This window comes from Crotalus tigris, unplaced genomic scaffold, assembly GCF_016545835.1.
Source record: "Crotalus tigris isolate CLP2741 ecotype Arizona unplaced genomic scaffold, ASM1654583v1 scf7180000019894.434026, whole genome shotgun sequence".
NCBI lineage: Eukaryota > Metazoa > Chordata > Lepidosauria > Squamata > Viperidae > Crotalus > Crotalus tigris.
The window spans coordinates 331,746-403,834 of NW_024097758.1; the positions used below are offsets into that span (position 1 = coordinate 331,746).

General features: G+C 37.7%; 3 protein-coding genes and 1 long non-coding RNA gene across 6 annotated transcripts in view; 1 reads left to right on the forward strand and 3 right to left on the reverse strand.

Annotated features, from left to right (window-relative positions):
* Positions 1 to 437: 437 nt before the first annotated feature.
* LOC120317884 (syncytin-1-like) lies at positions 438 to 4,712 on the reverse strand. Its single transcript, XM_039364872.1, has 2 exons — positions 700 to 4,712; positions 438 to 606 (listed from the first exon to the last, which is right to left on the reverse strand). Exons 1-2 carry the CDS (start codon positions 1,919 to 1,921, stop codon positions 488 to 490), a joined length of 1,341 nt encoding a protein of 446 aa, XP_039220806.1. The 5' UTR covers positions 1,922 to 4,712; the 3' UTR covers positions 438 to 487.
* Positions 4,713 to 17,852: 13,140 nt separating this feature from the next.
* Positions 17,853 to 39,444, reverse strand: PLSCR1 (phospholipid scramblase 1). Of its 2 annotated transcripts, none has more exons than XM_039364873.1 (9): positions 38,184 to 39,444; positions 34,148 to 34,178; positions 33,179 to 33,295; positions 25,707 to 25,849; positions 23,816 to 23,858; positions 21,413 to 21,633; positions 19,452 to 19,613; positions 18,805 to 18,963; positions 17,853 to 18,247 (listed from the first exon to the last, which is right to left on the reverse strand). In XM_039364873.1, the coding sequence occupies exons 2-9, from the start codon at positions 34,158 to 34,160 to the stop codon at positions 18,188 to 18,190; spliced, it is 918 nt and encodes a 305-aa protein (XP_039220807.1). In that variant the 5' UTR covers positions 34,161 to 34,178; positions 38,184 to 39,444; the 3' UTR covers positions 17,853 to 18,187. The 2 variants fall into 2 exon arrangements, with proteins under 2 accessions (XP_039220807.1, XP_039220808.1); XM_039364874.1 differs by lacking the exon at positions 38,184 to 39,444 and adding an exon at positions 37,989 to 38,116.
* LOC120317887 lies at positions 18,149 to 20,823 on the forward strand. The gene is made up of 2 exons (XR_005559330.1): positions 18,149 to 18,281; positions 20,171 to 20,823. It is a non-coding gene; the product is annotated as an uncharacterized LOC120317887 (long non-coding RNA).
* Positions 39,445 to 70,064: 30,620 nt separating the features above from the next.
* Positions 70,065 to 72,089, reverse strand: part of PLSCR5 (phospholipid scramblase family member 5) — a 14,514-nt gene continuing 12,489 nt past the window's right edge. For both annotated transcript variants that reach the window (XM_039364868.1, XM_039364867.1), the window contains exons 8-10: positions 71,366 to 71,527; positions 70,580 to 70,662; positions 70,065 to 70,491 (exon numbers count right to left, since the gene is read on the reverse strand). In XM_039364868.1, coding sequence (XP_039220802.1) covers positions 70,624 to 70,662; positions 71,366 to 71,527 — 201 coding nt within the window. In that variant the 3' untranslated portion in view covers positions 70,065 to 70,491; positions 70,580 to 70,623. The remainder of the gene's footprint in view (positions 70,492 to 70,579; positions 70,663 to 71,365; positions 71,528 to 72,089) is intronic.

The following is a 72,089-nucleotide window of genomic DNA, read 5'->3' on the forward strand; positions in this document are numbered from 1 at the left end:
GCTTAATGTCAGTCTACTGCCATAGTAATCATAACCTTATTTTTTATTTGTTATTTTTCCTATATGTGATAAAGCAAGTGAGTTTAATTCCAGCAAAGCTATTCTTAACAGATATATGTATTTCCGTTTTCTACATGGGAAAAAAAAAAACTTATAGCTAATAAGATAATAAGAAAAAAAACTTCTGTAAAATCATATCTAATTAAGATTTCTCTATAAAACCACATTTGTCATGACACAGCATATTAGCATATTACACGTGCTAACTTTGTTTTGCACACGCTACTATACAGCTGTTGCACACGGCACTAACAAACACCAAAACAACATTCCCTTGCACCGCACGGCACAAACTTGTTTTTTCACTTTTGACTTCCTCATACCTTGGCCTACTGCAACTGATGACTCAGCCTAACAGGCCAGATAACCCAATGACTCCAACATCTCCTACTTTTCTGTTTTATTTAAAAAATAAGGAGGTTGCGCTTTATAGGAAGTCATCCTCAGTGTCGCTTGGCAAAGTGAAGGCTGGTTTAGTTAGCAAGGGTTGCTGAACTGCAGTGATAGGTGTAGTTACTAAATTGACCTGTTGGTGGGTGACAGTTCCTGAGGAAAAATTTTTAAACATCATAAACAAAGAAGGCAAACATTGAATACAACAACATATCAGAACTAAAATAACTACAATAGTTATAATACCAGAAACTAAAGATCGCAGCCAGGTTCCGTCAGGTAACCAAGACCATAGGGCATCCCAAATGTTTATTGCGCCAGATCCGTCAGATTGTAATGGATCATGACGAACCATGTCTTCCATATGCTCAATGGTACCTGTGATATTGGCTTTGTAATCAGAGATATAAACACAACAATGAGAATGGATTAAGGCACATACTCCTCCTTTCGAGGCAAGGATAATGTCTAAAGCATAACGGTTTTGTAGAACAATCTCTCGTATTTCTGCCACTTCCTTGTTTAACAATTTGGTAGTCTGAATGGTAGCGTTGAACATGTGCATAGTCCAGTTATTTAATGCATAGATGTCTCTGTAATTCATGGCTACCCCCATAGATGGAAATATAGATCGTGCAATTTGCGTTCCTGTACTGCCAGGTCCTCCCAGGCCATTTTCTAGATCTCTTCGATTGCGCAAACGGCCTGAAGGTGGCTGATCTGAAACAAAAACTGAGGGAGCAAGAAAGCCCAATGTACAACGGCCAGACCACCGTGGGGGTATACGTTGATATGCCCGCCGGCCACAAAGCATCCATACATTACTTAATATATTTGTAGTCGTGTTGGAGCTTTGCACAGTTTGGCGAGCCATGGCTCTTACAATACTGCAAAGGAAGAGTGTGGACATCGTGTCTGTGTTGCCGGGGTAACATCCTGTTGATAGCGAGCATCCAGTTATTTGATAGGTACACATATAATCAGAAAAGTCATCGAGGGGTTCAAAAAGAGGAATTTTCTTAAATGGATGTGGTCTAGTCATGTTGTTTGAAAGTTGAAATGTGATGTTACAATATGGGTATCTGCCTACTAAAACAGAGTTTTTAGCAGTGTTCTTATATTCCCAACAAAACGCTGCTTTTTCCTGGATTCTGCTTCCTATTGTATATACCGTATAATTCACCATAGCATTGGAAAGAGTCCCTCTAGACCAAGGAAATTGTTTCCAACCAGTTGTATTAAAAGGCACCGCATGCATAAAAAGTCCCCCCTCCTCCAGGGTTGGAATATGCATGCACATCCAACACTCAGTCTTGTTCAAAAGGCGAGAAATATTCTGCACATCTTTCATAAAAGAGTTATGGGCCCAGGGTCCATGGTCATCTGATGTCTGGTTAGGATGGTGGAGATTGAACCAAATAAGGACGAACACAGCGAGCTGGAGTCCAAATGATTTTGCCATGATCATCTACTGCAGCGTAGCCTCTCCCCCAGGTGATAAGCTCTGCAGGACCTTTCCACGTGGGGTCTGGAAGCCGTCGATAGTAGACTGGAGGTCTTGAAGTAGGGGGAGGGACTGTTGAAAAATGACGAGAGGCAGCTGTTGATGGTGGATCGCCCGTCAGATTTAAAAAGTTCAGTGTATAAAGGCACAAGTTAAGGATGTTTTGCACTGCTGGGAGGCCAGGGGCGATTTTCCCCTTTTCATTTAAATATCGATTGAGAGCTGTTTTTAATGTTTGATTTGCTCGCTCAACCAAGGCTTGACCTTGGCTATTATACGGAATGCCAAATTTATGAACAATGGACCATTTTGTACAGAATTCTGCAAAAGCAGAGCTAATATAAGCAGGTCCGTTGTCTGACTTAAGTTCTTTGGGGCGTCCTAACAGTGCAAATGACCGAATACAGTGATTGATAACATGTTTAGTGGCCTCACCCCTCTGGGGGGAAGCCATAATAAAGCCAGAATATGTATCAATAGAAACATGAAGATGTTTCCAAGGGGCAAAGGGAGGATATTGAGTAATATCCATTTGCCAAATTTGACAGCTCTCCAAACCACGAGGATTTACTCCTAGTGGTATTGAGTGTGCTTGCTTGCTACAGGTTGGACATTGCTGAACGATGGCAGTAGCTTCAGCAGCTGAAAGATTAAATTGTTTGATTAATGCTTTCTTATTCTGATGGAAATAGGAGTGACTTTCCCAAGGGGTTAAAAAAGTGAGTGGCATATTAAGAGGTGTTTGTGAGGCGGCAGCATCGGCAACATCATTGCCTTCTTGGAGTGGACCTGGAAAAGGCTGATGGCTACGAATATGGGCAACAAAAAATGGGTGTTTCCGATCGTTTATGAGATGTTGCAAGTCCAAAAATAATGTTAACAGATCCATGGAGACATTTGGTGCTAAATAAGAATCAAAAATGGTTTTGACAATTTGGGTAACATATAAACTGTCCAGGATCAAATTAAAGGGTTGATCTTTAAAATGAAAAAATGCCATTGTGGCTGCCACTAACTCAGAGCGCTGAGCTGACGTCTGTGGGGGGGTGATTTTTGTACACCACTTACCCTCCTCTTTCCAAGCACAGGCTCCATGAGTCTTGCTGCCGTCTGCAAACATCGTTATTGCTTCTTTTAAAGGGAAAGAAACATAAGGAGATTGCCATTTAAATGGGACTGTTTTTAATAAAAAAATGCGAGGATCTGATGGTGGATGACAAGACACTTCTCCTGGCCAATCAGCAAGTGCTTGCTGCAAAGATTCATAATTGGCCAACAAACTTTCCCAAGCCGTTAGCGAACAAGGGATATATAAAAAGGATGGTTCAACACCCCCTAAAGCCTTTGCCCTAAAGCGAGATTTTGTTATAAGCTGAGCAAAGAGCGTATGTTTCTGTGAAATGGTGTTCTTTGGGGTGTGAGATAAGTGGATCCATTCTACAATCATCATTTTTTTGTTAGACACGATCTGAGCCAAAGCTGCTGTAGGAAGGTCAACAGTGTTGAAAATTAGCATAGAAAAAGGCATATTGGGCTGAACACGATCGACCCATACTTTTGACAATGCATGTTGAATGATGTCACAAGTTTTAAGTTGTTGTTGAGTTAACACGATCTTATCTCCTGGATTTTTTCCCTGCGTAAGAGCAGAGAACAATGGAGCCAATTGAGAGGTGGTTAGTCCCATGTAGGGACGGGCCCAATTAATTGATCCTAAATATTGTTGAAGTTGGACTAAGGTTGGGCATGGTGGAAGACACAACTTAGACAGCTGAGGCTCGGCGTGTGAGGCTAAAAGCTTGTGGCCCAAGTACAGAAAGGGGTGTTTAAGCTGAATTTTTTCAGGTGAAATAAAAAACCCATTTGTTTGAAAAATGGAGGTTAGAACAGGCAAGGTTGCTGATACTGTACCTGAGGGCCCTGGAGCTGCCACTAGAATATCATCCATATAATGGTAAATTTTAAAATGAGGAAACTTGTCCCGATATGGTCTTAAAACCTGATTGACAACATATTGACATATTGTAGGACTGTTTAGCATTCCTTGAGGCAAGACAGTCCATTGATATCTGGCTGTGGGCTTGGAGTTATTCATTTCAGGCACAGTAAAAGCAAATAGGTGTTTGTCCTCTGGGTGTAGTGGAATAGAAAAAAATGCATCTTTTAAATCTATAACCATAAGGTCATAGTCTTTTGGTATCAAATTAGGATTAGGTAAACCGCATTGGAGCGCTCCCATGGGGCGAATGATCTTATTGATAACCCGGAGATCACTTAAAATTCTCCATTTTCCAGATTTTTTCTTTATGACAAACACTGGAGTGTTATAAGGACTCAATGAGGGTTCAATGTGTTTTAACTCTAATTGTTGATCTACCAATTGCACCAGAGCGGCTAATTTTTCTTTGGTTAAAGGCCACTGATCCACCCAAACTGGGGTGTCAGTCAAGAGGTTTAACTTTATTGAGACATCTTAATCCAAAATTAATTTTGCATTGAACTGACTCATCAAATCCTGACCCCACAGATTAGTATGAAGTGGAAGAATGACAGGTTTAATGTGGGCAGTGACTGATGTTTCTTCTGAGGTCACAGAAAGCCAGTGTTTGCTCACACGTGCGTGTTGGACTCATCCCACTCCCCGAACCGACGGTGCGCTGTCGGTCTGCCACTCAGAGGGCCACTCCTCCTCTCTTATGACCGATACATCAGCTCCGGTATCTAGAATACCAAAAAAGGAGCGTCCATTGACTTGAAAGGCCATAGAGGGGCGGAACTTTTGAATTTCTTGCTCAATGGCCAAAACTTGTGGTTGTTGGGGCACAGGGACGGCAGTTGCCACTACTGTTCCCTCAAAAACAGTCATGGGAGTGTTAGGGGTAAATGCCAAAGCGACTGATGTAAAGTCAGCTGGGTCTTTCAAAAATGGCATAGCCATTACTCCCTGCATAATAAAGTCACGGTGAGGAAACACTAACAGAGGGGTGTCACAATCAGGGGGAAAAGGGACAGCCGGCTGGATTGGCAAAAAATATGACAGCCCAGATAAACCTGTGGTTATTGTCTCAGAGGCCACCAGGACAAAATGATAAGGTTCAGCCTTTGAGGCGGGGCTAGCTGAATGCCCCAGCTCTAGTTTCCCGGTTCCTGGGAATCAGCGGGCATGGGGTTGGAGCGACACTGGTTTGCCCAGTGAAACCCCTTTTTACAGCGCGGGCAGACAGTTTTTGGTCTGGCTCCTACTCCCCTGCTTTTATTTGCACCCCCTCCTGGGGCCCGGCACTGATTTTTAAAATGACCAGGCTTCCCACAATTAAAACAGTTACCAGCTTTACCCTCAGTTTGCCCATTACTTCCTGCTTTTTGTAAGGCCATAGCCAAAGTTTCCATGTTAAATGCATTGGTCCCCACAATTCTACAGGCTTGAATATATTCTGCCAATCCTGCATCAGGTTTGCTCATTAAGGGCTGCAGGATTCGTTTGCAGTCCTCATTGGCATTTTCAAAGGCAAGTTTCTTCAACAATTCCTCGCAGGCTATATCATTTGTGATTTCCCTAGAAATGGCCTTTTGTAACTGATCCACAAATTCCCCATAAGACTGATTAGGCCCTTGAAAAATCTTTACAAAAGAGCCTTTTGTTCCCCTTTGTGGGTCATCTACTCTAGTTAAAGCAGCTTTAGCAGCTAGAGCTGAATGGGAATAGAACAAAGGGTTCATTGCTTGTTGATTCCCCAGGTAAGTGTAATTCCCACTTCCAGTTAACTGGTCTACAGTGGGTGCATTACGGCCAGGCCAAGCTGAAACGATCTTTTGACATTCCTTTTTCCATTCTGATTCCCAAACCACATATTGAGAAGATGTTAAAATCATATTGAATAGCCCTTTCCAATCTTCAGGCAACAAAAAAAAACTAATAGCCATGTGACCTATCAGACCCAAGGTATAATGGCTAGAAATCCCATAATTTGATGCAGCTTGCTTAATTTCCTTAATATTTTTTATAGGAATTGTTTCATATCTGCGATTGCCTGTGATGGGATCAATAAAAACAGGCGCACAAAATTGATATTCTTCAGGTTGCAGTTCCCCTTTTTTATAAGCTTCGGCCAGTGCCCTGGAGATGGCGCTGGCCGGGGAAGGTAGCACGTTGGGGTTTCTTTGTTCTTTTCCTCCTTCCTGTTTTGGCGCGGAAGGTTCAAAAGACACCTCGGCTTGATAAACTGCCAAAGAGGATTTTTCTTCTTCACTCTGTCCCTTTTTTAACTCATTGGGCTTTTCAGAGTCATAAACTGCCAAGGAGGATTTTTCTTCTGCACTCTGTCCCTTTTTTAACTCACTGGGCTTTTCAGAGTCATAGGCAGGCGGGGAGTCTACAGGCTTTTCAGAGTTATAGGCAGGAGGGGGGTCTACCCTCCCCTTCTCTGTTTTCATGGCATCTTCATGGATTTGGAGACATTCAATTACAATTCGCCATGTAGACAAAATTTTTGCAGGGGCACGAGGGGATTCATGAAAATACTTTCCTAATTTAACCCACACAGACATTTTTAGGGATCCTCCTTCGGGATATGCAGGGCAATTTTGATATACATATTTTAAGAGGAGGATCAAATCCCTTTTAGTGGGAAGCGGCAAATTTTTCCCATTGTTTTTCAAAATAATTATTGATGACTTGGTCAATTCCCTAAGTTCTGAGAGGTGCGCAACCTGAGGCTTAGAGAATGTTGTCCCCATACTCACGGTAATGTTTTGGGAGGGTGCTTCGTCTAGCTCTGACGACCGGCCCTGAGTTGCAGTAAGCTCTTCCGCTGAGTGAGTAAGAGGAGACGTGCTCAAAAACTTGAATCACGTCGGGGTCACCATTTGCGGGTTTTCACGCGCCCAGCGGTCTCCCATGGGTGTTGAAGAACAGACACTTACACGTGGTTTCCTCGGGATGAGAGCCTCAAACAAAGCCGAAGCATCCCTTTTATTGTGTTATCAGAAGGCGGGTTTATAGGCACCTGGTGACCACCTTACACCAACCACATTTGTCATGACACAGCATATTAGCATATTACACGTGCTAACTTTGTTTTGCACATGCTACTATACAGCTGTTGCACACGGCACTAACAAACACCAAAACAACATTCCCTTGCACCGCACGGCACAAACTTGTTTTTTCACTTTTGACTTCCTCATACCTTGGCCTACTGCAACTGATGACTCAGCCTAACAGGCCAGATAACCCAATGACTCCAACAGGCCTGGATAATCTGAAGGTGGTTCTGTAGGTGGTTTAGCTAGAAGAACAAGAAACATTTAAGCTAAGGGATGGATGAAATGCTTAATGTCAGTCTACTGCCATAGTAATCATAACCTTATTTTTTATTTGTTATTTTTCCTATATGTGATAAAGCAAGTGAGTTTAATTCCAGCAAAGCTATTCTTAACAGATATATGTATTTCCGTTTTCTACATGGGAAAAAAAAAACTTATAGCTAATAAGATAATAAGAAAAAAAACTTCTGTAAAATCATATCTAATTAAGATTTCTCTATAAAACCCTCTGGTATAATCTAATATCTTCCAAAACAATTTAAATCACATATAGTGCTTTATTTTTCCAGACACACTTAGCTAAGATAATCTAAATGTACATTTAAACTTTTGCTATTTCTAGAGCCTCAATTAAATTATAACAAATTATAAAAAAGATTTTTTCCTATATTTTTCTTAAATATTTTTTGCTTGATTATCCTTTTCAATTGTAATAGTAATTCACTTTTCATAAGGGCTGTCCAGAAGTATTTAGCCAGCTGCTATGTTGCATTTAGCTAGCTGTAGCACAAACAATCTCCTTTCTCTAATTAAAACCCAATGCAGTATTATTATTATTGCTGAAGTTTGTTATGCCATAACAAGGCTAAAATTCTTCTTATATTTTTTGAAGTTTTAGTAATTAATTGCACATCACCTGCTATTTTATTTAATTATAGCAGCACTCTAAAGATACATTGATAATTTGATGCTAACTAACACATGATAGGACAAAACAATTTGAGTTCCTCAAGATATTTTTGGTTATAATATCAAAACTCCTTGATGGATGTCAAAGTACAATTCTATATACTATATTCCTGGGATAAAATACTGAGAAAACATCCTACATATAGAGAAAGATGAATAAATTATATAGAAAACAATTAAATGAAATATTCCACATAAAAAGTTATTAGTATCTTATCATATAAATCTTCTTTACTACATATTAGAATTTATTTTATGTACATATCAATCTGTATTGCAATATATTTCAATAGACTTTAACATACAGATCTGTACTATAATATTTTTCTAGTCTTCTTACCATTTCAGAGATTATTATATTGTATTTTCAAATGAAAATGAAAATGAAATTGCATTTACTGGGCTTTATTGATTAGTTAAAAAATGAAGCAGATGGCTACATGTAATCTATTCATCCATATGACGGACATTGCATGATTTTGCACACTGTGACACTGTCATAAAAAAGGTTAAACTTTCATTTTTCAATGAAAAAGGGGGAGATTAAATATGTAGCATCCTGACTTCACATGATTTTTATATGGTATCCATATGAAGTTATAAACAACAGATCATGTCTGTCACTGCTGAGTATGCTCTAGCAATCACAGATCTTACAATTTTGACTTTGCCATAATGCCAAAAAAGGGATTCAAGACACAAATATCTTCATTTTTGTAGACGTCCATTATCCAGTCAACATCAAATGACAACATACATTGTCTACATGTCATGACCCACCATAAAGCAGACTGACATTTTTCAGCCTTACATTTACTGTGAAACTATGGCACAGATGCTATAAAAAGGAAGATTTTTTTCTTTCACTTCTTTTATATATTTGTTTGTTTCATTTATTAATAGTTGTAAAAAAATGTGTCCAGTTTTTAAAATGTGGTGACCTGCCTTATGACCATTACAACTTAACAACTGTAATGGGCAGGTTCCATTATGGCCATATGTCATGGACTACCTGTATTTTCTCTAAGCAGTGAATTGAACTTCAGTTACATAATCAGAAAAATATGATTTCTTCCGTATCTGAACATTGCATTTATTCATTTATTCATTCATTCATTCATTCCTCACACTTCTATACTGCCCATCTCACTTAAGTGACTCTGAGCTACTTACAAGAAAAACACATCATCATCATTAAAAAAAACAAGAACCAAATTAAAAACAAAATTAAAGCATAGTATTACAATATTAAATGTTAAAAAGGTGAAGAGAACACCCTCACATCATCAACCATCCCCAGGGTTAGATAACACGCTTTGGTCCCAATGCCAATTGACAGAGCCAGTTCTTAACACCCTTTAGGAAAGCCAGAAGAGTGGGGTTCCCTATCACCTTTGGAAGTAAGCTTCTCCAAAAGACAGGGCAATGGCAGAGAAGGGTCATTTATAGCCCATGTCTACTGTGAAATTGAATTTTAGCAGAAGTATTGAAAATTGGTCTGAGATTTTTAAAGGAAAAAAGATTTATAAATAAGCAAATAATCTGGTTTTCATGATGTTTTTTATTGCAAAAGGCTGCTAGTTTCTCTACATCATCATGACTGTAATACTTTGTGTAAACTGATTGGTAACTCAACAGAAAATAGCATTTATTGTTGCTCTGTAGATTGTCAGGTATGACCCATGAAATGTGGTGGGAAACAAAAATTAAAGCAATTCTTAGAAGGAGAATTCTTTGCGATAGGCTTCTGCAGGTTGAAGCAATTATACTTTTGATAGCTTCCAAAGGAAGCCTTAATTATGTATAGTTATTATGATGTGACAGGAGAGAATAACCCTATAAATAATAATAATAATAATAATAATAATAATAATAATCATCATCATCATCATCATCATCATCATCATCATCATCAAAAACAACAGAATAAGGCTACCTGCATTGAAGCTTGTTTCAAAGAAACAGCTAGCACAAGCATTAAAAGATGCAAATACTGCAATATCAAGTATAAGCAAAAACAAATCAACTAATGTACAGCACAGCTGCAGTTATAACAGAATACCTGGGATGCAAAATCAACAAAAAAGAAAAACAAACAAACAGTGCACCAGAAAAATGGAAGGTTAGACTAGAAAATAAGATCAGCAAGTTAAGATCACATGCAAGCAAGCTAGAACAGATGAAAGAAAAGAAGCTGAAGAACAAGAAGAAAAAGAAGCTACCATAACACCAACAAAAAAGACAACAACCCAAAGAAGGGATGAGGTGGATGCAAATAAAACAGAAGTGAAATGAAGAAAGCAATAACAACAAAATGGTAGAAAAAAGCAAAGAAAAAAAAAAACAAAAACACCAGGTGAGTGAACTGCATGGTTTGGTTGAAACATCTAGAAGTTATACCCAGAAGAAACAAAATCAAAGAATACAACAGAAATAGAAAACTGTGGCAAAAGCAAGCTGGGAGTACCACCTAGTCATGAAAAATCCAGCAAAATCCAAAACAAGGGAACACAGGCCAACACCTGCTTATTGACAACTTCAAATTACTAACTGCAAAAGGCGGATGCTACAACAGCTCCATTGAAAACATCTCTGTAACCCATCAAAAAGAAACTGCCCATAGCAGAGGAACAAAAGATCAACTCCTAATAGACAAAATGATCTTGGAAAAACTGGCAAAGACCACATACCTAAAGTCCAACCCCCTGCTCGGGCATGAAACCCTACACCAAAAGGACAAATGGCAATCCAGTCACAGTTAAAAACTTCCAGTGTTGGAGCATTTAGGCTTCTGGAGGCAAGCTGTTCCACTGATTAATTGTTCTCACTGTCAGGAAGTTTCTCCTTAGTTCTAGGTTGCTTCTCTCCTTGATTAGTTTCCAGGATTGCTTCTTGTCCTGCCTTCAGGTGCTTTGGAAAATAGCTTATTCCCTCTTCTTTGATCAGCCCTGAGATATTGGAATACTGCTATCATGTCCCCCCTTGTCCTTCTCTTCGTAAACTAGACATACCCAATTCTCGGAACCGTTCCTTATATGTTTTAGCCTCCAGTCCCCTAATCATCTTTGTTGCTCTTCTCTGTACTCTTTCTAGAGTCTCAACATCTTTTTTACATCGTGGTGACCAAAACTGGATGCAGTATTCCAAGTGTGGCCTTACCAAGGCATTGAAGAGTGGTATTAATACTTCGCGTGATCTTGATTCTATCCCTCTGTTAATGCAGCCTAAGTACTGTGTGGCCTTTTTGGCAGCTGCGCACACTGCTGGCTCATAACACCTGATTGTCTACTAGGACTCGAGGTCCTCTCACAGTTACTACTATTGAGCATGGTGCCACCTATGCTGTACTTGTGCATTTGGTTTTTCTTGCCTAAATGTAGAACCTTGCTTTTTTCACCATTGAATTTCATTTTGTTAGTTAGTGCCCAGTGTTCAAGTCTGTCCAGATCCTTCTGTACCTGAAGCCTGTCTTCTGGAGTGTTGGCTATTCCTGCCAGCTTGGTGTCATCTGCAAATTTGATGAGTTCCCCATCTATCCCTTCATCCAAATCGTTGATGAAGATGTTGAAGAGTACTGGGCCCAGAACAGAGCCCTGGGGCACCCCACTACACACTTCCCTCCATATAGATGCAGTTCCATTGAGGACCACTCGCTGAGTACGGCCGGTCAGCCAGCTACGGATCCATCTGGTGGTGGTTCTGTCTACCCCACATTTTTCTATCTTGTCAAGTAGTAGGTTGTGATCTACTTTATCAAATGCCTTACTGAAGTCCAAGTAAATTATGTCCACAGCATTCCTCTGATCCACTAATTTTGTCACTTGGTCAAAGAATGCAATAAGATTTGTCTGGCATGATCTATTTTTGACAAACCCATGTTGGCTTTTAGTAATGACTTTGTTTGCCTCTAGGTGTTCGTTGATTCGTTGTTTGATTATCTTTTCCAGGATCTTCCCAGGTATTGAGGTCAGGCTGATAGGTCTGTAATTTCCTGGATCCATTTTTTTTCCTTTTTTGAGGATGGGAACTACATCAGCTCTTTTCCAGTCCTCTGGTAGTTCCCCTGTGTTCCAGGATCTTTGAAAAATATAGTTCAGTGGCTCCGATATCACATCTGCCAGTTCCTTGAGAACTCTGGGGTGTAATCCATCTGGTCCTGGCGATTTGAACTCATCTAGGCTGGACAGGTGCTCCCTAACCATTTTCTTGCCTATCTTAACTTGTGTTTCTGTTTTGTTTTTTATGGCACTATTTTTGATAGGTTGGTCTGTTTTTTCCCTTTGTGTAAAGACAGATGCAAAAAATGAGTTAAATAGTTCTGCTTTCTCCCTGTTGCTTGTCACCTTCTTGCCACTTCCACCCACTAATGGACCAATCATTTCCTTCACTTTTTTCTTGTTTTTTACATGTTGAAAGAAGCTTTTTTTGTTATTTTTGACTTTGGTCGCAAGCCTTAGTTCATTTTGAGCCTTGGCTTTCTTCACTTCATCTTTGCAGGCTCGGGCTATTTGCTGATATTCTGACTTAGTTATGTTCCCCTCTTTCCACTTTCTGTACTTGTCCTTTTTATCTTTCAATTTGTCAGAGAGTTCTTTATGCAGCCATGCTGGTTTCTTTTGAGAGCTGTTATTTTTCCTCTTTGTTGGTATTGTGCTAGACTGTGCTTTTATTATCTCATTTTTCAAAATTTCCCAAGCTTCTTGAGTTGTTTTCCCCTTGAGGATTCTCATCCATGGAATCCTTCCCAAGCCCTCTCTAAGTTTATTGAAATTAGCTCTCTTGAAGTCCAAGACTCTAGTTTGACTGTGTTCTATTGATTGTGCTTCTATAATGTTGAATTCTAATATTGCATGATCACTTCCTCCCAGGGTTCCTATGGCTTCAACACCGTCTATCATTTCATCTCTGTTAGTGAGAATTAGATCCAAAATGGCTAATCCCCTAGTTCCCTTCTCTACTTTTTGGGAGACAAAGTTGTCTGCTAGGTTTGCCAGGAACCTGTTTGATCTTCCACTTGGTGCGGAGTTTGTCTCCCAGTTGATGTCAGGGTAGTTAAAGTCCCCCATTACTATTGTGGTGTGCTTCCTACATACCTTAGTTAGCTGACTAGCAAAAAGTTCATCTATTTCCTCTGTTTGGTTGGGTGGTCTGTAGTATACACCTATGGCAATGTCATTTCCCCCCCCCTTTTATATTGACCCAAATGCATTCAAGACAGTTTTTATCATTGTTGTACTCTATTTCTGTGGAGATGTAGTTATTTCTTATATAGAGAGCAACTCCACCTCCTCTTTTATTTGGTCTGTTTCTTTTAAATAATTTAAATCCCTCTAGCTGTGTGTTCCATGTGTGAGTTTCATCCCACCATGTTTCCGTAATGGCAACAATATCGTATCTGCCCTCGTTAACCTGAATTTCTAGTTCACCCTGTTTGCTGTTCATACTCTGTGCATTGGTGTATAAACATTTGAGTCCTTTGTGGGTGGCCCTGTGTTTCCTTTCTACATAACCTGTGTGGTGCCTGAGTTCCCCTATTGTCTTACCACCTATTTGGTTAGTGCACTTTATGTGGCACTCGCTATTAGAGGCTTCATTTTGATTGGTAGCAAGGTTGGTATTCTTGTCCACACACACATCTATGCTACATGCACTGATAGCCCTATAGTTTTTAAATTGCCGGGGACAGGGTTGTTCCGTATCAATTAACTCCCTGTCCCCGCTGTTTAGTTTAAATTTCCCTCCAGAAAATCTGTGAATTTGTAGCCGAGTAACTCAGTCCCTTTTTTTGATGGATGCAAACCATCTCTTTTGTACATCTTTTGATTGGACCAGCTACTGACATCGTGACTAATATATCCGAAGCCTTCCCCTTTACACCACTCCTTTAGCCACATATTGAATTGTGCTATGCGCTGGCCTTTTCCGTTTTGCTCCTTATACACTGGTAAAACCTCTGAGAAAGTAAGCCTACAGCCTATTCTGCTAAGTTCCTTCCCCAAGCTCTGGAAATCATTCTGCACAGAGAGTACATCTTTTTGGGACAGATCATTAGTGCCAAGATGTACAATAGCCTCCACATCACAGTCCTTGCTGCCATTCTTGATTATTTTAGAAATACGCTTCTTGTCCCTACTGGCAGTAGCACCTGGAAGACACCTGACCTCTTTCAAAGCCTCTGTGTCCTTTCCTAAATTTACATCCCTTATAATTGAATCACCTACCAGAAGGTAGCTTCTCTTTTTGGGAGCCTTTCTATTCTTGCATGACTGATGTGCAATACCTGATTCACACTTCTCCCTGTCAAAATCTAGTTCTTCATCTCGGACCACAATCCCCTGCTTATTTGAGTTATCTTCACAAATACCTTTACCAGTCTCCTTAATGTCCCTATTAAGGTCAGCAAGGGCACTGTAGCTGTTGTGCAGGGACACAGCGAAAGCTTTGTGTTTATGGTTCACAGCTCTCACCCTGCCAGATCCCACGGTTGTCCACACTGCCCTTTTTCTGCAGGATCTTTGTGGTAAAGGGGGCTGATAGCAGGGAGGCTTACTAGAGTAGAGGGGCTGAACTGGACACCTAATTTCTGCCCGAAGAGCACGGATTACAGACCCTAGGTAAATGATCTGTCCTTGTAGGCTAGTGATTTGTTTACAGATAGGACAGTTTCCAAGTTTGAAAAGGGTACTGCGAAAAACAGCTGCAAAGCAGGTGTTGCACTGAACTAAGCCGGACATCTTAGATACAGGGGATGTCAGACACACTTGCCCTGAATGTACTGCTACTGTTTGTGATTTTTAGTTATATAATTATATGTAGCACGTTCCAGCAGCCTGACCGAAGTTGGAATGGGGTTTAAATAGAGTACAATACACTATAAATATAATGGAGATCCAATCAGGGCCTTGCTACTTTCCTGGTGGATTCTCCCAAAACTTACAGTTTAAGCAGCAGCTGGTGGTCATCTAGTCCAACCCCTTGCTCAGGCAAGAAACCCTATACCATTTCAGACAAATGGCTGTCCAATCTCTTTTTAAAAACTTCTAGTGTTGGAGCATTCACTGCTTCTGGAGGCAGGTTACTATCACTGCTATCATGTCTCCCCTCGTCCTTCTCTTCATTAAATTAGACATACCCAATTCCAGCAACCGTTCCTTATATGTTTTAGCCTCCAGTCCCCTAATTATCTTTGTTGCTCTTTTCTGTACTCTTTCTAGAGTCTCAACATCTTTTTTACATCGTGGTGACCAAAACTGGATGCAGTATTCCAAGTGTGGCCTTACCAAGGTATTGTAAAGTGGTATTAATACTTCACATGATCTTGATTCTATCTCTCTGATAATGCAGCCTAGCACTGTGTTGGTTTTTTTGGCAGCTGCAGCACATTGCTCCTAATGAGAAGGAAGGACTCACTGGAGAAGGGCCTAATGCTGGGAAAGATTGAGGGCAATAGAAGAAGGGGACGACAGAGAAAGAGGTGGCTAGATAGTCACTGAAGCAGTAGGCATGAACTTAAATGGACTCCAGAAGATGGTAGAGGACAGGAAGACCTGGAGGAACATTATCCATGGGGTCACGATGGGTCGGACACAACTTCGCAATTAACAACAACAAGCACACTGCTGGCTCATATTTAAGTGATTGTCCACTAGGACTCTGAGATCCCTCTCACAGTTACTACTATTGAGCAAGGTACCCCCTATATTATACCTGTACATTTGGTTTTTCTTGCCTAAATGTTGAACCTTAGTTTTTTCATCATTGAATTTCATTTTGTTAGATAGCACCCAGTGTTCAAGACTGTCCAGATCCTCCTGTATCTTAAGCCTTTCTTAAGCCAATAGTATTGGCTATTCCTGCCAGCTTGATGTTGTCTGCAAATTTGATGAGTTCCCCATCTATCCCCTCATCCAAATCATTGATGAAGATGTTGAAGAGCACTGGCCTAGAACAGAGCCCTTGGGCAGCCCACTACACACTTTCCTCCATGTAGAGGTGATTCCATTGAGGATCACACGCTGAGTATGGCCGGTCAGCCAGGTACAAATCCATGTGGTAGTGATGCTGTCTAACCCACATTTTTCTATCTTATTGAGTAGTAGGTTGTCAAATGCCTTACTGAAGTCCAAGTAAATTATATCCACAGCATTCCTCTAATCCACTAATTTTGTCACTTGGTCAAAGAATGCAATAAGATTTCTCTGCATGATCTGTTTTTGACAACTAATCTCTAATATTGCAACACGTTGCATTTCATGAGCAAAATATACAATATCCTATTTAGAGAGGAATAGAATAATCTTCAAATATGTAAGTATTGCAGTCCAGGCTTCAACAAGGACCCAGTCTTTTGGAGCTAAAATATCATTTCTTATCAGATACAATTAAAAGTATGATAAAAAGGCACAGTGACCAGAATTTTCTTACTTTGTTTGGTACTTGGTGCAAAAAGTGATTAGAACTCATAATTTTATTTAAAAATCCATTTAAAATAAATTATTATAAACTTTATAGCATTAATTGTGCTGGTTCTTGTAAAGTATAAATTATTAAATAGGCCTATACTTTTTAAACATCTAAAAGTAAAACTATGAATAATAAATTTATTCATATTCAATTTATTGACAATTTATAAGGACAGTCTAATAATAAACAATTGAGAAGGTGTGGAATGTACCACAAATAATATTTAATGATTTTATAAACAATATTTAATCATGAGGGACATTTGATAGTCACACTGGTTGTTTCAACTCCAGTGGGAGATGATCTAACTGCAAGAAGTTTTCTTTTAGAGCACGGGTGTCAAATTTGCCAGGTCATGTGACGTGTCACGACGTATCGTGACTCTTTTTGCATTGCCAGCAATGGGGTGGGCATGCTTTGGTATGATGAAACTGGCCCGTGGGCCTGCATTTTGACACCCCTGTTTTAGAGCATGCAAAAAATGTACCAAGTGATGAGAAAAAGGTAGGTTTATCTGTCCCTATCTGCATTTTTTTCTGAGTGATTTCAGCTATTGAGAGAGGACAGTATTTACAAAATATGGAACTTTCTTTCTCCTTTTCCAGGAATTTCTATCCTGAAACAAAAGTTGTGCTAGTACAGGCAGTCTGCACTGACTCACTCAAAATTGGAACAGCCCATAAATCCAGTAAAATAAAGAAGTAATAATAAATAAATGTGTGGGATGAAAAGGTGATAAACAGTAACAAAAGAGAGTGAGAAAGGACAACGAAAAGAAGAAAAATTTTGATTAAGCAACTGAGTTGGAGCTTCCATCCTAGTCTGAACAAGAGTTGCCAAAGGGTTAATTATTTTCCAGATTCCCTTTGATTACCAAAAAAGTCATTTAGAAGATGAGTTATTAAGAAGCATAATGCACATTACTTTGATTAATAATAGAATTCCCAAGAAATGGTCACAACTCTGATAACATTAGGTTAGGTAGCTACCTTTTCCTTACAATATTTTATCATGACCCTGTCAAAAAGCAGCTACAATTTAAAGGGAGGCTGCAAAGTCCATAAAATAATCTAGATTTCATTTTAGCACATAGAGCAAGAATAGGGTCTTCTTTCTTAAAAAAAATATATCAATCCTTGGTAGACTCTACTTTCATTTACTAGAAATGATTAGAACGTCAATACTCCATATCTCACATAGTAGACATTATTTATATTGATGATCTTTAAGATCTTATTAAGGAGCAATTCATCTTTTGCTACAATTGTTCTTGAAACCAGAAATTTACCAATTGATGGTTATTTAATCAAGTGAATCCTGTACATATATACCTATTCAGTCTTAGACACTCTCAAATTCAATGTGTATTGTAATGGAAAATGTGATCTATTTAAAAAATACTCAAAACACAAAAACCTTATTTTAAAAATCCACTTTATATATTCACTATGTACAAAATATAAATTTGATTACTACTTCAAGTTACAATACAAAATTTAACACTAGCACTATTTGAAAAAATCTTGAGGGCACAGGAGTAAGATCTCACTTTTAATATAAAAATATAATCACTTCAATGAAACTATTAATTCTAAAACAGCCTTCATAATTTGGAAGTAATTTGAAACCCTATGATATTGAAGGCAAAAGAAAAAGAATGTTTAATCAAAATATCTTATAAGAGACATCCATTGAAAATAAAAATGATGAAACTGCTTCACTGGAAGTTCCTACAATGAAGATTATACTCTGTTACCAGACCCCAGCACGTTGTTGCCGATTTTGTCCTGTATGTTCAAAAAACATGAAATCCTGTTGAGAAGAAAAACAAACAGAGAATAATTAAGTAAGTCACTTGCTAAAATTCAGACATTCTTCTATTTTACTCAGCAGTTTTCTTTTAATGAGAAAATCCTTATGGTAGGATTCATCGAAATTGACATACCACAGGATAACTTCCCCAAACCTCATGTTCTGAGGAATTATTGGGGCTATGGATACCAATATCTCTAAGGGGTGTTGAGTTTGGAAAGTATAGAGAAGAGTACATGTGCTGCTTCCATCCTTAAAACTGCAACTCTATTGGCAGCCCATTCCATAGCCTTAAGAATTTTATCTAATCCAGTATGCTTTGCAAATTTGGAAGTTTCTTTCCAGAACTGGCTAGCAAACCTAACACTTGAGATAATTAGATTTCCTCCTCTGGCAGTCAAAAGAATTTAGCAATTCTCCTGATGGTTCAAAAACAAGCTCTGTTCAAGCTCTTATAGTAGATTCCGTTTGGAATTCCACTGGTATATTACACTAAAAACCTATTACTGTATTACACAATTAGTGAATAATACAGTATCTGAGAATATTATACTTACTATAAGGAAGCAAGCTCCAAGCATAACAGCTTTCATTTTTACATCAAGATCCATTGGGAACTGGATTCCAAAGTTGTCAGCATCTGTAAAAGCCTCCTTGACGAAACCAGTCCACTGCTTGGAAATTTTTCCAACATTGTTTTCATCTAAAGATAACACCTAGTTTGGGGGGGGGGAAATAGAGAAAATGTTTTATAATATAGAAAATTCAAGTATCTTGAAGCAGATAACACTTTTTCAAGTCAGTATTTAAGAAAAATACTGCAATAATGAAATAAATGTAAAGAAATATCTTCAGAAGCCAAATCAATATTCAATAGTCCTAGGAAATGTTTACAATATTATTCAAACAGTACTAGTTTTAAGATATTTTAAAACAAGTTAGTCTAACATTCAGAAAGTTTAAAATATTTCTTACTCCTCATTCCATTTTATCAAAAAGAAGATGCTTTCTGAATATAAGTCATTCTATGTATGACTTTTTTCCCTGAAGCTGGAAATTTTTCTCAAACTAGTAATAATTCCATATAGAACAACTATAAGATTTATACTATGCCATCAAGCCATTGTTCCAAGCAATAAAATGGGCAGGGTTTTACTGATTAATCTCTTAAAAGGTAGAATATGAACTTCTAGTGTTAATTTACCTCAAAATCAATATCTGAACAACAGCTGCAGACTACACAGGGCCCAACAATTTTGAGTACATCTTCTTGGGCTTCATTCTGGATTACAAATTTTGGCAAACAAGGATCCCAGGTCTGTTTAACATACCCAACTGGTGTGCCTAAAGGAGCATGAACTTCAATCTTTATAAAATAGAAAAAAGAGATAAAACAGTTAGGTCTGCATAAAATTCATTAAAAAGACAATACATTTATAACAAAAAGTTGTTCTTGTTCAACACACTTGCTCATAATTCTTTCCTGAAATCCTAAAGTGACATATGGTCTTAGATGCAGACTCCTTCAGAAGGTGCTACCAAGTTTTTAAAACATGAGAATACAAAAATTATTAAATATGTAAGGACTACCTTATTTTTTAATTAATCTAGTTTAATACTATGTTTAAATTTAGTTTTTGTCCTATATCTACCTATGGTTTAGAGTACCCACCTAGTAACCAATTCAAAGGTCAAGTGTGTCTCTCAGTATGGAAAACAAAAAAAGCAACTTTAACACACTGCTGTACAAGGTACAGGAAGTCAGATAAGTCCAAAGCACTGAACAGGCTGGACTCCATGAAACTTTTAAGCACCTAAAAAATGGGACTGCATCCAGTGACCATGCCACAAATTCTCCTGTATTGCTATTTCTGTTCATCCTAAATTCAATTCACCGTGACAATCAATTCTTCTCACATACAGGTCTTCACCCAATCCAGGAACCTGATTTATGAAAATCAAAAAGAATTTTTAACAATCCAGATATTCAAGTAAGAAGCAGAAATAACTGCACTGATGGAAGTATCCAGACAGAAGAATAGGCAGGCAATTAAGTTTCATCATCAATGGTATTTAAGGCATGCCTGTTAGATTAAAGTCTTATATGGAATGTCTGAAATCTGCAGCCTTGTAGATTGGATAAGACAGTGTAAAGTTGTCTTTCCAATATTGGATTTCTTTTGAATTATTTTTAACTCCAAAGTAGTATTGTCTACAATTACTTGTAGAACCAATTTGGTCTAGTGGTTAAGGTGCTGACCTAGGAACCAGGACATATGGTCCTGCCTTAGGCAGGAAAGTGGCTGGTTGGCTTTTGGATAGTCAATTGCTCTTAGCCCAATTCCCAAAGATAATTGTGGAAGAAATTGGAGAAGGAAGAAATATTAGGTATGTTCACTGCCTTGAATATTTATAATAATAAAGGAGGGAAAATAAACAAACTTTCTTCCAAAATCTTAAGTTAGTAGGAGAAGGCATATATACATTGTGAAAGTCTTGGATAACCAACCAAAGGTTAATTAAATGACTTATTTCTCATGGTATTTACAAATAATTAAATTTGTTTATTAAACATATGAATTTTGTATTTGTTTCGCTTGTTCCCACACTTGACTTGCATATTACAAAGGAAATTATCTTTGCCTTGAAGGGCAACACAAAGAAGAGGAAAAGGTAATGCAGTGAAACCGGACTCAAAGATACAAAAATATGTCATTGTTACTTAGATAAGATCTTAATCTTAGAGACAGCACAAGACTATACCTTCTTATTTATGTTACTCCACATGAATTTTCCTTTTTCCAAATTACCACTGTGGAGGAATATTGAAGTCCATGATTGCTCCATTAAAGGGCAATGTTCATATGGCCTCAAAAGGTGCTGAAATGTAGTTCTTTCATAGAAAAAGGGCCCAGCAGATATAGAATTTGGTATTGAAAAATCAAAGGCAATGAGACAACATAAAAAAGAATGAAGAATCATGAAGGAAATGGTAGCTTTTGAAGTAAACCTAAAAAGCATAGGGAAGTGGTTTAAAAATGAATAGAAAGTCTATAAGAACTTAAAGAACATTATCTTATTGGCTATATCCCAAATTAATATCCATTATTCTGAGAGTCTTAAATTGGCTTTGCCAAAAGAGGCATATTTCATCAAGGGATTCACCTCTTGTAAACAGCAAGGAAAGCAGCAACTGGAACACCGCAGAGGTCGCATGAGGTTTATGACTTCCCGGCCCATATTATCCACAATTTTCATTGTAAATGGTCGTGATGGTCCACAGCAGTTCAAAGTGCAACAGTCATTTTCTTCAGCTGCAAAATACACCCTTTGTCCCATAGCATTTTTAATTTCATATTTGTTGGCAGTCTCAAAGCCAGTAATAACTGAAACAAAGAAACATACATACATAAAGCTGTTTGGTCTATTATCCTATTTCACTTTAAGTTATTCCTTTTTCCAAGAATACTAATGTATGTCAAGAAAATAATCTGCAAAGTTCTACTTGAAGATATGGGACAGTGAGAAGGACAAACATAAAAAGAAAAATGATACCCTGCAATCACATTTCATATGGTTTTAATGCATGATACTATGATGTTTTAGCTCCTAATCCAATGTCCCAAAGCACATCCAATCCCTTCATTAGAAACTCACAACTTAAAGGAACAGACTTGCGTGTGTTCCTAAAACTTCCATCCGCCAACTTTCCCAAAAATAATTGGACTTTTAATTTCTAATTTTTGATGTGACAAAATATATGAAATACGTGATCAAAGAAAAATCATATCAACTATAGATAATTTCATTTCATTTATCTTTAACAACAATCACATTTAGTTCATGGAGTGCTTTGTGGGCCAGGCAAAAATTTAGCCTAGCTTCCCTGTGCTGAAAAGATTTGAAGAAAATTTTTATTTCCTTTCACTAAACTTTGGTTAGGAATATTTCATTAACTGTAAGGTCTCACTGCACAAAGGTTTCCACTGGCATTCAAGAAACAGATCAAGGAGAGAACAGCTCATGAAGAGAACAAGGATGCTCCCTAGATGTTTGAGACAGAATACACACACATGCTTCTATACATGTCCATTAGCTATGATTGTATGTCTGGCAGGCTAGATTAAAAAGTCAATTTCTGGCTCACCTTTCTGGAACCAGAGGGAATTAATGGAACAAATACTCTCAGCTTTTTCCAGGACTCAGAGAACAAGATTAGAGTTTCCTTTCCCCAAGTCAATGCTGAGGTAACTAAAATAATTTATTTCCAATCTACAGTACTGTGGGGGAATAATCATTTTTTCTTCCTTCAAAGGGAATTTCATCTATTTTTTTTAAAATCCCAAGTGACAAGAAATATAGAAATAAGGTTGTTTTCATTTACAACAGTATGTTCCAGGATCAAAAAACAATTTCCAGTGACCATGCAGCATATAATATACAAATAATATGAAAGTATTCCTTTTTCAGTTAATCTTTTGGAGATTGGAAATTCTTGATTCCCTCCCCCTCCCCCCGAATGTGGATAGTTTTCCCTCCCTCCCCCCCCATGGATGTGGATAGTTTTCACACCGACCACCAATTTAACTGAATTGGAACTCTTTGGCTATATATAATCCCATACATGGGGATATGACATAATGTGCTATCTATGTATATATCTGAGAACTTAAGAAGAAGGTAACTGTATATAGCATTCTAATATATCTTTTTGCAACATGAATAAACATCAGGATGTGGAGAGCTTCCACAGCTATTGAACTATATGCAGTCATTAAACATGCAAATATCATGAATTCAATTTTGGGTGGTAGATATGAACCCCACAGAATACCATCTGGCTAAACACACCTGAAAAAAAAAACAAATATGGGTAGTCCTCAACTTACAACCATTTGTTTAGCAACTGCCTAAAGTTACAATTGGTCATCACATTTAAAACCATCATAGTATCCCCATGATCATGTGATCAAAATTTGGGCAATTGGCAATCAGCATGTATTAGGATGGTTCAGGTGATCATCATTTGCAGCTTCCCAGCTGGCTTCAAACAATCAAAGTCAATGAGAAAAGCCACTTAACAACTACACGATACACTTAGCAATTGTGGCAAAAGGTTGTAAAATCAGGTATGATTTATTTAACAATTGCTTTGCTTAGCAATGGAAATTCTGTTCCCTTCTGTGTCTGTAAGTTGAGAACTATCTGTAGGATGAAACCAATAAAATTCTATCTCCTAGTGGTTAAGTGTAACTATACCTCTTTCAGAAAAACATTACAACACAAGAAATAGTATTTTTGTCATCATTAGAGACTTTGCCATTAACTACTCAAGCTAAATAACTAGCACAACAGTGCAACACTTATAACAAATAATATAAACCAAATCAAAGTTAAGAATTATATTGTGCTTAAGCAGCTATTATTACTAAATAGAAAATATATCTAGAAAAAATATATAGTTATATTAATAAAATTCTGTTCTTACATATGAAGACTACTAAAGAAATAGTACATTCATCTGAATTTTTTCTAAGTCATGAATACCAAGTAACATAAAATACCTACTTTCTAGAAGTTCAATTTGCTGGTGGATTAATATCTGATCAATCTGTTGGAAGAACGTGATAAAAAATAAATATTAGAACTGAGGCATAATCAACCAATTCATTCTGCAACTAGTCTGTAAGTTATCAACCTCATCATTTAAGAGAAGTGCCTTACATGGAAACAAAATGAAGTTATTTTCTTCTTAATAAAGTTTTCAGAATTAAAGAGGAATCCTGTTTCAGCGTCTGTCAACTCTGATCCCCTCCAGATATGCTGGACCATCACTCTAAAACAGGGGTTCTCAACCTTGGTAACTTTAAGACTTGTGGACTTCAATTCCCAGAATTCCTCAGCCAGAAGACTTGTGGACTTCAACTCCCAGAATTCCTCAGCCAGCTTTGCTGGCTGAGGAATTCTGGGAATTGAAGTCCACAAGTCTTAAAGTTACCAAGGTTGAGAACCCCTGCTCTAAAATATCCAGCCAGTACAAAGAATTTGTCAACTGGGAATCCAAGAGGTTGTAGGTCCAACACATTTAAAGCACAGCAGTTTTGTCTGGTTTCGAATTGTCAATATTAATGGAAGCAACAACTTTCACAAATCAAACTACAAAAAACAGAACCAGGACTAGTTCATACAGAAGTCCTCTATACCATTCCAATCTTCTAGCAGCTGCTAATATACCATCAAGTAAAGTTGTCCTTTCATTCCATTGTCTTCTCATAGCTATTCTTCAAAACCTATACACTAGCCTTTGTCATCTTTCTAAATGAATGGGACACGTTTTAGCCACGAAGTGCAGAAACACTCCTGTTCTAGCTTTGACTTCTCAGGCTTCGACATATGTTTTTGTCCAAGATTTATTCTAAATATAAGTAGGCTGATATTTAATGAGTGCATGCCTTGCATTGAGGACTATTCGGTTTCAAATTTAAGCATCTTTATGCAGAAGTGGAAAAACTTGTATCTAAAAACTTAGAATATGGGCTGCATTATTCCAGTGCCCTCTAGAACAGGGATGTCAAACTGCCAGCCCATGGGCCAGATGCATCATCCGGAAGCCACCCCTTCCTCATTGCCAGCAATGGCAAAACCGTCCCAATACATTCTGTGACGTCACTTGACATCGCGAGTTTGACATGTCTGCTCTAGAAGGACATTCCCTTTGAGAGTCAAACATCCCCCCACCCTATTGATGTTTCAAAAGGCCCTGGAGACTTGGATCTTTGCCCAAAATTTTGATGAGCATGATTGAAGCTCCCCTTTCTTTCCTTTCTCTGTTCCCATCCAGGTTCGTTATCTCTGCCATCTTTATTCTTTTTTGGGCTGTGTCATTTTCTTGTTTTAATATTTAATCATTTATGGACTTCCCAGAGTTGCTAGGAATTGGGCAGCATATAAATTTAATAAATCATCATTATCATCACCATCATAAATGAATGGCCTATACTTTCAGTGACCATACTTTCTTGAAAGAATAAAGGATAACTCTGAAAAAGGAGGTTTCTAAGGATTAAAAAAAAATGTTTATGATTATCCTTTGCTTTAAAAAGGAAAATAAAGAGGAAAACCAAGAAAAAATTACCAAAATTCATATTCTCATAAAAATATCTAAAATAGAAAAGTATATGTAAATTTATCTTAAACATACAGTTCAGTTTCCCTATTTTCCACATGAATGTGGAAAACTATGAATTAAGTGGTGAGCTTTTTGTACAGTAAAATTTGTGACCAAACAAAGGCAAAATAAGACTTTTTGAAAAATAAATAACACAAAAAGGTAGCCTTTATAATAAAGTACCTATGGTCCCTGTATTTAAAACTATTTATCAAGATAAGAATAACTGTTTTCACATATTTTGAAGAAATTCTCAATTATACTTTATTAGGTAGAAGGAGAGGGAGATACCTGACTTAAATATTCCAGTCCAGGAGGGCAATTTGGAAGAGGTGGTGGTTCTGGCATCCAAACTGCGTGGGGAGCAGGTTGGCTATAGGTTGATGGAGCTCCATAAGCTGTAGGAAATGCATACGGGGGCTGTGCAGGAGCACCTTTTAGGAAAAGAGGTAACAAACAAACAATAATATTTAAAAAAAAAAGCAGTGCATGCAGAATTTTTTGTTTTATGTTTAAGTAATTGGGTTTATCAAAGGTGCTTTTTCAGGAGGCAACTGGACTTTCTTGTTTTTCTTTGAAGATGTTTTGTTTCTCATCTAAGAAGCTTCTTCCGCTGTGACTGGATGGTGGGGAATGGAAGGATTTATATTCCTTGCAGACAGCTGGTCATTTGCATTCTTTTAGACAGTCGTTGAGGCCATCTGAAGGTTTAGCTGTGTCCTCAGGGTCACCTGAGTAGTACAAATGGGCATGGAGCTTTCTTGGCTGCAGGATGTTTCCTGCCCTGTGTCCCTTCACTGTTGAAGACAGCTGCAGGCTGTTGAGGATGAACTATTTGCAAGGAACATAAATCCTTCCATTTCTACCATCCAGTCAAAGCTGAAGAAGCTCCTTGGATGAGAAGTGAAACATTTTCAAAGAAAAGCAAGATGGTCCAGTTGCCTCCTGAAAAAGCACCTTTGGGACAGCCATGATCTGGATGACTGAGAATCTCCATAGACATTTAGATTTATCAATGTTCAGGATGTATCAAAAAGGGGAAAAAAAAATCATATATTTATTTATTTATTTATTTATTTATTTATTTATATACCTATGTATATGCCAGTATACCTGACAGCATATGCCTATGTAGAATTTGAAATGCAATGTAGTTCTCCTTTTCCCTCACCCTACAATGAGGCATATGATGGGTATCTGTTTGATATCTTATAATGATAGATTACACTAATATGGCATCATCTTCTCAATTAAAAGGGAGTAAAGGACAGTAGTGTTTATATGTTTGTAGTGATACCTAGAGAAAAGAAAACTACTATGTCCATATTGTATGCAGAAAGGTTTTGGAAGATTTTCACTGCTTATGAATTTCTTTCCAGCATAAACCAAAGTTTACTTTTGATTGCTCCTGCTTTTAAAAATTAACATGGTAGCAGGTAAAAAGGAGGATTTTTTTCTGCAGTGACAATGCACCTTGATTCTGAAGTTCTGTTCCAAAGAAAGTTCATGCAGCATTTTGTTATTATTACACTTATTTATCTAGTAATGCTGACCTAGAGATTTTAAATTCTTAGGCCTGAAAAGCATGAAAGCTATTTAGGTGACTTTGGGCCAATCACACTCTCTCAGCTAAACCATGTCAGAGAGTTGTTGTGGTGTGGAAAATAGGAGGTAGGAATATTAGGCACTGTCTTAAGTTATTTATATAAAGGCAGGATATAATCATGATCTATATTATTTTTAAGCATTTTTTTCATCACATTGAGCCTGCCTATCATGATCATAACTTGTGACAGTTGTAAAGTGGGTTGGTCACATGACCTATCTCATTTTATGACCTTTTCTGTGGTAGCTGTTAAGCAAATCCTTAGTTGTTAAGCAAATCTATGGGCAGTTTTGCCAAAAAGTAGAAGTAAACTCTGATTTTTGGCGAAAACACTATAAAATGTGATCACATGACTATAGGACACTGCAAACAGCCATAAAACATGGCCCCATTTGCCAAGCATGTGAAGTGCAGCCACATGACCATGGGGAGCGTTTGTCCCTCAAATTATAGTATTTGAGATCCAGAGACTGATTAGTTTCTCCTGTGCTAATCCACAGGAAGAGTGAGTTTTGTATAGCAGTTAAGGCATCAGAATAGAAAGGCAGAGACCATGAGTTCTAGACCCATATTCAAGCACAAAACAGATGGTGACTTTGGGCCAGTCTTTTCAAGAAAATTGCGGGGATGGTCCAGGCATTCACCTGGCAGTCACTGACTTGAAGTAATAATGGAGAAAAAATCATCAAGAAACAGGAGTATGTTTCACATAAAAGCTATGTGACACCTCATGCACTACTATTTTCTTACAAAAACAAGAGTGGGAATGACAGTGTGAAAGCTGAGGAGGCATGATTTCCACATTTTCAGTATCCCACTCATTCCTTTCTCTTCCCCAAATGCAGCATGACTTTTGGTCATCTTGGAGAGATATTCAGAGTGAAAATGGAAGTGCCTTCCAGAGACGCAAGTCACTTCAGTTCCTATTCTTTAAAACAAACACACTCAAAAGCAGGAAATGAGAATGAAAATTGAACCCAATTGTTTTCACTGACATCTGACTGGGGACTAACTTGTAGCCCTTAATAAATTAAGACAGGTTTCCCACTGATGTTTGTATACTGTACTTTGTCCAACTGGGCTTGTATTATTTTGTGAACCCAATCAATTCTAATTTATTGAAAAATCCTACATTAAAACAAAGCATGACTGAGCCTGATATGTAGACTCAGTCATGGTGTGCTTTCTCTTTACACCTATTCAAGTTCTTTGTTTTGTATACTCAACAAAAAGGAAATCTATGTCTTCTCCTTTTCCATCAGAAACCAGATCAAATTAGGGAAGTATGAAAGTTTGCTATGATCATTTGCTAAAATTGTTCTGGCAATTATTTTCCAATCATGTGTTTTCTTCATGTAAGCCAAAAACTTGTAAAATAGATCATCCAACTGGAAACTGAGTTGAGTGAAATTGAGTCAATTCACTTGTGATTTGCACTAACCTTTAATTTTATTGCTTTTGAGAGTATATTTTATATTGAAATTTGAAGGTGCAATTAATTTTTTTCACTCAATCATCTTCAAAAATCTAAAGCCAAAGTACATCATCTTTTGTCTTTCCTCTTCATCTTACTTTTCTTATCCCTACAATTATTTATAAAGTGAGCTAGTTCAAGAGAGACTGACTGATACAAAGTCACATACTTCAGTTGTTGGCACACGATGTCTGATTTTGTAGCTAAACAGGATCAAATCTGGTTAGGACATAGATAAATCCTAGGGCAGACATGTCAAACTTGCAACATCACATGACGTCGCGCAACATATCAGGACAGTTTTGCCATTGCTAACAATAGGGTAGGTACGGCTTCCAAATGACGCATCCAGCCTACAGACTGGCAGTTTGATACCCCTGTCCTAGGGAATTCCAGGGCTATAAGCTAAACATGGGAGTTTATAGCATTCTGGAAGGAAGTAGCAGCAAATTGTTTCCATACTCTTGGAAATGGCATGGTTGTGTCCATGAAGTCACCAAGAATTGATAGTTTAAAGGAAACCATGTGTTTTTATTAAGGTTAGCTTTGTGCCTACATCTGTCCAGGCTATGTTCAACAAATGAATCACCTGAACAATTATGCAATATTTAATCCAAGAAGCAACAATGTATTATGTTATTATTAATTTACTTAGCTCAGTATTAACCTCTACCCAAGGTTTCAGATAGAGATCCTTTCCAAGGTTCAAGCTGAAATCTTATGCAAGCCAAGTACACTGAGCTATGGCCTTCTACACATTGCAATTTTTTTTCCCACACCATTTTCAAAGCCCAATAAATTGTCACCATTTTTTAATGTAGACAAGGCCATGTTTCCACAATCTAAAAGCTGTATGCTTTTCCCCAAGGGCTTTTTAAATTCAAATGATTTACTGACTGCAATAGCTGGATGCATGCCTCTTCCAAGGGATAAGGGTATCTCTTTTATTATTTGAATATAAAAAGTCATTACATGGTTGCCATCATTCATATGAATGTCATTTTGAATTACTTGCCAGGCCAGGAGAATCAATTTGTTTTAGAAGGCTAACAAAACTACACTTTCTACTATTCTTATTGCTCTCCTTATTTACACAGCATCATTATCCTATGCAACTTAGTTTTACATAATGGAGAGCAAAGAGTACATCCTTCCAGGAAGCTTCTGATAAATTGCGAGAAACATGCCTGCAGCACAGTATAATCAGTCCAATAAGGAATTCATATTAAGGTATCAGATCTATATATTCTTTATATTTTCTTCCTCTGACTTGTTAATTCCTACCTTATATTGCTTGGAGGTAGACAAGGTATCTATCAACATTTTGAGGAATATTTGAGAAAAGATGTTTTCACAAGTGATTTGCATTCTCTTTCATGGTTAAACTTACTATCTTTATCTCAAAAGAAAATAACCAAATTTAAGTCAGTAAGTAATATTCAGTAAAGCAGATATAAATTCATATCAAAATCTTGCACTCTATCTTACTGGCAATTCTTTCTCTCAACAAGCATATACTTCTATGTGTACATTGTTTTTGTGTCTGTATGTGTTGAAGAGTGCCAACACATACAGTTCTAGTCCTGTATTATGCTCAGAAGCTAAGACATGACTTCTCAGTCCTAGATTTAGACCCTGAAAAACATTATCTACAAATATACTTTAGACAACATGCTACATTACAATCCATAACCTTCAATGAAGAGTATAGTAGTGGGTTGACTGATGGGTAGATATGCATTACACACATGCCAATAAATAGAAGGTTAAGGACAGAAAATTAAACATGCATTGAATTAATGATACTGATTAAAATTAATGGGCTGTAAAATAAGAAAAACTCATTTGTGAAATTGGTTGATTCTCCTAAACCAGTCTTTTACATAAATGACTTTCTTTCCAATAGCCATATACCAAACCTCAACTTATGATCATAAATGAACTGGAAACAGTGTTCTATCCTTCCAACATTAGTAAAATGAGGACCCATATTGTTGGGGGCAATGTGCAGGCATTATAAACTTCTCAGTAAAGCACTGTGGAGCAATATATAAGTCTAAGTACTGTTGTTATTGCTACAACAGTCATTAAGCAGGACATCATGACTGTTTCACTCAATGAATGCAATACTGGAACTTCCGGTTGCAGTTGTTAAGTGATCTCATGGATCATTAAGTAGATGGAGTACTAAGTAAGAAGTGTGGGGTGCCTCAGTGAGGTGGGGAAAAATGTGGGATTCCTGGTGCAGGCCTTGTATGAGTGTATTTATACTCAAGAGCTGAAAATCATTCCTGCCAAAATCCAAGCAGGATTTTTAGCACCAGAATGGAGAGACAATCATACACCGCCTATGCCAAGCCTACAAGGTCATCACCCACACCTCTGAGCCATTCCACACTCCTTATCTTACTGTTGCTTCTCCACTCTGGTCCTGAAAAATCCTCCCCGCAAGCAGGATTTTTAGCATCAGAGTGGAAAGACACTCTCACAGTCTATACCAGGCCTACCTGAGCACTTACTTTACTGTGCTGTCCTTTCTCTCTGCTGAAATCCAAGCAGGAGTTACAGCTCCTGAGCTGAGACACACTCAAACCTGTGCCTCTGCCAGGCCTCCTTCACCCACCCATGACACCCCACCCACTTTACTTTATCCCACTGCCTCTCCACTCTGGGACAGAACATCCTGCTTGGATTTTGGCTCCCTGTCTTTGGGGCTTGGCTGAAAAAGCTGCCTGCCAAAGGATTTCTTATCTCTTCCATGAAGTTCCATCATGAAGTTTTCAGTTCCATGGCTGAAGCTTGCCAAATAGGTTTGGCTAATCCTTTGGTGAGCTGCAAGAACAGGAAACCTTTGGAGTTTTAGTTCTGCTCCTGCAGCCTGCCAAAAGAGTTCAACTCTCCTCTGTGCACAGAGCTGAAATCTTGGATGTTTCAGCTCTGTCTTGAAGACTTCAGTTTTGTTCCTGCAGTCCACCAAATGATTTCAGATAATCTGTCACAGTCCCCTCCACATGCAGAAGGAAAGTGTTCATGGACTCTTCTGCATTGGAAAACCAGGTTTCTCAGTGGATGGACTATAAGCTCTTTACTGCAAAAATTCCAGAGGGTGACAAAAGGAAGATAGAATTAACATCTATTTAACAGAGATGACAGTAACTTATCTCATTTTCTTTCATAACTGCACCATCTGCTCATTCTTTCCACTCTTGTTTATCTACAGTATTCTCAGCAAAGGTAAGCTGACCACTTCCCATCAACTCATATGTTATTATTTTGGACAGAACTTTGTATTCCCCCCCTGTGCAGTTACAAAGCAGAAAGCATGGTCTCCGCTCACTAAAAAGGGTCAGGGGCTTGTTTGTTCCCTTCACTTTACCTTATGGATCTTTTTTTAAAATCTGTTTTATTTCTGCATGTCTTTAGCCCCAGGTAATTGACAGAATACACGTATCTTGAACTTTGGACTGGGATATTATTGTTGGTTTTGCTTTTAATTATTATATGCTGCCCATCACAACAATTTCATTAAGATTGATAATAGGGTAATAAGTACAGTTAAATAAGCAAAAAACAGCCCTTCCCTTTTCTTGGATAATGTATTTATCATCACTTCTGAAATCTCTGCAGCAGACTCCTAGTAAGCTGAATGAACTCCCTTTAACTGTTTTGAAATGATGTTATTTCAGTTTCCCTTTTCCTCATCAGGAATCTTATACTTATTTTGCAACAATTTTACAACATGGTGACATTTGCCCTGCTGAATGGCTCTAACTGAACTTCCCCTTTCATATTATTAAACACAATGATAGACTATTTAACATAGTAAAAATAATGCTAGTGATGGCTTTTAACAGCCTACAATTTGGTTATTCTATTAGATAAAGTGATCAGATTTAGATAATAATAATAATAGTAGTAGTAGTAGTAGTAGTAGTAGTAATAAATAATAATAAAAATAAAAATAATAAAAATAATAACGTTGGAAGGGATCTTGGAGGTCATCTAGTCCAACCCCCTGCTCAGGCAGGAAACCCTATACCATTTCACATAAATGGCTGTCCAGTCTCTTCTTAAAAACTTCCAGTGTTAGAGCATTCACCACTTCTGGAGGCAGGTTGTTCCACTGGTTAATTGTTCTAACTGTCAGGAAGTTTTTCCTTAGTTCTAGGTTGCTTCTCTCCTTGATTAGTTTCCATCCGTTGCTTCTTGTCTGCCTTCAGGCACCTTGGAAAATAGCTTGGCTCCCTCTTCTTTGTGGCAGCCCCTGAGATATTGGAACACTGCTATCATGTCCCCCCTCATCTTTCTCTTCGTTAAACTAGACATACCCAATTCCAGCAGCCGTTCCTTATGTGCTTTAGATAAAATATCAAAGTGTAGTTTAGTCCAACCTTTAGCTTCTAGGGACTGTAACACCAAAAATACCCTGCCCATTAGACTTTCCTTCAGCGTGAGAAAGGTTTTGAAAGCAGCAGAAGCTAATTTTTGCCAATAAAGAACTATTTCGCTTTAAAAAGTGAAAATATAATATTAGTTCAACACTGAAAATGTTGTGCAGTGCTTTGCACATGATCCCAATGAAATGCTTCAAAGTACCTGAGGGTGTGGAAGCCATGCAGTGTACATACATCCCTAATAAAGGGACTCTACGTTTAACTGGAAATATTTCTACAAAATATTTACCAGGGAAGGCTTGTGGACCAGGGTATGGAGCCACTCCAGGAGCGTATTGAGGATATCCATACTGTGCCTGTGGTCCAGGATATCCAGGAGCTACTACTACGGGTACAGAATGATTTGCTAAAATAAAGGAAAGGCAGGTCAAATATTAAGAAACCTTCTTTCATTTAGGTGTTCTTAGACATGCATAAATCAAATAAATATATCTGCTTTTTAAATGCTATCTTATTTGGGAAGTTGCAGAAATAATAATAAATTTCAACTCTGAAATATATAAAATATTGGACTGAGAAAGTTACAAGTCTACATTTCAGTGAGCCAATGCTTAACAGGCAAAGAATACTTAATGGAAAAACAACATATTTAACCTGATATAATGTAACTCAGGCTAAGTTTTCACAACAAGCTAATTAGACTGAAAGGCATTGGGAATTTCAGTGTGGGAATCCAGCAACTTATAAGAACTTAGTCACCATGTCCATTTGCTATAGAGTGTATTACTTAGATAAATTATCTTATTTGAATAGAGCATATGTGCTTTGCTGATATGAATTTAGTATGTTGTATCAGCATAAAGCAGGAGTAAAAAAAACTTTACAGCATTCTGAATCATGCTTAAATTTCCATGCATCATTTGTATATTAACATACTATTTCCTCAACATTTAGTGCAGTATGTTTCCCACATCAAATCAATAAAAGAATGCTTATTTAAACAGTCGCTGAAGGACCGAGTTGGGTATATTGTCTGGACCTTCCTTGAATCTCTCTCCTTCAGCCTGCCAAAAGATTTCAGTTCCTGAGTCTTAGCTACAGATTCAGCTACCTAACCCTAACCCTAACCCTTATGCTCTGTGCCAATTATTTTACTAGATTGCCCACGGCATACTTTTCACATTTCAATGCCAATTGTTCTACAAACACTGAGACACTCTAAATTACCAATTGACAGAGAAAAATGAGTAATACTCACCTTTATTCTCCATAGTTATATACTCTTGGTTCTGAAAAACAAATAAACAATTAAAAACCTTTTAACTAAACTATAGTATATTTCCAATAGGGTGCCTGAAAATCAGTTGCTAAAGAAGAAATGTTACACTATCTTAATGTCTCCATGTTTGTGCTTGAGAAAAATGTGTCTTACCTACTCTTTCTATAGACTGCATAATCTTTAAAGCACAATTATACCACCAAATAAAAAGGTTACGTTACAAAAATTCCTGTAATCCCCTGTTTCCATTTTCAGTTTTGTTGTTACCAAGCAATGCAAGATTGGTTGAGAACCAATTAATTAAAAGAGTCTTCCCTGAATTATAGTCTGAAAGCGGAACTTGGGGACTGACAGACAAAGCTATCTGGCCCAGATCCAGTCAGTGTGGCTATATCCTTTTCAACTGCACAGTTATTTACATATGAAGATGGCTTTCTACAGAAGCTTAATTGTAGAACTTGTAGTAAATTATTCCTACACCCATGCTTGGTTACACTTTTATAAGCTGTTCTAGAATCTCTTGTATTTCTCCTCACCAAGATAGCCTTTTAATTTAATCAGGTTTTCCTGCCATTTGATTTGCAAGAGAAAACAACTGAGGGCACAGCTGTGTAAATCTAAATGAGACCAAATATTTACACATGGGGAAAGCCAAGGTAAAGCGTAAGTCATGTGCTAGCATGGATCTTTTATTAGATGAATGAAGCTGTAACATGATTTCAATGCTATTTAAATTTCAATGCCATTTAAAATTGTTGTTTGCCTTATACCTGTGAATAGACAATTACTAACTTTATTTGTTTCTTTACTTTTAGCTATCAAATGTAGAAATCGACCATCTCATTCAGAGAAGGACTCCCGGCTATGTACAAATAAAATATTAAAACATAAAAATTATATATAAAATGTAAAAGAGGTGAAAATGGTTAAAGTTCAACATTAAAAGTTAATTAAGGGGTGGGGGAGCACCTTCGGGTCACCAGTCAGCCCCAGGGTAGCATGTTTCCCTATGAGCCTCAAGCAAGGCAACAGAGCCAAGTCTTTTACATTTCTGAAAGGCCAGGAGAGTGGGGGTCTGTCTCATCTTTTGGGGGAGGAGAATGATCCAAAGGCTGGAAGCAATGGCAGAGAAGGCTTCCTTCCTGGATCCCACCAGTCAGAATTCTTTAACTAACAAGGTTCACAGCATACTTTCCCTGTCTGACTGGGTGAGATGGATTGATATAATGGGGTGAAAACTGTTCTGTATACTCATTCTTATATCCATGCTTGGCTACACTTCTAGAAGCTGTTCTAGAATCTCTTTCTTCTAAATGAGATAGCTTTTTAATTAGATTGATAATAGTCTTTAATTATGTTTTTCAGCAATTCGATTAGAGAGAGAAAACTGATGGCACAACTGGTGAATCTAAAAAAGACCAAATATTTACCTCGGGCAAAGCCAAGATAAAGTGTAGTCACATGCTATCATAGATACTTTGTTAGATGAGCAGTGATTGGGTAGGATGGGCAAATATAACGGGGTGAAGGCAGTTCTATATAATTATTCTTATACCCATGCTTGGTTACGCTTCTAGAAGCTGAGAAGGTTCTCAGAGAAGATTTTCTTCCTGAAACCCACCAGTTGAAATTCTTTAACTGAGCAGGCACGAAATCTGGACCATGGATTGATAATAAACCAAAAATTCCAAGACTGTCCATATAATTAAAAGGGATAAACCTGACCTCAGAAATCATTTTTTCTTGGGAAAAAAGAAAGAAATTAAAACAACAACAGCAGCAAGGCCTTACTTCTTTTCTAATATATTTAGAGAGACATTTCTGAAAGGTCATCTGTACCCTGCTTTAGACTGTGCAGTATGAACAATAAAATTCACCATCTTCTTCTAATGTTGCAGCATGATACTGATGACTAGTACACAGACACATTTATACGTTGACTTTGTAATGCAGATAGTAATTCCAAACAGATTTTAAACTATTTCCCTATTTTCTGTTTGTTCAATCCATACTACTGCTAAAGCCATTTTTTGATGAGTGATTTAATTTCTGTCTTGTAAACCTAACATGAAATTGTCAAGTGAAAGTTCAAATAAAATGAAGTGAAAGCTAGAACAAGAGTGCCTCCTAGTTCAGTGAGGAATTTCCCTTTACAAAGGCCAGAAGGCAGCAAATCAAAACGGCAGGCAGCTATTTGCTTTGCAGGGATGGAACCCAATGAATAAATGTTACATGAGGAACTGACAAGCAGAATCAGTTCAAAATTCTAAAATAACCAAGAAAGAAAAACCACATCGTAGTGCAAGAGTAGGTTTAAAAGAGAAGCCAAGCATGTAATTTATTATTCTGCTGTATTCATATTTATTCCAAGGAAGTTTTCATACCATCTGATGCCTGGCCAACTGCCATTTTATAATTATCTTCCTAAAAAGCTAGACACAGAACCACACAAAAGCACAACTGCAGTAGGGCTAGACTGTTTATCTTTAATATTTAACTGGTTATCTGGACTAATAAAACATGGAATGAGATAAAGGAAAAAATGGAAGTGAAAAAACATTCCAGTGAAATTGTGTCCTATTACAGGCTTCAATAGTGCTGAAGCAGCAAAATGGTGTCAACATGGGACCAAACCCATGATCACTTCCAAGGGGAACACAGAAGAATTTGGAAGTCAGCATTCATTGCCTATATATAGAAGTAAAAGAAAAGGGAAATCCCAAGGAAAAAAAATGCTGCCTATTACTGAAGTTTGATGACTCTGATCTATTTTAGTTCTTTTAAAAACAACATAAAAAGTGTTATTCTATCTGGGTTACAAGAGAATGGGGTGCAGGAGGAACTGCAAAGAAAGAAGCTTGAAAGAAAAGACAGTCCTTCCGCTAAACCCGTCTCCTTCTAGCTGCTGTCCAATAACTGTAAACAACTTTCTCACCAGCTGGTGGTTTGCAGGAAAAGGAGGACAGTGAAGCCAGAAGGGCAGCTTTGCTTATCAATGTGCTGTGCAATCCAGACAGCACCATTCAGCAGAGATGCAATGGATAAAATAAAGGCACATTGGAAACTGACAATAGGCAAAACAAATTTTATAGCTGTAGAGTTGTGTACATCTTAAAGAATATGGCAGATGCCACTCAACACTACAAAGATGCCCAAAGCTAACAGAAGTCATGTGACTTGAGACCCTGGTGATGGGGGACTAAGGTGGGAAAATGCTATATTAACAGTAGAACAGCTATAATTCATCCTGGATGGGAAGGGGAACAAGATGAACACAATACCATGGAAACATGGTTAAGAAAAATCTAGTTCCAGAAAGTTTCTGAGTTGTGATTTGGTTCAGGTGGATAAGCATAGAAGCCAAAATCTTAAGGACCTATGGTGAGCCCTTTTAGGTGACCATTTTGTCTTTCTTCACTTCCTTCAACGTGAGGCAACCTACAGTAGCTATCTGGGAGAAGGGCCCAAGGCAGTTCCAGAGGGCGCGGCTGGGCAAAACGCTATAGCCCCTCCGCACCGAATACAGGGCAGGGATGATGAGCCTGAGGCACGCAGGATAGTATCCGATATTGTCCTGGCAAAGCCAGACACATCTAAGCTCTCACTTGTCTCAATCGTATGCCTGATGTTCGGTCTACACAAAGTTAAAAAAAAAAAGTACCGTAAGGAATCAGCTTTATCATTATTCTTTCAAGATCGAGCCGACAGAATGGGAGGAAAAAAATAGCGGAAACAACGAAACCGAAACCATTTCGAGAATAGCTTTCGTCTCTTCTGGTCTTTACGTCCTAAATTCCCCAGGCGAGGAAAAGCAACTTACCTTAACTGGAAAATAACCAGGCTCTAGGGAATATCCATCTACTAAATGCCTGATTCTACCACGAGAATACCGAACATGGCCAGGCTAAAGTTTTTTCGCAATCAGTTGTGCGTTGCCCCCTCCCCTCTGTATGTTTATCTTCCCCCACCATTTGGACAGCCGTCCTCCAGCATCCGCTTCTGCTCGATTCATTACCTTGACCTGAACGCCTTTCAGAACCTTCCTTTACTAGAAAGGCGCAGCAGGAGAAGAGGCAGAACAGCCAACAGGAGAGTCCTAGATGAACTTCTTTGGGTCAAAACGCTGGAAACCAAACACCCAAGAGCACCGGAGGGGGGGGGTGACTTTCTTCTGAATAAATGCACGACGTAGGATCACGTGTTAGCCCTGCATCTTAGGCAAAAACACCCAGCTGGGATTGTAACAGTGAAGCCCTTCCTTTAGAAAGATCTGAAGACTGAAGACGATCCTGGGAGGAGAAGAGGAAAAGAGGGAATGAATCCCAACGAGCTATGAAGTGGAATATTTAACTCCAAAAACGAGGATTATCCAACTTTGTGGACGGTTGCCGTCTTACTGAGAAAGAAGTGTCACTATTGTTGACCAGCTTTCTTTCTAATGTTTGGAATTTCCGGCGCCGAGCTCGACTCAGCCCTATTCTTATCTTATCGCCAGAAGGGAAATAATTTACCATTGCTCTCTTTCTGAATACATTTTCAACTTCCCTGTTGGAGAGTGGAAATTCCCAAAAGAAACTCTCCGTTCATTGTCAAAAGAGTAGGGCTTACTAGAAGCTCCTTATGGACTTTTTTTTTTTTTTTGCTGAAACAAGAAAAAAAATGAACTTGTGATTTAGGGATTTGATGATTCGAAAAGAAAAACTAAGGAAAAGAAGGAAATTATGTGGTAACCTTAGAGAGAGGGGTTAATATATAAATGTAGCTACTGATAAGATCAGAAGCTGCTCCTTTATAATTTTTTTCCGCTCTTTTTCTTTCTTTTAACTTTTAACTTATTTTCATTTATTGCCTTATTTTATCTTTTTTCTTTCAAAAGTTGTACTGTTTCTTCTAATAATATATTGTTATATATTATTTATATATATTGTTTTAAGAGCCTTTTAAAACACTAAAACCAATATTAATTCTGAAATAAATAAATATGGAGACCGTAAGACCCCCAAATCTGACCTGCCAAAAGTCAATAGGGAAGTCAGATTTACTTAACCATGTTATTAACTTAACAACTGCAATAATTCACTTAATAACTATGGCAAAAAAGGTTGTAAAAATGAGGCAGAAGTCTCTTAACAAATGTTTCACTGAGCAACAGAAATTTTGGGCTCAGTTGTGGTTGTAACTCAAGGATTATCTGTATTTGCTGTCTGGTTATGGTAGCTTTCTTGAAAGTAAAATAATGTCCATTTACTTTCGCAAAGGGATGGGGCAAAAGAACTACAAAATCTAATTTATATGGTGTCATCCAATAGTGAAGCTGCAATAAAGAAAGAGCTCTCTGTAAGAAGATCTCTGTGTATGTGTATTCTGGGAGATGAAATCCCACAACATCAGACAACTGTTAAACTGAGGTTGATTTGTATCCATGTTTCATACAGTTTAAGACTCCCATGTGTTAAGCTTTCACTTCTAGAGTCTGGGATTACAAAACACTCAAAGATCAGTTAAAAATTGTATACTTTGCAGTGTCCAAATGATAGGACATAGCTGCAAACAAATATGATGTAGTAGCTGCTAGTTTTATTTGGGCCTGCAAACCTCCTATGCTTCGTCATCACAATGTTTATTTTATTAAAAGATTGGATGGGGCAGATCTGATAGAGACTAAATAAAGTTTAGCATTATCTACCTCTTTCCTAGAAATTGGAAAAAGTTCAATTAAGTGCAACACCTGAGGGAAAGTGACGCCAAGTTACCATTTTTCTGAAACGTGGGACTCCTCTCTAGGATGTGTGTGATATTCAGGATAAAATATTTTAAAAATATGTTTAAAAGTTATTTAACTTCTATTCTGTTCTTTTCCGTTCCATTCCATTCCATTCATGTATACTGTATGTCCCACAGATAATGTAAACAATATTCAAGGAAAGAAAATGAGGGTAGAATGCAGGATTTGACATAGCAAAATGAATAAATTAAGTTATATAAATTAGCTGATAAAGACTGCCATGCCCTCTGTTCAGTTTACCTAGCTGCAAACAGTGTGTGTGTTGGTTTAGTAATTATTTATATCTGTCAACAAGAAACTATTTCCTTTGTTGAAATCTGTTTATTTCTACAATGTGCTACAATGTGTTAACTAAACTGCTATTGCAGTTTAGTTAACACAGAACCAAGAGATATATATCCACTTTGTGATATGGCTCTTACTGAGAACTAGAGCAATTTTTTTTTAAATTAAAGGGGAGAAGGAGAGGTATATTTGAGAGACTGACTAAGTGCCATCTGCTCAGTGTCAATTCTTAGGGACTTGTTGTTAATTGCGAAGTCGTGTCCGACCCATCACGACCCCATGGACAACGTTCCTCCAGGTCTTCCTGTCCTCTATCATCTTCTGGAGTCCATTTAAGTTCACACCTACTGCTTCAGTGACTCCATCCAGCCATCTCATTCTCTGTCGTCCCCTTCTTCTATTGCCCTCAATCTTTCCCAGCATTAGGCCCTTCTCCAGTGAGTCCTTCCTTCTCATTAGGTGGCCAAAGTATTTGAGTTTCAACTTCAGGATCTGGCCTTCTAAAGAGCAGTCGGGGTTGATCTCTTCTAGGACTGACCGGTTTGAACGCCTTGCAGTCCAAGGGACTCGCAGGAGTCTTCTCCAGCACCATAGTTCAAAGGCCTCAATTCTTTGGCGCTCAGCCTTTCTTATGGTCCAACTTTCACAGCCATACATTGCAACTGGGAAAACCATGGCCTGGACTATACGCACTTTTGTTGGCAGGGTGATGTCTCTGCTTTTTAGTATGCTGTCTAGATTTGCCATAGCTTTCCTCCCCAGGAGCAAGCGTCTTTTAATTTCTTGGCTGCAGTCCCCATCTGAGGTGATCTTGGAGCCTAGAAAAATAAAATCTGTCACTACCTCCATTTCTTCCCCATCTATTTTCCAGGAATTGAGAGGGCCGGATACCATGATTTTGGTTTTCTTAATGTTGAGTTTCAAGCCAACTTTTGTACTCTCCTTCACCTGCATCAAGAGGCTCTTTAGTTCCTCTTCACTTTCTGCCATTAGAGTGGTATCATCTGCATATCTTAGGTTGTTGATATTTCTCCCAGCAATCCTAATTCCAACTTTTGATTCATCTAGCCTTGCCTTTCTCATGATGTGCTCTGCATATAAGTTAAATAGGCAGGGCAATAGTCTTAGGGACTAGATAGATATAGTTTTTCAAGGATAGAATTTTACGGGTCATTTAGGACTTCCAGCAATGTATTGATCAATGTATTGATCAATTAATCAGTGGAACAGCTTGCCTCCAGAAGCAGTAAATGCTCCAACACTGGAAGTTTTTAAGAAGAGACTGGACAGCCACTTGTCTGAAATGGTGTAGGGTTTCCTGCCCGAGCAGGGGGTTGGACTAGATGACCTCCAAGGTCCCTTCCAACTTTACTACTACTACTACTACTACTACTACTACTACTACTACTACTATTATTATTATTATTATTATTATTATTATTATTATCACTGAATTAAATCCATGCATCTTGATGCTGGTCATCCTCTTCTCTTTCCTTAACATTATAGATTGCTCTAGAAAGCTATGTTGTTGCACAATGTGGCCAAAACAGAACAATCTGAGCCCAGTTACTGTGCTTTGAATGAGAACTCTAAGTTGATTTGTTCACTAATCCATCAGTTCTCTTAGCTATCCATAGTGTGCTCAAGAATCGTTTCCAACACCAAACTTCAAAAGCATTACTACTCTTTATAATTTGCTTCTTCAAAGTCAAAATTCTTCCTCTTTTTTTTAATTGAAGAGTTTTATAAAAGTTACAATATAAACCCCTAAACCAACCCACCCTAAAAAAAAAAACCCTCTCCCTCCCCTACTTCCCAGAATGGAGTACAGGGTTACAATTATAATAATCATAATCTAACTATCATTAACCAATTATATAAATAACCAAGTCCATAATGTGCTTTAACTCCCCTTTAGCATAAATATAAACAAATTAAAAGTAAACATAATACTAATAAAAACATAAACAAACATAATATCCTAATTATTAAACTAGTTATTATCCAAATTGTTAAACAATACTAATACTAATACTAATAATAATATCATATAATTAAAACTAAAAATTCCACTATAATAAGCTATTAATAATAATAATATTCTAAAATTTACTCATAAACTAAGTGGAACTTTTTAGTCCCATATTTATTCTGATTGTAATCTATCCATCTTCCCCAAACCGAAATGTATCTTTCTTGTGAATGATCCTTCAAATAAGCAGAAATCTCAGCCATTTCTGCTAAGTTTGACACTTTAAGCGTCCATTCTTCTATAGTAGGAATATTCTGCTTCCAATATTGCCCTACCAATAACTTTGCTGCTGTTATCAAATTCAACATCAAATTAGTTTCTTTAGTATCACAATCTATAATAACACCCAATAAAAATAATTTTCTCTTGAAAATCTTTTGAATGTTCCACCAAATCTTAATCCAAAAAGCTTTTATATTTTACAAGTCTACCGGCTATGAAAATAAATAGCATCCAAACTATCACATCTCCAACAATCCCAGCTAAGAACTAATCAAGTACTTTTAATCTTTCGCAACAATATGAGTCCCTGCAAGCAAACAATGTCATTTTTATGTTGTTTCAAGTAGTAAAATACTTTCTGTAATAAATTCAGGCCATTAACATAGTGGCCTGAAGCCTCTAAAACACTACTTGAAGATCAACCATTGATCTCTTCGGTCATGGCCCTCCCACAGGCTCTATAGTAATCCAGAATTAGCCTTCTGCTTCTGCTGCTTTTCTTTATGTCTATATGCAGCACGAGTCATCCTCTGTTCCTTTAAATCATCCTTTACCTCCAAATTCTGTTCAATAGGCTCAGCCTGCAATAAATCTCCTACACCTTGAACTGGTTGTTTATCTTTCAGCCTTTCTTCTATTCTCTTAGGTCGTGAAGATGGTGGTGAATCTGCTTTCAGGACATAAGTATAAAAATCTTCTGCCTTTGAAATTGTATTAAGTCTATATCGTGTCCCTGCATAATTCACCAGTATTCCAATAGGTATCTCCTATCTAAACTGGACCCGTCGATTTTTAAGCTCCTCAGACAGAAAGACGAAATCTTTTCTTTTTTTAAGAATTTTTGGAGGTATTTCTTTTAAGATTATAATATTTTGACCTGCAATTTGAAATCTCTGTTTGTAGAAAGCCTGAATAATTACTTTTCAAAGTGATCTCCTGGAAAAATAAATAACCACATCTCTGGGTAAGTTTTTCTGCCTCATCATCCATGAATTAACCCTAAATATTTTATCCATCTCTCTTGATAATTCCTCAGGTTCACATCCCAGAATAGGAGCTATAGCTTTTGCCACCTTCTCTTTCAGATCTTCTCTTGGGTCCTCCTTTAATCCTCTTATTCGCAATGCAAATTCCATATCTCTATATTGTGAGATGGTAGCTTCATCCTCTATTATATCAATTTTATTTTCGACTTTAACAGCTCTGCTTTCAAGTTTTTCAGTATTTTCCACAACTTCATCCACCCGATCATCCAAGTGTTCAATATGTGTAGCTAACCCTTGAAGTGCAAGCAATATGTCTTCCCTCATTTCTCTATTTTTATTCTCAAGAAGGTCAGCCATCTCCCCCTTCATTTTACTGTCAAGGAGATCAGCCATCTCCTTCTTTATTTCTTGTGTTGCTTGCTTTAAAACATCTTGAATATCTTTAAGTGTAAATGCAAGTAGTGGGGAAGAAGGTGGGGAGGATTTAAGTTTAGATTGCACTGCAGGCTGTGCTACAGAAGAAAGAATTGTACTTTTAGAAACAGCAGTAATTCCTAAACGCTTTGAAGCCATTTTCCTGCCTGTACAAATCCACTTCTTATAAAAAAAGAGAGACGCTATAAATACACAAACTTTGTTGCCAAATATATCTCTTTCTTGATACTGTCCTTTCAAACAAAGAAACAACATTCCGGCGCCATTTTTCCTTTTAAGTCAAATTAAAATATGGAAAAGATTATTTCTCCCCGAGTTAAAATTTCCAGCACTTGCAATTTTTACTTCTCCTGGTCAACTCTGTCTGCTTTTAAATTACTCACAAGTCCCTTTAAAATGCAGATGTGGATGCGGCGTCTTGCTTTGCTCCTAAAGCTCAGAGCAAAGGCATCCTGGAGTGCGGAGAAAGCCTTAGGCTCCGAGGGAACTCTCATCCTCCGACCTCCAAATAATTAAGGAGGCCCAGGGGAGCTCTACTTCTACCCTAGGAAAACTCTCCCCCCATCTTCTCCCGAGGGGGAAGTGTTAAAGCTGCGGGACAGCTGATTTTTGCTTCTCCGCGCGCTTTTCACACAATCCCAGGGCTGGCAGCCAGAAGAAAGCCTCCATTGGTGCAGTATCACCACCGGAAGTTTCCAAAGCCAAAATTCTTCTGATCCTTTATGATTCTGATCTTTGTAAGTGTAGACACATCATGGCATGTGAACTTTCATAGCTACTTTAAACAAGTGTTTGTGGCATATTTTTGACTGTTGATAGGCAGTCCTAAAAGGCAGAAGATATTCATTACTTCAATGTATTGATTGTCAGTTCTGAGGCTGGTTATTACTGAAGATGTGTTGCCATCATTTTAGTGGTCTTGATGTTTAATTTTAGTCCTAGTTAGTCCCACTATGCTCCTTGATTCTAGAATTCATTTGCATTTTCAATCATCTAAGTTGCATCATCAATGTAGTGCAGGTGATTGGTGTTTTCTTCTTCAGTTTTAAAGCTGTGCTCATTTTCTTCCAATCCAGCGACTGATAGAGATAAAACACATTTACAAAGCGTTCAAAAGATACATTTGAAAACCAAATAAAGAAAAAAACTAAAATAAAATAAAAATAAAAAGACATCCTTATCCAGTGGTCAACATGCAAATAAACAGGGATAAACACCAGATAAACAATCAAACAGGAAGCAATGTCCAGTCATAGTACAGCCAAGGAGGAAACCGCACCTTCACCAACTCTTGCAGTGCAAACTACTATATAAACAAAAGGCTACAAACATCACCCTCATTTACCTAGTTGGACAATGAATATCTGGAAGCAAATCACCAAGAATTCTACATTAATTCTCTGAAAGATCTTCAGGTCTTCCTCTGTATCATGTTGAATGCCATCTGACATGTGCAGTGCAGAGAAACAGTTGAGTGCCATCTGACATGTGGGGTGCAGAGAAACAGGGAGATGACTTTGAAGATCATAGCCAAGAACTATTTTATAAACAAAGAAGACCAAAATATTTGGAAGAGATTCAGACTCCTTCCTAATTCATTGCGATATAAGAGGGAATAAAGAACAATCAGGCTTGTGAGGTTCTATAATTATATCCTGTTAAGTTTGTTTCCTGATCTGGTCTGCCCCCAAAATCTGACAGAGGCAAAAATGTGGTATATTCATTAAATTTGGAGACATAGTGTTTGCCTTTTAAATGTGTTTGTGGTAGCCCATTTTTTATCCTGTCTTACGCCTTAGCATTTCCCAAATCTAGATAATTGGGTTTTATTCAATAAACTGTTCCAACTTGGGAACTAGTTCAAAATCATAGTGCACCCTTTAGAACAACCAGTTTTTCCTTCATTTTTAATTCTCATAATTTCCAATGAGCTTTATACCTCCTATGAATCAGATTGTGTTGTAAAACTGATTCCAAGGATATTTTCAAAGGGAAATAAATTATTAAATCTCTGAAAAAGGAAGAGGTTAAAGAAAAATCCTTCTTGCATCATTATGAGTGACAGTCAAGAATGCGAAAGAGAAGAGGATATTGCTACAATTAAGCAATAAAATAAAAACCATACCTAAAGTTTCCTGCTTAACAAGCGCATGAGCAATGGACATTGTACAACAGTCAGTGCAGCTATTATCTATTAAATACCATCCAGATGACAATATCACCTGTTTTTTATTATTATATTACTGGTTTTTTTTTAATTAGAAACTGGAAAAAGAACAAACAGTACAGGGAGCCAGCATATTTTGTATGATGAGAGAGGAAGTTTGAGAAGACATAGAAACATAGGGCTGGAAGAGACCTTGAAAGTGTTTAGGTTCAGGCCCATACCCAAGATAGGAAACATACTATCCCAGACAAATTGATGTCTAATCTTTTCTTGAAAACCTCCAGTGATAGAGCACCCACAACTTTGGGAAACAAGCTGTTCCACTGATAAATTGTTCTTATTTCTCCTTAGATCCAGATTTGATCTGTCTTCCCAACTGTTTGCATAATTCTGACAACCATAATAACTATTTTGTAAAGATGGATTTAATATTTATTGCTATGGCTGCAAATAATTAACTTTTCTTCAAGTTTATATTGGTTTACAAGTTTATAAATTTAAAAACTTTAAACCTTAACTCTTAAAATTTAGTTTCAGCTTTCTTAAAGTTGCCATGGTTGAGAAACACTGGTTTACAGTGATGTACTAAAATCTTTTCCACAAGATTAAATTATTTTGTTCTCTTATTCTTGATTCAAGATCTTTTGATACATACTTCTTACTGGGTTTTTATACCTAGTACCTTCTTATCCAGTTGAGTAATTTCCATGCTAACTAATATTAGCAGACTGTCATTGCATCTGTACAATATGCTAACTAAATATGCTAAAATAAAGATTTATTTTTAAGAGTAAACGAACTCACGTTCATGATTCAGGTCTCCACCTAATTAGTCTCATTGTTAAATGCCAGCCATTGGGTTCATTTTGCATTCAGTTTTTCATCTGCCTGCTGCTGTTACCCTTCACCAATGAACAATTCTTTCTAAGACTGGAATGGACAAGTTGGAGACATAAAATTCCCCAGTGGCCACTAGAAAGAAGTTTCATTGGACTGAAAGACGATATATTTACTGAAAAACAATATTAGCTTGCACATTCATCCTGGGCTTTAAACCATAGTTGAAATACCACATAGTCATGATATATCTCTGGATAAACAGAATCTAGTAAGTTATACATTTAGTAAATTTTATTTGGCTTAAGTATAACCGACATTGGAAGAATCTGAAGTAGCAAAACAGTTTTTAGAGATCTCAAAATGGATCAACCCGCTTGCACATGTGACATATGGACATTCCGAGCAATAATAATAATAATAATATTTACCCAGGGCAAAGAAATCAAAGCCTTACCAGAAGTAATTCAGAATGTAGAGGCTAACCAGGGGGAGTTGGCAGTGAAGGAATCTAGCAGAAATATACAACTGTTCTCATTTGGAAACCAGGCACCTCTACCTCAGGAAGAACAAAACCCTCTAACTAAAGAAATAAAAGAATTGAAACAAAGAATAACTGAGCATCTAGAACAGCACAAAAACAACAGAATAAGGCTGCCTGCATTGAAGCTTGTTCCAAAGAAACAGCTAGCACAAGCATTAAAAGATGCAAATACTGCAATAGCAAGTATAAGCACCAATTCACTGCAAGAAACAAACCAACTAATGTACAGCACAGCTGCAGTTATAACAGAATACCTGGGATGCAAAATCAACAAAAAAGAAAAACAAACAAACAGTGCACCACAAAAATGGAAGGTTAGACTAGAAAATAAGATCAGCAAGTTAAGATCACATGCAAGCAAGCTAGAACAGATGAAAGAAAAGAAGCTGAAGAACAAGAAGACCAAAGAATACCTAATCAAGAAATACCACTTAGAAACAAGGAAGATCAAGGAAGCACTGGAAATAATAAAGCAACAAATAACAGCTATAGCCAGGAAAATCAGTAGATATGAAGCTCGAATTGCAAACTATAGGCAGAACCTCCAATTTCAATCCAATCAGAAACGTTTCTACCAATCCATCAATGGAGAAACTGCAAGGAATCAGTCAGTACCTGACAAGAAAGAAACAGTGCAGTTCTGGAAGCAGATATGGGATAACCCAAAGAAATACAACAAGGATGCGGCTTGGTTAAAAGAGGTGGATGCAAATAAAACAGAAGTTGAAATGAAAGAACTAGTAATAACAACAAAAATGGTAGAAAAAAGAGCAAAGAAAATCAAAAATTGGTCAGCACCAGGTGAAGATGAACTGCATGGGTTTTGGTTGAAACATCTAACTGTTATACACCCACTCATTGCCAAGCAGTTCAACAATATACTACAAGGAGGAGAAATTGAAAAGTGGCTAACAACTGGGAAAACCTACCTAATAATGAAAAATCCAGCAAAAGGGGCAACACCTGGTAACTACAGGCCAATTACCTGCTTACCAACAACTTTCAAATTACTAACTGGTGTGATAGCTGATGCAGTACAACAGCATCTAGTTGAAAACAATCTCTTTCCACCTGAGCAGAAAGGAAACCGCCCCAATAGCAGAGGAACAAAAGATCAACTCCTAATAGACAAAATGATCTTGGAAAACTGCAAGAGAAGGAAGACCAACCTGAATGTGGCATGGATTGACTACAAAAAGGCATTTGACTCTCTGCCACATGACTGGATAATAAAGTGCCTAGAAATAACAGGAGTCAGTAGAAACATCAGAAAATTTGTGCAAAGATTGATAGCACAATGGAAGACACAGTTGTAGATCAATGGTGAGAAGCTGGGAGAGGTTAATATCAAGAGAGGAATATTTCAAGGAGATTCATTATCACCATTACTATTTGTTATTGCACTGTTTCCTCTGTCAACAATACTGAATAACTCAGGACATAGCTATCAAACATCAAAACATCTGCTAGACTATCCCACCTCCTTTACATGGATGATCTGAAGCTGTATGGAAAAACATCATCTGAAATAGAATCGCTGCTCAACACTGTCCGTATATATAGCCAAGATATTGTAATGGAGTTTGGCTTGGACAAATGTGCCACACTTACTATCAAACAAGGAAAAATAGTGAAAACTGAAGGAATCAAGATGCCCCACGAAAATAACATTAAGAGTCTGGATGAGGAAGAGTACTACAAATACTTGGGTATTCTTCAAGCTGACAACATCAAGCACACTGAAGTCAAGAAAAAGATTAGAGGTGAATACATCAAGAGAGTGAAGAAGATCTTAAAATCCAAACTCAATGGAGGAAATACCATAAAGGCAATCAACACCTGGGCAATCCCAGTCATTAGGTACACAGCTGGAATAGTGGACTGGACTCAAGCAGAACTAAAAGCAATGGATAGGCAGACCAGAAAAATAATGACAATGAATCATGCCCTTCATCCACGCAGTGACATTGATAGACTTTATCTACCAAGGCAAATAGGTGGGCGTGGAATGCTACAAGTACATCAGATGGTTGAAGAAGAAAAAATGGCTTTGGAAGAATATCTGAAGAACAATGATGAAGATGCACTGAAATTAGTATATCAGGAAGGCTTACTAACTACTGGAGAGACCAAACTGGCCTACAAGAAAGACCAAATGAAGAACAGAATAGAGGCATGGGAAGACAAAGCACTACATGGCCAATACATGAAAAAAAATAGCTGGGAAAGCAGATAATAATAAAACCTGGCAATGGCTAAGAGCAGGAAAATTGAAGAAAGAGACCGAGGGACTAATTCTGGCTGCACAAGACCAAGCCTTAAGGACAAACGCATACAAAGTCAAAATTGAGAAGACAGCAACAGACAGTAAGTGCCGCCTATGCAAAGAAGCTGAAGAAACAGTGGACCACTTGGTAAGCTGTTGCAAGAAGATTGCACAAACTGATTACAAGCAGCGGCATGACAAAGTAGCAACAATGGTGCATTGGAAGATCTGCAAAAAATATCATTTGCCTGTAAGCAAAAACTGGTGGGATCATAAAATAGAGAAAGTCATAGAAAATGATAAAATTAAACTGCTCTGGGACTTCAGAATTCAAACAGACAAGCACCTGCAACATAACACCCCAGACTTAACAATTGTCGATAAGAAAGACAAAAAAGTCTGGATAGTGGACGTGGCAGTGCCTGGAGACAGCAGAATAGAAGAGAAAGAACTGGAGAAGATAACAAAATACAAAGACCTACAAATAGAAATAGAAAGACTGTGGCAAAAGCAAGCAAGGGTAGTACCAATAGTCATAGGCTCCTTGGGTGCAATCCCAAAACAACTGGAGCACCACTTGAACACCATTGGCATTGACAAATTCGCTATTAGTCAATTGCAAAAGGCGGCCTTATTAGGAACTGCTTCCATCCTGCGACGATACCTGTAACACCATCAAACATCCACATCTGCCTATCCCAGGTCCTGGGTAAGGACTCGATAGGTAGACAAAATGCCAAATCCAGTCTGAACATCTGGCTGACTGTGCGATGATCCACAATAACAACAACAATAACAATAACAACAATAATTATAATAATAATAAAGTTGGAGGTCATCTAGTCCAACCACCTGCTCAGGTAGGAAACCCTATATCATTTCAGACAAATGGCTGTCCAGTCTCTTCTTAAAAACTTCCAGTGTTGGAGCATTCACCGCTTATGGAGGCAGGTTGTTCCACTGGTTAATTGTTCTAACTATCAGGAAGTTTCTCCTTCGTTCTAGGTTGCTTCTTTCCTTGATTAGTTTCCACCTGTTGCTTCTTGTCCTGCCCTCAGGTGCTTTGAAGAATAGCTTGACTACCTCTTCTTTGTGGCAGCCCCTGAGATATTGGAACATTGCTATCATGTCGCCTCTTGTCCTTCTCTTCATTAAACTAGACATACCCAATTCCAGCAGCCTTTCCTTATATGTTTTAGCCTCCAGTCCCCTAATCATCTTTGTTGCTCTTCTCTGTATTCTTTCTAGAGTCTCAACATCTTTTTTACATCATGGTGACCAAACCTGGATGCAGTATTCCAAGTGTATCCTTACCAAGGCATTGTAAAGTGGTATTAACACTTCACATGATCTTGATTCTATCCCTCTGTTAATGCAGCCTAGCACTGTGTTGGCTTTTTTGGCAGGTGCAGGTCACCACGATGTAAAAAAGATGTTGAGACTCTAGAAAGAGTACAGAGAAGACCAACCTCTTCTTCAGAGGTTCTGAGATCACATCTGCCAGTTCCTTGAGAAACTTGGGGTATAATCCATCGGGTCCTGGTGATTTGAACTCATCTAGGTTGGACACGTGCTTACTTACCATTTTCTTGCCTATCTTAACTTGTGTTTCTAATCTGTTTTTAATGGTACTGTTATTGATAGGTTGGACTGTTTTTTCCCCTTTGTGTAAAGACTGTTACACTGTTGTCTTATTACCTTCCTACTGTGAAGGAAGCCAAGCCTTTCTTTGTGGTCTTTTCTTAAGGCTTGGCTGCAAATTTTGCAATTTGTAGTGCTAGTACTTTGTATAGCTTTGGGCTGTATTTGTATAATCTCTTGCTTCACTCTGCTTCTGTTGACATGTAGTAAATTTTACAGGAAACCAATGAACAGAGTGAATATAAAGGTTCTAAATTCCTGATTCACCTCTTCTCTCAGGACTCTGAGGTCAAATGATCTGTTTTTCTTTAGCCATTCAACATGATATAATTGTTCTGCACTGTAATCTACAACTCTACTTGTAATTATTGAAAGAAACAGCATCTAGTTGCAAACTGATGTTATGCCATTATTACAGCTTTCAATGGAATTTATAAAAGGAAGAATGTTATCTTGACAGCACTTCACGCAAACTACTTTTTTTTTTTTTTAACAAACCAGTCAAATGCATATAGCATGCTCTGGAAACATGAGATTTGGGTGGAGTGGAGATTGCCCAAATATTTTTCTTCCCCTTTCTATGTGGCAAGATAAGAAATGAGCAAGCCTTTGTCTGAATGATAATTTTTACTCTCAGATAAAAAGACAGCACAGACTGAAGCTGCCTGAAAACAACTTAACATTCTAAGCATAAGATAATAAAAAACTATGTTAGAATTAATCTTAAACAGTGACATATTTAACTGCTTCACTCTTATTCTGTTCATAGATACCATTTCCTTTCTCTTTTTCAACTATTCACTTTTCCTAAATTGTGCAATAACCATGTTATAGCAGTAATAAAGCTGAGCCCATGATCTAGCAAAGCAGTAATGGAAGACCAAGGCTTTGTTTACACAACAGACTTAACAAGATCAATTAAAAGCTAGTAGCTTCATTCTCCAAGTTACTGAGCTTGATTAAAGTTTTGCTATTATGTTATGTTTTAAGCATCTTCACATTTCTTTGTGTTTGTTTTTTGCAGTGTATTGGGCAAAACAAAAAAAATAAATTAATTCAATAACCAAGTCAGTGTGTTGAATGAATGCAATCTCTGTGAATTAGCATGGATGGAGACAGCAGAGACTGTTCACTTCTAACTCCTCTGCTTTACAATTTTTCTGCCCAGGATGATGGCTGTCATCAATTCTCCCAACATATTCAGATCTGCCTATTTGCTTCCTAAGTTTCATCTGGCCGAGGAATTCTCAACCCATATATAGTGGCAAGAAGATGTGTAAAGGAAAATTAATCAGTGGTTGTGGGTGCTCCATCAATGTGGAGGTTTTCAAAAATAAACTGGACAACCATTTGACTGGGTGGGTATAAGGCTCCTGCCTTGAGCAGGAGGTTGGGCTAGAAGAGGTTGGACCAGCCCTGTGATTCTATGATTCTAATTCAGTTTTATTTTCCCAAAGCTCAGAAGACAGATTTTTAACACAGTTTTATGAAATGATATAAGGAGCAGCTTAGCAGTTGTACTTGTACATGGAGAATGCTGTGAAGAGAATTTCCTTCTCTTAAAACATTACTGCCAAATGTCAAGACATGAGGGAAAAATACCATATGTGAAAAGAAACAGACAGAATGTATTAGGAAGGCTGAGTCATAATGAACATTATTTTTCTTTCCGGCTTGTTTTGCATAATTGGTATGAAATATTTACAGGTCCTTCCTGGAACAATTGTGTCAGTTTTGTTCTCAGAAAGTTTGCAAATTGTAGTCAAGAGAATTGCAATATGACCTCTTTCATTCAGCCAAGCATTTTGAAAGGTTGCTTATCTGAACTTTCTCTTTTCTCACTTTAATGTTCTAATTTGCTGATTTGAGAATCAAGAACCATCAGCTCTGTCTGCCAGTTTACATGGGTTCAAAAGAAGACATGTGTTCCACAATGTAATTTGTTTGATTTTGATACAACTTGTAGATAAAATCTAGCCACTGTGGTTTGTTCAACAAGCATACTTAAAGAAACACAGGTTACTATAGGCCAAGCAATACCATAATATATATTTTTAGAGGCTGAGTGTCCTGGTAGAAAACACAATGCTACAACACAGACCAAGATTTTCAGATATTTTAAGGTGATGTTTTAGGATATCGGTAGGGTAGCTTTAGGCCAGTCCTTGTCACTTAGTTCAATCCACACAGGGTTGTTGTGTGGGGAGAGAATAAGAAGAGTAATATGCTTTCTTTCTTTGGCATGACAGTATGGAGGCAGGCAGTTCTTTCTTTCAACTATGGTAGGGGGAAATCAGGTTTGGTACTATAGAACAGCAGAGGAATTTATTCCAGAATTCATCTTCATATTATACTTTTTGGAAGAGTATAGAATAACTCTTTGGAATTAAGTTTATAGCTTTGATAATAATAAGAAAGGATTTTAATGCTTGAGTAGATGGGCATAATTCTAAGCATTTTAGTCAGTTCTGACATTTTTATTCATTTTTTTATTCCAACATTTTATTCATTCATTTTTATTCATTCATTTATTTATAGGACTGTTATTGAAGTCCTAAGTTGCATTAACAGAGGGATCAAGGTCATGTGAAGTGTTATTACTGCTTTCTACTGTACAACACACTTGGAATATTGGTCACCATGATGCAAAAATGGTGTTGATACTCTAGAAAAAGTGCAGAGAAGAGCAACAAAGATGATTAGAGGTTGTGGCAATTGGGTATGTCTTGTCTAATGAAGAGAAGGATTAGGAGTGACAGGATAGCATTTTAGAAGAGAGAAGAGAGGGTTGACTTATTCTGTAAAGCAGCGATCCCCAATCTTTGGGGCTTGGCAGCCCAGATGGAGGGGAGAAGGGAATCGGGCCATGAGAGCAGCGGGCTGGCTTGCACGTGCACTCACAGCTTGACTCATGCGAGTGGTGGGCTGGCACACACGTGCATGCACACTCAGCTGGACCGCAAGTATGGCTGCATGCACATGTGATATCCACTGGCCTGCCATTCATGTGAGTAGAGCTACATGTGTGTGTGCACACTGGTTCACCACTTGTGTGAGTCAAGCTGCATGCACATATGTGAGCGCCGACCGACAGCCTGGTTGCGAATAGGCCATGGCTTGGCAAATAGGTAGGGGTTGGGGACCCCTGCTCTAAAGCACCTGAGGGCAGGATAAGAAATAACAGTTGGAAGCTTATCAAAGAGAAAACCAACCTAAAATTAAGAATATTTTTTTTGTCATTGAGAACAATTAATCAATAAAATAGTTTAATTCCCAAAGTTGTGGGTGCTTCATCACTGGAAGTTTTCAAGAAGAAACTGGACGGGACGGTATCAGGTCTCTTGCTTGAACTTTGAATTAGAAGAACTCCAAGGTCACATGTAACTCTATATTTTGCATTCTGTATTTGTTTGGTTTAATATAGTGTTCCATTTCACAGATGCAACTTTGTGTAAGTATCATTGGATTGTAATTGGGTATGAAAACATGCAACCTTATTTGGGGTGAACAGAAGCGGACACAGGGTTGAGCTGGTTAATGACCTGAAAGTTCTCCCTCACCTTTTAATTAATGTTTAATACTGAATTTTAATCAGCCTTGCCTCTATTTAATATACTGTTTTATATTATATATTTTTAATATATATTTTATGTACTGTTCTTTTATTTTCATATTTTATTTGTGCAGCACCCAGAGTCCTTCTGTAAGGGAGATGGATGGTTTCAAAATTTGATAAGTAAAACTAAAAAACAAAAAGAAAAAAAATGGTACTATCAATAAATACCTTCAGAACAACAAGGATTCAAAACTATAACACATCTGAGACCAATCTCAGTCAACCTAATAGCCAACCTAAAGAAGGGGACAATTTCTATATCTTACTATATGTAATATATTACTATACTATATTTCTATATCTTATAAAAAGGGTGGAAATATTCTCTTTTATTAGCGTAGGCACTACAGTAGAGAAGGCAGTTCTCCTGGCCACATTGGATGGCATTATTTAATAGAAGCAGCCAAGAACATCTCCATTCTGTCAAATCTTGTGTATAGGGAGAAATAATAATCAGAGGTAGTCTTGCAAATGTCCTGACATTGTGTCCTTCAATGAAGGAAGAATTTCTCAATGAAGGAAGAACTTTTCAATCCTAGAACTTAAAAAGTAACTGTAATTTAAGAGGACATTATTTGAAATAGCTAGTTTTCATCTGTGCTCATTTAATGGTTCATTGAAGGGAAATAAGTTGAATTCTATTTTCAATAGGATATGTTATAATAATAATAATAATAATAATAATAATAATAATAATAATAATAATAAAGTTGGGAGGGACCTTGAAGATCATCTAGTCCAACCCCCTGTTCAGGCAGGAAACCCTATACCATTTCAGTCAAATGGCTGTCCAGTCTCTTGTTAAAAACTTCCAGTGTTGGAGCATTCACAGCTTCTGGAGGCAGGTTGTTCCACTGATTAATTGTTCTAATTGTAAGGGAATTGCTCCTTAGCTCTAGGTTGCTTCTCTCTTTGGTTAGTTTCCATACATTACTTCTTGTCTTATCTTTAGGTGCTTTGGAGAATAGCTTGGCTCCCTCTTCTTGGTGGCAGACCCTGAGATATTGGAATACTGCTATCTTGTCACCCCTTGTCCTTCTCTTCATTAGACATACTCAATACCAGCAACCATTCCTTATACGTTTTAGCCTCCAGTCACCTAATCATATTTGTTGCTCTTCTCTAGAGTTTCAAAATCTCTTTTACATCTGGAAGCAGTATTCCAAGTGTGGCCTTACCAAGGCATTGTAAAATGGTATTAATACTTCACGTGATCTTGATTCTATCCCTCTGTTAATGCAGCCTACAACTGTGTTGGCTTTTTGGCAACTGCAGCACACTTCTGGCTCATATTTAAGTGATTGTCCACTAGGACTCCAAGATCCCTGTCACAGTTACTACTATTGAGCAAGATACCATCTATACTATACCTGTATGTTTGGTTTTTCTTGCCTAAATGTAGAACCTTACTTTTTTCACCATTGAATTTCATTTTGTTAGATAGTGCCTAGTGTTAAGGTTTGTCCAGATCTTCCTGTGTCTTAAGCCTATTTTCTGGAGTGTTGGCTATTCCTGCCAGCTTGGTGTCATCTGCAAATTTGATGAGTTACCCATCTATCCCTTCGTCCAAATCATTGATGAAGATGTTGAAGAGCACTGGGCCTAGAACAGAGCCCTGGGCACCCCACTACACACATCCTTCCACGTAGAAGCAGTTTCCATTGAGGACCACATGCTGAGTACGGCCGGTCAGCCAGCTACGAATCCATTTGGTGGTGATGCTGTCTAACTCACATTTTTCTATCTTATCAAGTATAGGTTGTGATCTACTTTATCAAATGCTTTACTGAAGTAAATTATATCCACAGCATTCCTCTGGTCCACTAATTTTATCACTTGGTCAAAGAATGCAATAAGATTTGTCTGGCCTGATCTGTTTTTGACAAACCCATGTTGGTGTTTAGTAATGACTTTGTTTGCCTCTAGGTTGAGAGAAGATTTTCCATGGTTCGGGTCTCCAGCTGGGAAGCAGACCTTCAGCTCAGGCGGAAGAAATGACACAGAATGAAGCAAGCTGCCAGAAAGTAGGTTTATTTACAGAAATCAGATGGAGTAATGGTACAGCGATGGTTTCTGGACTAGCTAGTACTCTCCCAAGGTGAGGGGTCCTGTTCTTATACCCCTCAAGTTATTGAGATTATGATTTGGTTTTTGTAAAGATTTTTTGTTCATTGAATTCCATCTAGTTTGTGTCTATTTGGACCGGTAGCGATTAATATTGTCCTCAGGAAGTATGTCTTTGTTCATGCAAATATGTTTTTCTATATGGTTTATGTCTTTTTTGTTGGTGTTACAAAGTTCTACCTAGTGAGGTTGATGGGTTTAATTGTTGTTCTAAGACACATGTCTGTGGTTTTCCTGTCCTCAAAATGTTTCTTTTAGTTTGGCAATTTGCTCAGGATTGCTCAGGGCAGGGGAAGGAAGAATGAGAGACAGGAAAAAAAAACTTTTCTTTGGTCTTTGGTCTTTCTTTGGTCTTTTAAATTTGGTTTGGCTTATCCCTTAAATGGTTCTTTTCCTGAGGTATACCCACTCTTTCCTGGGTTCATCTACATCTGTGATGGCAGGTTTATGGGTCTGGGTTTCCTTTGTAATATTTAATTGTAAGATTTCTTTTTCCAAAGGAAATTGCCCACTTGTTCCAGGGTTTGGACTAATTCTTATATCTAAATGTTTCCTTTGGGTGCTAATGGCTATTTATCTCTCAAGGTGTTCGCTGATTCGTTGTTTGATTATCTTTTCCAAAATCTTCCCAGGTATTAAGGTTAGGCTGATAGGTCTGAAATTTCTTGGATCTATTTTTTCCCCTTTTTTGAAGATGGGAACTACATCAGCTCTTTTCCAGTCCTCTGGTAGTTCCCCAGTACTCCAGGATCTTTGAAAGATATAGTTCAGTGGTTCTGAGAGCATATCTGCCAGTTCCTTCAGAACCTTGGGGTGTAATCCATCTGGTCCTGGTGATTTGAACTCATCTAGGCTGGACAGATGCTCACTTACCATTTTCTTGCCTATCTTAACTTGTGTTTCTAATCTGTTTTTTTACAGTACTGTTTTTGATAGGTTGGACTATTTTTTCCCTTTGTGTAAATACGGATGCAAAAAATGAATTGAGTAGTTCTGCTTTCTCCCTGTTGCTTGTCACCTTCTTGCCACTTTCTCCCACTAATGGATCAATCATTTCCTTAACTTTTTTCTTGTTTTTTACACATTGAAAGAAGCTTTTTTTGTTATTTTTGACTTTTGTTCCAAGCCTAAGTTCAGTAGCTTTTCTCACTTCATCTTATTATATGTAATTAATTGGTGTTTTACAATTTGCCCTGAACTTTATGAATATGACAGTTGAGTCATGCTTAGAGTCATGTTTAGATAGTGACCACATGTCCCTGGTTCTGTGCATGTATCCCCAGATGATAATTATAGAATCCAATATTAAAGAGGACATTGTTTTTTTTTCTTTTTTTGATCCTTTTAATCCCTTTATTTGGGATGTAGTCAGAGTGACTGAATGTAGCTGAGCTTTTACTGGCAAGATGTCCTTCCTGATGCCTTGCGGAATTCACAGCAGTGTTTTTTTCTTTGCGCTCTGATAAAGAAACATCTGCTGCTGCCTAGGATTGAACTGTCAACCTTCTGAGTGGGAGGTGAGCATTTTCATGTCTGGGTCACCATGCTTCTAAAAAGGATATTGTTATCTGGGTAAAATTGTTAAGGACATTGTCCATTGTTAAGAGCATTGTTATCTGGATCAAATGGAACAAAAGATGTACTAAAGACACTGCACCATGGTTAAATTTGTCACTCATAGGAGAAATCTGATCAACCTTCACAAATGAGATGACGTCATTTGGATACATTAAACCATATAATTGCTGTCTTGATTATTTACAAATGTTTTATGTTATTGAATAAATAGGCATATACACCAGCAGAGAAATGAAGGCCAGGCATGTTTTGACAAAGAAAGACTGTGTGGAGTTTAGAAAGAAATTTATAACTACCATAATTTGATTTTTGTGCAGGAATTATCAAAAAAAAAAAAAACCCAGAAGAATCTTCTTAGGGTAAAAACAATTATATATATAAAAAGATCCTGGACAATTATGAAGATGGATTCTTCTTTTTTTTCCCTAGCAAATTAATATCAGATTTGGTAAACTGCCAACCAGCCCAAGTAATCATGTTCTAGTGCACAGGTGGGAGGAACACTTCACAGCCTTGAATACATTCTGCAACCCAAGCCATCTGCCGTGAAACTGGGTAATGAACTTTGTCCCACAGTAACCATACCAGAAGCTATCTGTAATGGTATGTGAGAATGACCTGGGGGGGGGGGAGGAGAGAGAGAGAGAGAGAGATGCAGCCAAGGGAATGGTCAGCTAAAAGGCAACTTTACCCGCAGCAGGAATGTGGGTACAGCAAGAAATTCAGAAGGGACTCTCTAGTTTCTTGAGCTGTAAAAGGTTGTGGAGATAAATGTATCTTCAGACTTGCAAGATTCTGTTACTGTAAACTTACTGTAAAGTAAAATTACTCATCAGTCATATTTCATGTCTAGTCTACCTTGCAAGCCTAGCACTACCAAACTGATTGAGTCTCAACTAGTGCTCCCTACCTTAATTAAAACAGCAATAGCACTTAGACTTATATCAAGTCCCATGGTGCTTTACAGCACTCTCAGGGTGGGTACAATGTCAGCATATTGCCCCCAACAATCTGGATCGTCATTTTATTCTGAATAAAATAATATATTCTGAATATTCTGTTATTTTACCAACCTCAGAAGGATAGAAGGCTGAATCAATCTTCAGCCCCATCAAGATCGAACTCCAGACCATAGGCAGAGTTTGTCTACAATACTGCATTCTAACCACTGAGCCACCAGGGCTGCTGAGAAATCAATCTAGATTAATGGGCAAAGCTTATTGTTTGGGTATGAACAAGAAACTTTGAATCTGGGTATATTCTGACATTTTACTTGTATTCCATTTAGTTGTATTCCATTTCATAGAAAAATATACTCTTTAATTTAAATGATCTCTTGCTCTTTTTTAAACTTTGTTTGCTTTTAAATCCATTCAATTTTAGGCAATTTTATGGGACAAACATAGGAACCTAGGAACTTAAGAACATATTATGTAGAGGCCCTTAGCCTGTGGAACATCTCTCCCCCTGAGATCCTATCTTCCTAACCTTCTGGATGACCTTGAAGCGCTGGCTTTTCACCAAGTCATTGGACTACAGTGTGGGTGGAATCCTTTAGTACAGTTGAATGCTGATGTGTGGAGGAGAGTTTGCCCTTGGGACGCTGTGATATTTAGTTATAGTTTTCTAGGTTTTTGATATTTTCAGTGCTGTTTTGTGAGCTATCTATGGGTGTGGCACATATGATAAGTCTTTTACATAACATAACATAAATTTGTCTGTCTTCTTTTTCTCATCCAGAGACTCTGTGCTAACACCTTCCTAATACTGAGATGTAAACCACAAGGAATGCTTTCAAAAGTGGTATCATGAAGAAAGGAATTAAGTGGTACCCAATCTACATTCACTTTGTAGCCCAAACCCTTATGCAAGCCAGATTTCCACCTTCCCCAACTTGCCATATGCTGATGAATCATTTCGCTATTCCAATTGGTCTTTAGAGAGCCATAAAAGCTATAATCCATCCTACAGGGAGAACATGCCAGCCATTAATAGTATTTGCCAAAAAGATGAAACCACAGAGATGGATAATCAAGGGAAATAAAACCAAACAGATCCATAACTCCATCTGAGGTTTTTCATCATCTGGGATCTGGAAGGACCACGCTGAGAATTTCAGGGGGAAAAAAAGTAAGATCATCAAGGGCTTTTTAAAGTTTTTTTTTAATTATCTAAAGGAAAAGAATTGATCCCAGCAGCTTTAAAACTAGAGAGAGAGAGAGAGAGAGAGAGAGAGAGAGAGAGAGAGAGAGAGAGAGAGAGAGAGAGAGAGAGAGAGAGAGAGAGAGAGAGAGAGAGAGATCATGGCCCAAGATCACTCAGGCTACTTTCATGCCTAAGGTGGGACTGGTTCTCTTTTTAATAGACAAAAGAAACTGCCACTGTAAATGTGGAGAAATTGAAACAATAAGTTGCATTTTACTATATTGACCTTTCTATAATAACTTGTACTAAAGATACATTAGGCCTGTAGTGTTAGATCGCACATACTTTGGATGTAAAGTCCCACACAATTCTCAGGGTAGCCAAATTTTCTCTAGTTGTTGTGAAGGTGTGGCAACAGGTTGTTTAGCATGTCTTGAATGATACAGATTCTTGTTAAAGTTTAACTATATTTTACAAATTTGGTTTCATCTTTGGTTGTTAAAAATAGATTGTGTTACATTATTAATATTATGAATAACAGAGGAAAGGACAATTACATTTACAAATTGTGGCTGAATTTTCAGTGCCAGTTAATTTAGTCTTTCTGGGAACTGCGCTATAATCTCAGGCTGCCCTCTGGTGGAGCTGTGAAGTTACAGCATGTTTCCATTTTGCTTAGCTTTTGTTCAACTCCAGGCACATACAGTAACTATATTATAGGAAAAGTACATACATGTTAATTAATTTCTTCTACTCTAAATTGAAATTGAATGTACATCAAATAGATTTCCTATCTACTACTCAGATATCTAAGAATGTCAAGATGTTGATTCAGAATGCATTGTCAACTGTATCCTAATAATATCCAGCTTTATATTGCTATGCTGGGACCATAGTGGAGATACAGTAGATGTCTTGATCTGGTGCCTGAACATTGTGAAGGACTGGATGAAATGCAACTATCCCTGAGTTTTCTCCACAGGATGCAATCTAAAAATCCTATAGACTAAAAGTTGCTGCTAGATCAGCAAGGGAAAGCCATCACTAAGAATGCCTTTGCCTTGGCTTAGTAGACATTGATAATAGTAACACATGTCTTTATCATCTTAGATTATTTGTTTAATATAGCCTAGCATGGATATATGTACCCTTGAAGCAGCAGCTGATAAGGAATACTTTGACCTACATGCTGACTAGAAATAACTGATTTAGTTGAATAATACCTATTCTGTGAGAGCTGCATTTATGGTTTGAGCCCTTGTTATGTTCAGGCTTTTCTGCTCTGATACAATCTACCACTTCAATACATTTGGGTGGGGACAACATGTTGCAGAAGCCCCCATTTCAGAGTATGAAAAGCCAGCCTCTTCAGTCACAGCCTCTTGCTTTGGAATAGCAGAATCTCTAAGGCCAGGAGCTATTTTTCTTCAAAAGAGACCACTTTCTTCCCAGAGCTTTCAGTTCAAAAGGTTCTACTTATTTGTAAGAAGTTGCTGAGTGGGGACTTGTTTGGGTTGAATTGACATTAGGCTATTCTGAGTTTTTACTTTTTAGATTAGTTTTCTTGATTCTAAGCTGCCTAGATTCTAGTATGAACTGAGAGAAATACAAGTCTATGTTATAAACCAGTGTTTCCCAAACTTGACAATTTTAAGGCATGTGGACTTCAACTCCCAGAATTCCACAATGCTGGCTGAAGTCCACATGCCTTAAAATTGTCAAGTTTGGGAAACACTGTTATAAACTATGTGGATACTCATGGTAGACTTATCAGCAGAGTTGACTTTGGGCTCAACTGGGAAGATCTAGTGGGAAAGAGAACTCCAATCCAGATAATTATTATCTATTAATAAATTGTGTGAAAGTTGAGAAATGCTGAAAGAGCTTCTCTACTGTTGTGTAAGACGGGGATAGCACTGAGTATGGAAGGCTCATGAAGCAGGTGGATGGTTTGGAGCATAAACTGGGTAATTGCTGTAGTTTTTGGTCCTATGAGTGTGTGGCTGAATGCCTTGGCCAGACAGTGGTGGGATGTAGATGAAGCTGATTACATGAGAAGGACCTATTGTTTGGGTTTATGGAATGGGGGCCAGTGTCAGGATCAGGAATGGTGCAGAAACATTGTATAAGCCACTGCAGGAAAAGAACTTGCATTAAGTCAGTTGCCCCTATCTGGACCTAGGTGTTCAAATTGTTGGGTGCCTTGGTTTCCAGCTACTGCTGATAAGCCAAATGTTCAGTATTTGTTCACCAAGACTGCATTCATCTAAAAAGTTATGATGAATGAACATGAAGACTAAGCATGTATTACTCAGACTTACCTGGGCATCAGCCCTGTCAGAAATATATATCTGTCATCTAAGTTTCTGGTCTTGCAGCAGGCACAACACCAAAGCCAGGGAGGAGAGTGTCTGTTGGTGTTGTATAAAACCCTCACAGTGGCAAGTAAACCTGCCCTGAAGATGGCTGGTGTGATGTTGATAAGGAACTGCAAGCTAGCTTAGTGCTGGCATTAGAGTTCCCAGGCCTTCTTTTTTTGGATTACTCAAACCTCAATATCTTGGGGACGTAATCTTATAAATTCATGTTCTTGATGCAAGTAATTGCAGCCATAACATAGATAGGCAGGCATAAACTTAATTCATAGCTTATGAGACATGACCTTGGAGTGGAGAACACTGACATCTATCCTTCAACATGGTCCTTCAACAGATCACTTCCTTGTCAGATGATATATCATGGTGACTTGGACCTTCATGTGAAAGGGGATCTTTAAAATGGTCTTCATAGGCCTTTAATAGATATATAGGGATTCCAGATAGACCCTAGGATGGAGGGCATCCTGAGAGTGAACAGTTTCATCTCATACTTGGATGATCTCTAGAACCGAATGTAGTGGATGAGACTTCTCTTCCGAGGTCTTTCCCCAATTACCAATTCCAAGTGGCTCCTTGATTTACTAAGTAGTTGAGAGAAATGAAGCAAATAAAAAGACACTTAGAATGTTAATGTCTGTAAATTACTAGTGACCAAGCACTGTAGGAGTTCACATTTAAGTCTACAGAATGGTAATAAGAGCTCAAAGCAAGAATAGTTCTGTGCATTTATTGCATCTGCCCTATTCAGAATTATTAGGATCCTTCTAGGAAAAGAGCAGGAAGTACAAAGTCCATTTAAGCACACTGGGTAAATTTGCAGTTTTCTAGGCAGATAAAGCCACTTGTGTGCCCTCTGATTAGATACCAGTTTGGAAGAACCCACTGAGATGGGTAAACTAAGACCTTGTAGCACCATTTTTTCTTTTGAGGGTTCTGGATAAGATTCTTTCTGTAATTTGAACCTCGAGTTTTACAGTATAAGCTGAATTCATGTTCGTGAAAAATTACTTAGTCAAAGTGAATCCTGATGAACAAGATGGACCAATTGCCTGCTCAGAATATATGCCCAGCTTTGTAACTACATCATGATATCAATCATTATCATATCATTACAACATTGATGATTTTGTCTATTGTCAAGCTTTCTAAACAGCTTACAATAGACAGTAATTCAATCATGGATATTAGTGCAAAGTATATATATGTTAGTTTGATAAGAACTACAGTATTTGTTCATATATGATAAGACAACTAAACAAACAGCTTGCTTTCACATACAGGTAGTGTTTGACTTACACAGTTCATTTAGTGACCATTCAAAGTTACAACAGCCCTGAAAAATGTGACTTATGACCGTTTTTCACAGTTACGACCTTTCAGCATCCCCATGATTATGTGATCAAAACCCAGATGCTTGACAACTGGTGTATGTATGTATGTATGTATGTATGTATGTATATATAACCATTGCTGTGTCCCAAGGTCATGTGATCACCTTTTGTGACCTTCTGACAAGCAAAGTCAATGGGTAATCTAGATTCACTTAACAACCGGGTTAGTAACTTACCAACTGCAGTGATTCATTTAACAAAGATGGCAAGAAAGATTGTACAATGGGGTAAAAGTTACTTAACAAATTCTCACTTAACAACAGAAATTGTGGGCTCAGTTGTAGTCGTAAGTCGAGGACCACATGTATTGTGTAAAATTATTCAATAAAAATGAATAAGAAAAAAACTTGCTTCCACATAAAATCCAAAGTTTGGAACTTATATGGATATATTCATACAATTTTCTTGCCAACAGCACAAAACTACATTGCCATTGCCATTTTCAAAGTTTTTTTTAAAAAAACCACTAGCCTTCAGAGTAGAACTTTCCAAGAACGTGTATCTCCTGTCCAAGTATTAAAAGGCAACCTTTTTAAATTTCCTTAAAATTAGCTAAGTGCTGCCACCTAGTGACCATTCATATATCTATGTATTATTGAGACATCTCTCTGTTTTCCTATCTTCCCTCAAATCATAGGTAATTTGGTGGCTGTGGAAAGGAGAAGCTACTTTTGCCAGTGATTTCAGCAAATGGTCTGTCCCTTTTAGGCAGCAATCTAAGGACATTTCAGGGCAAGATCAATTTGAGTGTATTCTTTTCAACAACTATTTTTGCTGTGTACCTTTCTATTAACTGAACCAAACTGATCACATCTCCCTTTTTATTACTAGGCTGCACAATACAATTTCCCCTGAATCCATATTTTAATATTTTTAAAGTTAATTTATCAAGTGCACTCGGTACTTTTTCTCTTCTTCTTTCTTTCATATGCTACTAACAGGGACTTAAATTTAGAGAGAAGTATCTTAAAATGAAGCAATACTGTCCCCTGCTGTTCAGGTTTAACTTTGCAAGCTATTGTTACAACATAATGCTTTGAGCCTTTAAGCTGTTTTTTTCCTTCTCATCTGTAAGGGCACAGATAGGGATGCACTACGTGAAATTACTAATAATAATAGCTCTGCCTCAGAGATGCCAATTTTTATCTGTAAGTAGTAATTAGTAGATTAATTTTTATGAACTTTGCACTCTACATAAGAGAGACTTGTAAGACTAACACTTTTTGGTTTGGCTCATTGTAAGTTTTTTCTTTCAAAAATTGTACATTTCAAAGTGCTGTTTTTGTTCTATAAAGCTATTTCTGTCTTGGATACCTATAGGCCTGCTCAGTGCTTTTCTTGTAAAAAAAAAAAAAAAAGGTGCCGGAACTCACACACTTCATACAACCCACCTTGCCTACCCTACAAGGTTCCATCCAAAAAAGGTGCCAGAACTCCGTTCTGGGTGTTCTATGAGAAAAAAAGCCCTGGGTCTGCTTGTTCCAACTGGAATAAGCCTGATCTATTAAGTCATATTCTGGAGAAATCCTTCTTGGTGCCTTATTTTCAGGCGGCTGAGGTCAAAAGGAGCTGCTTCTTGGTAGCTGCCTGGTTCTCTGTAACAGTCTCTTTATTAAGATAAAGCTGACACCTCCCCCCCCCCCTGCATTTGAAAGATGTTGAAGACAGAACTACTTAGAGGTTTTGCAGGCAGAACTAACCACCAGTGAAGATGATGTGCTGAGTGTTGATGAACCAACTCTTTTGAGATGTTTAACCATTTAAATCTATTTAAAATCATTGTGAGGGATAAGATTAAATAATAAAAATGTCCAAAAGAGAACTTTACAAAGAGGCAGAGGAATTAAACCTAAATAAAGAAACCGAGTGGAATCGCCTTTTAGTAATAAGGAAGAAGAAAACCTTTTGAGAGATACTAAAAAATTATGAGTTTGGATTTTAACTCAGTGGCATATACAATTAAGCAACTTAAACAAGAGATGAAGGGATAATGTGGCAAGTGAACTATCAAGATATATGAAAGAGCTTGGAAACATTAATAAACAACTTATAGAAGTGCTTTATCAAATACCAGAGATTGCACAGACTTCTAGCAAAACATATGCCAATGGCATGAAAAATGAGCTTGATATTGTAAAAGTTCAAAAAGATATTACAGACATTAAAAAAGATTTAGCAGATGTCTAGGACCAGAAGAGAAGAAGTGAGAGTTAAAGGCATCAGAGAGAATGTAGAAAAGACTTATTTAATTGGATATCTTATCTCCAAGATTAATAACTTCTTGCCAGATATATAGCTTTCAGGCAAAGATGTAGAATTCTAGGCTCATCTGAATATAAAAGCCAAGAAATGCAATCACAAGATTTGTAAATACTTTGGATGAAAAACAAAGTTGTTCAAAGAGGTTGTGAGCTACAGTAGATAAAACAAACTAGGAAAGATATTGTTTTTCAAGGTATTAATTAATTCATTTATAAGACTTATAAGAATACCCATCTTAAGAGAAACATTTCTGAGCAGCTCACAGCAGGGATGCAAAACCAAAACTCCATAAAAACAATTAAAAATAACTGGCACTACAATGAAGCCAAAACCACCACTTCCGGGCTCTGTGCAAACTCTATTAAAATATCTGAAGGGAAGAACTAGCTGTTTAGGCCTTCTGAAAGATTTAGGTGGTAGGGATCTACTGGATCTCAAGAGGAAGGGTATTCCGCAGGGCAGGGGGATGTTATGGAAAAGGCACATCTCCCGGGTATCAAGAGATGACAACCTTTAAGACAAGGGACCTTGAACATGCCTATTGTACCTGATTTGGTGGGATGGCAGACACCCATAGGGAGAGATGGTCCTGAGATTATCAAGTCTTGTTCCAATAGGACTTAAAAGGTAATAATCAGCACCTTGAATTACATTGTGAAATAAATGTGGGAGGCAGTGCAGTTTGCAAAACAGAGGGTATAACCTGGGTGGAGGGTAGAGTATAGAGTGCACAGAAGTAGTCCAGTGGGGAATGACCAAAAAAATCAAGGCATATATGACCATGAGCAAAGCCTCCCAACATTTGATGCACAAGTCCCCCTAGCCACTTGTTCCTCAAATAGGAGCTGTGAGGACACCCACATTGTGCAACAGTTCTGTTGGAAACATGGTACCCCATCTAGAGTCAAAGATGACACTTCACCATACTGAGCATTCAAAATGCAAAGCCATTCCAACTTGCCATACTTGAGACAGATTTAGTTCTTCCTTATCCAGATCCACATAGCCTTTGTGCACTGAATCAGATCTACAGCAGCATCACCTGACTGGAATCGGTGAGCAAGAATTCATTCACTCTTGCCCAAATTTTACATATCTTTATGAATGAATTGGAAAAGGTAAAATAAAAAAATAATTGAATTAGAAAGGAGTAAAGTAGGCAAGTAAAGAAGTTGTCTGGTAATTGCTAATATGTGTCAGATCCTTGAATTGTTTCATTACATTGCAAAGCATCAATACCCCAATGGCCAGCTCATAGAGGAAGTTCTTATCTCACCATAAGTAACATGTAAGAAGGAGATTTAAAAGAAGGCTCAAGATTCAGATGGATCTCAACAGACTTCAACACAGGTCCTATCTAACAAAATGAAATTCAACGGAGAGAAAAGTAAGGATTTACACTTAGGCAAGAAAAATCAAATGTACAGGTACAGATTAGGTGAAACTTGGCTCAACAGCAGTAACTGTGAGAGGGAACTTGGAGTCATAATGTACAATCACTTAAATATGAGCTAGCAGTATGTGGCAACAGCCAAAAATCCAACACAATCCTACGTTGCATTAAGAGAAAGATAAAAACAAGATCACATTAGTATCACTTTATACAACCTTAGTAAGATCACACTCAGAATACTGTATCCAGTTTTGGTCACTGTATTATAAAAAAGATGTAGAGACTCTGGAAAGAGTGCATAAAAGAGCAGCCTAGATGATTGGAGGGCTGTAGGTTAAAACATATAAAGAATGGACTTGGGTTTGTCTAGTCTAGTGAAAAGGATAGGGGTGACATGACAGCAGTGTTCCAAAATCTGAGGGGCTGCCACAAAGAAGAGGGGTTCAACCTATTTTCCTAAGTACCTGAAGTCAATACAAGAAACAATGGATGGAAACTAATCAAGGAGAGAAGCAACCTGGAATTAAGGAAACACTTCCTAACAGGGAGAACAATTAACCAATGGAATGGCTTGCCTTCTGAAGTTGTGGGTGCTCCATCACTGGAGGTTTTAGAGAAGATACTAGACAGCCGTTTGACTAGAATGGTACAGGGTGTCCTGCTTGAACAGGGGTTGGGCTGGAAGACCCCCAAAATCCCTTCGAACTCTTATTCAGTTCCCTATTGCCAGCCTTACAAGATAGGTCAAGCCAAGAAACAAATGCTATTTATGGCTAAAACTACTTTTATTAATATTAGCTGTAATAATATGTGCTTCTCCTGCTCTCTTTTATTTATGTGAATTCAGGAGGTATTTGAGACTTTTTGATGTTTATCCTCTTATCTTCCTTCTCCCCGTCAAAGTCATCCTCTGTATTCTCAACAGTCATACAGAGCATTACCTGGTGAAATCATTACCACAAGACATGATTATGGACATTGATGTGGATGGGGAATTCTTGGAGGACAGGTATAGCAAAGGCCCTTGCTCCTGGAGACTCACTGTTACTTTACAGTTAGGTGCCAAATGACTTTTCTTGCAATTACGAGAGGGTAACAATAGCAGGAGCCTCATCTTTGGCCTGCAAGTATGTGGGAGGCATCTGGTTGACTTTTGTGAGTGTCAGTCCTTCTGGGTAATTGAGACAAGAAACCAATACCATGAGTAGTAATACTACCTTTATTGTAAGGTTACAGTAATAGAATCATGCTAATGTTAAAGCATCTCCCCCCCCCCCGCCTTACTTTCCAGGGAACTAGGGAGGGTCCCTCTAAGGTGCTTTCCATACTCCATTCCTTCTGTGGACTGAAATGTATCTTATCTAACTCTTACCCTGGCTTTTCCTCCTCCTGTCTCCAAAGGGTATTCCCACAGATCATTGCAGTGATCAACAAAATATTGGAAGAAGATAAGCCCAAGCTTGTCCTGCATGGCTGTTCCTATATGCAGATAGAATAACTATGGCAATGGAAGCATATATTTATCTGTAAAACACCCAGAGGCATGCAAGCATGATGAGTAGAATAGAAATTTGATAAATAAATAAGAAATAAATTTCAGAGTCACAGTTGTCAACCAAACATCCTTGCCACCCTGTGCTTTTGAATTATTGCATTTCATGCGTTATGCTCCTTCACATATTGCCGGGGGGGGGGAATTCAAGCTTGTCAGTGTGGATCTTTAAAAAGATACTGTCTTGTTTATGCATCTCTTAAATTTGAGCAATTTATCCCATCATCCACCATTGTCCCAAGAGATCGCTGTCTTAAACTTTCCCAGTAGATGATGTCTCTGTTAGTTACTGTTAATTGAACTCTAAATCTGAAAGCTTCTTGGGGTATAAGGAAATAAAACTATTGCTCTCTCTTTTGCTAATAGCTGGGGCCAACACTTGCAAAACTTCAAAGGGGTTGTGAATCAAAGCTTTTCATCAGTGGGGCAGCTCATCTGAGTTCTAATCTTTCATGCTTTCTAATGCAATAACATCAAAGGAACCCAAAGAGAATTGCAGCAGCTCCAAAGCAATGTTGCACACACTCACAATAAAACAGTTAACAACCATTCCACAATTAAAAGAAGAAAACAATTATTTACACAAGGTAGAGTTTAATAATCATCATTATTGCCCCCTCCCCCTTACAAAAAAAATCAGATTGTACAGTTCAAAAGTAATATCCAGTGCTCAAGGGACCGCTGGAAGAAAATGAAAAAGAATTAGGAAGTGTCTTATGTATAAGTCTTCAAAGCCAAAGCAACCAATTTATGTTTCATTCTTACTTACTGAAATGTCGTTTGCATATTTTATTATTCTTATCATCTTGCTTGTTACAACCCATCCAAGGAATTTTCAAAGAACATTAAGTCCTACAAATAAATAAACTGTGAATGATGAGCAAGATACAAAATGGCAACAATTAATATCAAAAAGCTGACTTGTACGGTTTCATTACACCAAAGACTTTTATTGTGCTTATTATTATTTTTATTAGACAGCTGTTCTTCTGTGTGGTGCCTCTGGGCAAAGACAATTTTGTGCTAGAAGAAATTGGAGAGCCTTAAGCATCAGGAGGATATTATTTCTACTCTTGTATGAATAAAGTAAGGGGAATAACAACTAATTGGTAGTTTTCTTTAAAAAGTTATATCACAGCTCTTGGATTGCAGAAAGGAAAGCAGAGGTAGAATATCACTTGTCCAGACAGCCTTCCTTGCTGATAAGATTTTCCGGCAGGGTTTTAAAAATGCCATGTAATACATTTCTATCAATATTACACATCTGATATAATGGGGCTACAGCTCCCATAATTAATCTGCTTGCCCACCCATTGATTTTGATAGGACACAGAACAATAATTCCAAAATAGGAACAAAGGGATATACATTCCATTATAAGTCTATTGTATTTAGCAGAACATTCATAAGCCTTGGTAGTAGCACACATGATTATCTAGATATACCTTTAAAAGCTATTAAGTGATATGTAGCTTATTTGGAGAATGCATCAAAATATTATAAAGTAATCAAAAGAGAAGACTTGACTTTGTGAAAGAAGGGTAAACATACTTACTAGGAGAAAACAAGCACCGATCATCACAGCTTTGATTTTTACATCAAGGTCCACAGGAATCTGAATGCCAAAGTTGGCTGTATTAGTAAATATGTTATTGACAAATCCAGACCAATACTTAGAAATTTTGCCAATAGTTGACATATCATTTACAGTTTTTACCTGCCGGGAAGCAAAACAGCATAGAAATTATTTGGAAAGCTTCACCTGTGTATTCCTAAAATATTTTATAACATAATTTCTCTAACTGTGATGAGTTCTTCTAACACATTGTTGATTAACAAAGTAATAAAGTGATATTTACTGAGGATTTTCTCTCCATTTGGCCAAGGATATTCTTAGCATGCTAAGTGTTAGCATAAGTGAAGCTGAAGGTCAATAAAGTAGAATTCAGAGCAGATGAGGAGTGTTGTCCTTGTGGAACTAAGAGTTTTCCCTATGGTTTTGTGATTTGATATTAGCAGCAGATTATGGTACATCAGATGGGAGGTCAACTATTTAAAATAAATAAATAAATGTTGGAATGGTCAATCTGTGTTTCCAGGCTGGATATTATTTCCAGCCTGGGAACACAGATTGACCATCCCAACATATTGTCTGTGTTCTCTGGAACCTTTTGGGTTGTGTTACCAAAGTTTATTTCCTTGTCATTTGGAAACAGTCCAGAAATAATGTATATGCCTCAAACAGAAGTAACTTAATTTAAAATGAAAAACAAAACAAA

What these genes read in the sequence shown, in the direction of transcription:
- LOC120317884 (XM_039364872.1), bottom strand. Translation starts at nt 1,921, where the DNA reads ATGATCATGGCAAAATCATTTGGACTCCAGCTCGCTGTGTTCGTCCTT. An exon ending in GCTGCGATCTTTAGTTTCTG is followed by an intron (nt 607 to 699) that starts GTATTATAACTA and finishes ATTTTTCCTCAG; the next exon opens with GAACTGTCACCCACCAACAG.
- PLSCR1 (XM_039364873.1), bottom strand. An exon ending in GCAAATTGAACTTCTAGAAA is followed by an intron (nt 21,634 to 23,815) that starts GTAGGTATTTTA and finishes TCTTTGTTTCAG; the next exon opens with TTATTACTGGCTTTGAGACT. An exon ending in GTTCAGATATTGATTTTGAG is followed by an intron (nt 18,964 to 19,451) that starts GTAAATTAACAC and finishes CCCCCAAACTAG; the next exon opens with GTGTTATCTTTAGATGAAAA.